The sequence below is a fragment of the Myotis daubentonii genome, chromosome 2 (genome assembly GCF_963259705.1).
Source record: "Myotis daubentonii chromosome 2, mMyoDau2.1, whole genome shotgun sequence".
NCBI classification, from domain to species: Eukaryota; Metazoa; Chordata; class Mammalia; order Chiroptera; family Vespertilionidae; genus Myotis; species Myotis daubentonii.
The window spans coordinates 160821752-160893840 of record NC_081841.1 but is presented as its reverse complement, the minus strand read 5'-3'; the positions used below and the strand labels follow the sequence as shown (position 1 = coordinate 160893840).

Here is a 72089-nt window from a genome sequence, read left to right as displayed (position 1 = left end):
GGCCCAGGCATCCCAGGAACCGCAAGTCCAGAGCTTGCTTTCCAATAAAACAGCAACAACAACAACAAAAAATGGCCGATGCTGCCACCCTGGGAAGAATGGCTCCAGGAGGGAACGGCCTCCCCAGGCCCCGCCTGGCCTGGCTGACACACTGCGAGCTTGCAGGGACTCACTGGTAAGGTGCAGCTACTTCCAGCTACTGGCTTCCTGCTCCCCCTTCCTAGACGACATGCCACGCCCCCACCTCCCCCAGCCAATAGCACCGCAGCACAGCCAGAGAGTGGCAGGACAAAGCCACCAGCGTTGGCTAGGCATTGATTTGGCCGTGTGACTGACATCCATGTGCAGTTACACCGCATGCTTACATTTGTAGGGAAGTAGGGCAGCCCGCTCCTGCCTCCTGCTTCACCTTCTAGGCTAAGAAAGGCCTGCTGATCTCCGTGTTTCTCCTCCCATCCGGGGATCAAAACCTCTTGGGGATGAATGAATCCAGCAATGGCCCCAACACACGCTCAGTGTCACTGTCACAGACATTCCCAGTCATTACAGCCTGTTCCTGAGCCCGCAGTGCCCTGCTCCACCCACTGCCACTCTTCACCTTTCACCCCCTGAGGACCAACTTACCTTATCCTATCTGAAATGTGAGCAAGATCTCAAATGTCTCCCTGTCAATAGCTCCCTTGCTCCCTTTTTCTTCCTCTAAAAACCTTGCATTTTTAAAATATATATTTGATTGATTTTGGAGAGGAAAATAGAGATAGAAACATCAATGATGATAGAGAATCATTGATTGGCTGCCTCCTGCACATTCCAAACTGGGGATCAAAACCTTCCCTGGCCCCTCCCCATATCCCTCCCCTGGCCAGGAGGCCCCTGGTGGTGGCACAGCACTGAGGGAAGGAGACGGGGGAGGCAGGGAACTGTGGGGTGGCGGGGTGCTGAAAGCAGCATCGGCATCTGGTGTCTGTTCCTTCTGCACATGGTCCAGCCACCGTCACCTCCTCTCCTGATCCCACCAGGGCCTTCAGGCCCTGATCGCCTGCCAGACCTAGGGACCCCACCCATGCACGAATTTCGTGCATCCAAGTCTTATTATTCATAGCTGTATACAGGATGGGCCAAAAGTAAGTTTACAGTTGTCCTATGGAAAATAATGCAATAATTTCTATATATAAAACCCTAATATTCAAATAGACCAAATGGCGGGACAACCGAATTACCCAACAACCGAACAACCAGTTGCTATGATGTGCGGTGATCACCAGGGGGCATGTGCGGAACATGGCGGGCATTGGCTGCAGCGGGATGGTGGAGCAGGTGAGCGGGAGCACCAAACCAAGGTGGGGCACCAGTCGCTGTCATCAAGGGAAGCCTCTGGTGGTTACTGAAAATTCTTTGCTCCTGTGCGTCATTGTCTCACCGGGGCCTCGCACCCACTGCTGGCACCAGAACCACCGCTTGCATCCACTGCTGGCACTGGCCCCATTCACACCCGCTGCCGGTGCCTGGCGCCGGTGACAGTGGGAGCAGGGCTGCCATCAGACAGGGGATTAGGGGCTGTGGTGGGAGGGGCCAGGCAGGGGCACGGAGAATGGGCCAAGACCTGCCCCTATCAAGGTGCACGAATTCATGCACTGGGCCCGTAGTTACTCCATAATAATACAAGACTGCACTCTGTTTTGTGTAATTACAACGGTAAACTGACTTTGCCCCAGCCTGTATTTAGAACTTGGTGAGATTCTATGGGCACCTGGCAAGTATTTATTGAGTAAATGAATAAATGAAAAATAATTGTCTGAAACTCTTCAGGCAGACCCTGCTCTCCCAGCTGCTAGGAAAAGGGAAATTGACTTACTGACATGACTCAGGCATGGTGGCCAGACCAGCAGCAGGTGTATCACTGGGAACCAGTTAGAGTTGTAAATTTGAGCAACCCACTTCAGACCTATTGAATCAAATCTGTGGGGGGCGGGGTGATCCAACAACTGGCATTTTAACAAGTTCTCCATGTCATTCTGATGCAAGCTAAAGTTTGAGAACTGCTGATATAAGCCATTTCAAAAGTAGCTTATGCCTTTGCTATGTGGTCTAATTTCTTTTACTGTGCTTCAAATCCTGTCTTGGTGTTCTGTAGCCCCAAATCTCTAAGCAAGATCCTATAGGACAAGGATGATTTGAAATGAGGATTTTATTACTGTTGTCCTCAGGAGAAAACTCAACAATCCATATTCATCTAATTATAAAAGACTATATGCTTATTAACTTTATTACATGAACAAGTACTCCTTTCATGGGACCAACTCAATGACTCTCCTGGGAGGTAAAGTTGAGCTGTGTAATGTACATTCACTGTGAAGGTGGAATATGCAGAAAAAGTAATAATTACAAGAACGTAAAAAAGTGAGCGATCCCTTAATGGGTACAGTTCAGACTTTCCTTGAGATGTGCCAAATCAGACCAGTTTGCCATGTTGTCATTCTATGGACTTCTTTTGTTAAAATCTCTAATAAATGAAAATGTGGCAATGATTGTATTAGAATCAGTAATATTTCATCAAAATTTAGACTTACCAATTTTTTTACTTATTTTGATAACTGCCAGAATTCCAACTCAAGTACAATAGCCAGCCCTCTCTGTCAGCTAGTCCTAATCTCAATCTGAGTTAAAGTCTTTAATGAAAATACTGCCAAGATGGTCACATTTTTTGAGTAAGTTAAATAAAAATGATAATGATGGTAACATGTTATTCTCATTCAAGCAAAGAGTGACAGTGAAAGTAATTCTAAGAGGGCTCAGACACTCAAAAAATTCTTTTGCTCACTTTTTTACGTTCTTGTAATTATTACTTTTTCTGTATATTCCACCTTCACAGTGAATGTACATTACACAGCTCAAGCATACTGATTTTCATGTCATGAATCTGTAACCCCTATAATTTTTACTCAAAACCTGACAGTCTAACCTGTCTTTGGAGAAATGATTTAATAATAGAGACATGTAATGAGAGCTCTTATCGCTAAAATGTCACTGTATTTACAAAATATACTATAGGGCACTGCTAATATATTACAAAGTACTGTCATAAATCATTTAGCCTAGGCTACACTTTTAAAATTACATTAATAAAATAAAAATAGTTCAGTATTCTTAACTTAAAACATCTATTTTTTCCTACTGTTAGATATTTTAAATGCTCTCAATGACCATTACTTCATGTCTTTTCTATGTTCAATACTCTCCTTTAAGTAGTTTTTACCAAGCATTAAGTTGGAAATAGCCTACTCTACACTTTTACTGTACATCTACTCTACATTTCTACTGTATGTATTTATGGATAATAATAGATATGTGGAGAGTTAAGGAGATAAAGACAGGAAACATCTATTCATTGAATAAATACTAATATATTAATAATAGTAACACTTCCATTGATTATTTTCTACTATGTGGCAAGAACAGTATATAATCTCACATATTTGATATGGACAGAGTGCTAAGTAGATATGTAATACAAGAAACCTGTGAGGTAGGTATTATGGTCTCCATTGTGAAGGACAGCAAACTATGATATAAATAAGCTGAGTGCCCTACCCCAGGCATCAGGGTTAACTGGTGCCTGAGAGAACATTTGAACTCTAGTCTGTACATTCCAGTATGTGCAGCTTCTCACTTGTGCCTCGGGTATAGAGAGTGATGAGTTTACATTTGCCCTTTGAATAAATGGGAGAATGATTAAATGCCCCCTTCAGTAAGTGGCAAGAAGATATATCTTTCCAGCAAATGCAAATTTCCAATCAGATGATTTCTAAATCAGATGATCAATTTAATATTGTTTTAAAAAGTTCCCCAACCAAAGCAGCTGGGAGCCTGAAATGCTCTCACCAAGTGGAAATGTCTGTGACGGTTCGTGCAGCGTGTCACACACGATGCTTTATAGCTTCCATCCATTCACTGGAGCAGAACCATACTCTTAGCTCATGTGAAATTAATTGATAAATTAATGTCCAGAAGCCTGTAAATTCCAGAATCTGAACGGAACAATTAAACTTTTCAGGCATTGAAGAGATGGGGCTGATTTTTCGTTTTAATAATTTTCACTAATAATTTTCACTCCAGATTAGTTTTCCCACTGAATCAATGGCTCATCAAAGAAGCCAGATTTCCAAAGTTAAAACCAGAAGACACTGTTTCTCCCATATCTTAAAATTACAAAAATAACTTAAACATACAAAAAAGTACAAAAAGTGGTATAGCACTAATGTAACTATTGATTTTAAAAATTCAGCTCATGTTAAACTTTACCATAGTTAATTAAAACTCTATTAAGTGGCTTCATCAAAGTATAACTTACATAAGAATGAATTAATCAATTAATCAATTTTAAGTATAAATTTAGATAAGTTTCAACAAATATATACTAGTACTACTGTGTATTACCATCACAATCCTGATATAAAACATTTCCATTACCCCCCAAAATGGTCCCTCATTCCTTCTGTAGCCAATTCCCTTCCACCTCATAGCTCTTAGTAACTACTAACCTGCTTTAAATGAAAGGTTGAGTCATGGACCAGAAGGAAATATTTGCAAAAATATATATCTGATAAAGGATTTGTACCTAAAATATATAAAGAACACTTACAATTCAATAAGACAACACATTGGGTAGGAGGGTGGAATGAGCAAAAGATTTGAACAGTTTCTCAAAGAAGATACACAAATAGAAAATGAAGACCTAGCTAGTTTTCTTAGTGGTTGCAGGTGTGGGCAAACTTTTTGACTCGAGGGTCACAATGGGTTCTTAAACTGGACCGGAGGGCCGGAACAAAAGCATGGATGGAGTGTTTGTGTGAACTAATATAAATTCAAAGTAAACATCATTACATAAAAGGGTATGGTCTTTCTTTTTTTTAATTTTATTCATTTCAAATGGGCTGGATCCGGCCCGCAGGCCGTAGTTTGCCCATGGCTGGGTTAGAGTGTCACTGAAGGGTCACAGGTTCAATTCCAGTCAAGGGCATGTACCTCGGTTGCAATCTTGACTCCCCGGCCCCAGTTGGAGTGTGTGTGGGAGGCAACCAATTGCTGTGTCTCTCTCACATCAATATTTCTCTCCCTGTCTCTCCCCATCCCTTCCACTCTCTCTAAAAAAATAAATAAATAAATGCGGAAAAAATCCTCTGGTGGGATTAGCAACAACAACAAAAAAAGATATTGAACATCACTAGTATTAGACAAATGCCTGTTAAAACTGCATACACTCCATTAGTGATAGAATAGCTAAATTAAAATGTCTAACTATGGGGCCCTGTCTAGAGTGCACTGGATGTTCAAGGTCACTCTGAGCATGGGAATCCTAATCAGGATGTTCAAGGCCAAGTTGCCATAGGCAGTGAAAGGACACAGCAGTTTCACTATATACATTGTGCAGGCATGCCTTTCTGTAGCCCAAAATACTGAGGTCGTTATTTGGCATAAAGCCTCTTTATGAGCTTCTTTGAACTTGTATATAAATTGCCACTGACCAGCCTGTTGTGTGCAGCTGCTTGGGATGGCTTCTGTATTTGCTACTGTATCAGCAAGGACTGCTTTGCTGGTCTATTTTGTCTGATGGCTCCTTAGTAGAAATGGCTACTGCAATAAAGACTCTCTTATATACCCACAACTTCTCAAGTCTTCTCCATCTTCTAATGCCCAGCGTCCAAGGAGGTCCAGTCCCTGGCAGAGGGTCTCGGACCCAACAGTTAGCATAGTGAAGCAGGGTAAAGGAGTGAGTACTCCCACAATTACTGCAGCGAGCAGGGTCAAGGAGAAACTTACTCCAGCAATTGGTGCAGCGAGCAGGGTTCAGGAGTATGTGTGGACTCGGGAGTGAGTGCTCCCTGACACTGACAATACCAAGCACTACATAAACATGGGACGACTGTAACAGGCTATGGCAGAAAGGAAGAATTTTGCAGTCACTTCAAAAAGTCTATCTGTATTTTCATAAAGTTAACCTTATTATAAAACCCAGAAATCCCACTCCTGACAAAAGAACTAAAAACATACCCCCACATACACTTTCACTTGAGAGTTCATAGCAATTTTTTCAAATCTATTTATAAAAAAATAAACACATTGTAGATGCAAAAAAAGGCAATTCCCTTATATGTTCTGTTCCTTTTTCAGAGTTAACCACCGTTCTGAAGTTGGTATGTTCCCCTCTTATACAGGAATGTATTCTATTACTGCACATGCATGTTTCCATGAAAAGAAAAATGAAGGGGTTTTTCTGTGTGCTTTTTTAGAAAAAAAAGTATCTAAATCATATAACTTTGGGTATAGCCTTTTACAGTTTGCTTTACGTATGCAGCAGCATCATTTTTAGATTTACCTATATTTATAATGTAACTCTAGTTCACCAACCTTATTACTATACAGTAATTAATGTCATTAATACATGATATTACCAATTTTTCTGTTAATGGACATTCAGGTTGTTGCAAAATTCATAGCTATTATAAACTAGAGGCCTGATGCATGAAGTCTGTGCAAGAGTAGGCCTTCCTTCCCCTGGTTTCCAGCACTGGCCTCCCTCTGGCACCCAGGACCCAGGTTTCCCTCGCAGTCCCAGCTTCATCTGGAAGGATGTCCAGTCTAATTAGCATATTATGCTTTTATTATTATAGATGCTTCAGTGTGTGAGTATTGAATTCAATGTATTTTCTTGTCCACATGTTTGTCTCTTGAAATATATTCAAAGCTATTAAATTTTATAACATTTCTCTCTACTGTGATTATGCTGGATATTTTCCATCTGCCCTTCTTGACATTGTCCATCTTTGTCCACACTGTTCTGTGACTCAGGAGATTAACTTTTATGAGCTGTACCAACTTGGCCCCCATGACCTTATACTTCTATTAGTGTTGTGCCCAGATTTCAAAGTTCCCAAGACCCCCAGGGAGCCAGTCAGTCCGATGCAAAAGCAAAGAGTCATTTATTTCAAACCTAGGTTTGGCTCCCCTGCCACACTCACCGATGCAATGGTAAGCTCCAGTGGCCGAGAGAGAGAGAACTCTGTGTGGAGAGAGGTTATATAGGGGGTTGGGGTAAAGGGAGGAGAAAGGACTGTGGGCCCTGCCGATTGGCCAGGCGCGAGTCGGTGTCTCATTACACAGGATGTGGTCATAGTGATGGCGTGCACTTCCCTTGACTATCATTGGTTAGTTTAAAGAAATCCTGGGCGTGGCCAGCAGGGGCCTGGAATTCCGGGAAGAAGGCACTCTCCTGAGCACATGGCGGCCGCCCCAAAAATGGAGGACCCAGGGCAAGATGGAGGGCGCAGTCCTAGCCCCCCCCCCCAGGGCGAGCTGAGCCCAGGCTCCAGGGGCCAGTCCGGTTGCTGGGGGTCCAGCAGATCGACCAGTTCCAGCCCAGACAGGAAGTCCATGTCCTCTGTCTCGTTCCCGGGGTCGCTGGCAATTGCCTCCTCCTCCATCTCCTCGGGCAAGGGCACGCGCCCCGCCCCGCCCTGCCGCCGCTGCTGCCGCGTGGGTCCGGTCCGGGGGTGGCCGGCGGGTGGCAGCCTGCGCCGGGCTCCTGCAGTGGGCTGGGGAGTCGGTGCCCCAGGCCGCCAGCAGCATGGTCAGGCCCCGCGACGACTTGCCCTTTCATTAGATTTGTCCAATGGACAGTAGCAGGAAGAGCTTAGAAAGTAGAACTTTGGGGAAAGTAAACTGCCGACGTGGTTAGGTGTGGTTTATTAGTCCCTACATTCTTCTATGAAGGTCATAACTTCAGCTGGTGTTTCTTTTCTGAAAAGACAGCTCTTCAGCTATTTAGGTCCTCACCCTTCAGGCTTAATTAAGTAAGTTACAGCCTTCTACTGTTACTAACCCCATAGTGCTTCACCATCCCTTGTCAATTTCCCTTAACTCTTACTCACAGCTTCAAAATATTCCCTCTTTAAACTCTTGTCAGTTACTGTTTTTGAGTATGCCATCTGTTTGTTGCTGGGACCCTGATGAATACAATGGTTTTCCAATTTACATATCCACATATGGAGAATTCCTGTTTTATTGTTGCCAATACTTGATATTAACAGATTTCTTTATTTCTGCCAATTGGACGAGTGTAGAATGAAACCTATGATTATGCTGATTTAAATTCCCTGATTTGTAGGAGTAGTTTTCACATTTACATTGGCTATTTAGATTTTTTCTTCACCTTCATTGTTCATGTTTTTAATATTTTATCTCTAATCCATGTGTAGAAATTATGTATATGTCTTGAAAACTAATGCTGTCAATTTTAAAATATCTTTTCATATTTTAAAAACCTTATGATATCTAAGTGCAGAAATTTTTGAATGAAATCTAATTCATCAATATTTATGACATTATGGTTTTTGGCTTGCTTCAGAAATTTTCCATGCTTTTGTATCATTAAATTATCTTCCTATTTCTCCTTCTAAATAAATAAAAAAAAACCCAATTTCCTCTTAGGTATTTAATATATGTGGAGTTTACTTTTATTTCTAGTATATTGATATAATAGTATCTTCCATATGTATAGTCAATTGTCCTAACATTTTTCAATGAACAGCCTATCCATTCCTCATTGAATTATAATGACACATTTGTCATTTAATAACATTCTTATATGCATTAGTCTGTTTCTACGCTTCATATTTTGTACTATTTTTATATTTGTCTGACACTCCACCAATATCAGTAAGTATAAATCATTCTAGCTGTATAGATTTTTCATAGCAGATCTCCCATTTTATTTTTCCTTAAATTGTTTTGATCACATTTGGCCATTCATTTTTTAAAAATGCATCTCATTATTTATTTAGATATTTAAGCTTTCACAATAGATTTTTACAAACTGGTGGACACTGACAAATTATTTCTCCCACAGAACTATAACCACATATTCCAAGATAGTATAAATATATGGTTGAACTAGGTTGAATATAAAATTGAATACTAGCACTAATACACATCACCATTTTACCAATTACATAATAAAATAAATTATCAAGTATTCAAATATTAAATTACATAGCTCAAAAGGTATATAAAATATTAGATGTCTGCTCAATTTATCAGCAGAAACTGACTTTTTTTGGCAAGAGAGAGTGAGAAGGAAAAAATCACACTTTCAACAAAAATAAGTTGGTAAACAACTGCAGAAAGTATGAAAAAAATGCAAGAATTTCAGAAATCTTAAGATTAAGAATTGTTTTAGATACTGCAAAACATCTCCACCTTAAAAAAAATATTTACTAAAGAGCATATTCTACATGTTCTACATAAGACAAAGGCAACAATGTACTAAAAATACTTAATATCCTCCTCCCACTCTTTTCTCAGGCCCTCCCTATAAGTTGCACCCGAAGTGCAAACATTGAAATTAACTGTAAGGCTTTTTGTCTGGAGACATCAAAGTCATGTGCTTCTGTACAATGCAGATTTCCAAAATGGAGGTTTTCCATAACAGCACAAAATGAGATTTATAAAAAGACATTAAATAGTCACTCAGACTTGGTATAAAAATTAAAAAGTTGAGCAAACCTGATGTATACTTACATTAATGTGGGAGATCTAAACATAAATGAACAGGTAATAACTATATAGGCCCTACTTTCTGTGTTTGAAATCACTGAAGGGGTAACCCAGGTCCAGAATGTTCATAGTTCCTGGGATTTTAGTTCTGTATGATACTAAAAATATATAAGTACTAGAGGCCTGGTGCACAAAATTCATGCAGGGGTGTGGGGAGCGAGTCCCTCAGCCTGGCATGCACCCTCTCCAATCCAGGACCCCTCGGGGGATGTCTGAGTGCTGGGTTAGGCCCGATCCCACAGATGGGGCCCAAACCGATAGTAGGACATCCCTCTCGCAATCCGGAACCGCTGGCTCCTAATCGCTTGCCTGCCTACTGGCTTGATCACTGCCTAACCGCTCCCCCGCCAGCCTGATGGCCCCCAACTGCCCTACCCTGCTGGCCTCATGGCCCCTAACCACCTCTGCCTCAGCCCCCACCACTATGGCTTTGTCTGGAAGGAAGTCAGACGGTTGGAATATATCTGGTCTCCTGGTCTAATTAGCATATTACCCTTAAATTAGTATAGATTGTGCTGGGTATTTTGGCACCTAATCTTTCTAATATCTTATATGCTGATAAAATTCTGGCATGGGATTAGATTTAAACACATAACTCAATACTGCATGATTTCAGGAAAAATCAATTGGTACAAATAATAAGCTCTTTTTAAATGCTGAACAGTAAGAATCTTTTGCTAAGTGTCAAAATTGGTTGATCATAAACCAAACATAGAGGTTGAAATTCGCTCAAGCTTGTGGCCTGATAAAACTTCTTTTCAATACTCCTGTAGAAGTTTCATTAGCCTGTATGACAAATTTGGTCCTGTCTCAAGTTCCACTTCCAAAGCAATGGCATCAAGCACCCATTTTATTGAATGCAACAGTTATTTCTATGGCCATTGGAGTCTTTGAAGCACAACCACATTTTAGGAGGATACTTCTCCAAATACAAAAGTTGCTTGTTATTAAGAGCTCCACGCTGATTTTGTCTGATGAACTATACTGCATCTTCATATTTCATTCCAACTTTGATTAATGCTAGAGCAACAAGCACTGGAGCTCAAGGCCTGCAACACAATGAACAGCAATACAATCCAGTTTCTTCACAAAATTTAATTTTTAAAAAAATATATTTTTATTGATTTCAAAGAGGGAAATAGAGAGATAGGAAACATCAATGATGAGAGAAAATCATTGATTGGCTGCCTCCTGCACACCCCACACTGGGGATTGAGCCTGCAACCCAGACAAGTGCCTTTGACCAAAATCAAACCCGGGACCCTTCAGTCCACAGGCTAACGGCCTATCCCCTGAGTCAAACTGGCTAGGACCAAAAAACTTAATGTTTACAAGACTTAACCAGTCATCAACAGTCTGATTGGATGGTGGTGCAACATCATCAAAAGGCCAATCAAGAACATGGATGCCTTCTTGATCCACAAGAGTAGTGTCATAAATTGCTTCACATACTCATATATTGCAGTAACCCCATATTCCTTAAGTTCCTCTATAAATCTGTTTAAGGTTGGATTGTGTGTAATGAGAAATCTCATGTTCTTGTGTCTTCTGTGGCACTTCCACAGAAACTGGGTGGTTCGTTCAAGCCATGTTACTTAAAACACACTCAATAGGGTTATAAAATAACTTAAAAATTGAATACAGAAATGATGCAAAGAGATTCCAAATGGTGGCAGAGTAAGTGGAAGCTACACTGACACTCTCCCAGGAACAAAATGGAATTACAACTAAAATATAGAAAAACCATCCTGAGTAATCAACTGAAGACTAGCTGGAGAGAACCATCATAACCAAGGATGGAAAGTGGAGACCAGATGGAATCTGATAGAAAGGGCAAAGGCGCGAAAGGGCTGGCTGGGCTCCCACAGACAGCAGCTGAAGTTCTGGAGAGATATTTCAGCTGTGGGGGCTCCTACTGATAACTCTGGGGTCGAAACCTCAAGCTGGTCTCCCAGTCCAGAGCATCAGAACTGAGAAAAGTGCCCATATAACATCTGGATGTGAAAAACAGTGGGGTTTCTGTCTGTTAGGGAGAAACTTCTGGAAAGACAGATACCCTCTTGAAGGGCGAATGTACAAAATTTCATATGCAGCCACTCACCTTGGGCTCTGGCAGAGGGAGGGCATAGTGGATTAGAGTTCTGTAAGGAGGATCCAGGGTTGTGGGCTCTAGGGATAAAGCTCTGAGTGCAGTTACCTGGATTCTTATGCTGAATCATTCCCCCATACTGCATAGGACATCTTTCTCAAGCAGAACTTAATAATCCAGGCAGCTATTGCCTGGGGTGGGGGGAAACGGAAGGGGAAGCAATTGCCTCACCCTGTTGGAAAACCTTTCACCCCACCATATGGAGTTTATGCCTTCCTATAGTCTACAGCCTGAGGTTCAGTAAGGGACTGAGAATAGCAATCAGTCTGCAGGCAGAGGTGTATCTCTGGGGCCTTTGAGTCTTTGCCTGATCTGCTTCTGGACCTGGGGCTAGAAAAGCAGACCTTAGTGTATATCTTGGTCCTGTCAAAGCACACCCAGCCCCAGGAGAGGGAGCCACAAGCTGTGCATTGCTGATAGCTCCAACCAGGGTATCAGGGCCAGTCACACACAGTTTCTCCCATTGTTCTGCACCAGGGACCCTCCAAAAAGACTGGGAGTCTTTAGGGCTTTCTATGTGTAATATCATGTCATCTGTGAATACTGACAGTTTTATTTCCTCCTTTCCAATTTGGATGCCTTTTATGTTTTCTTCTTGTCTTATTGCTGTGGCTAGGACTTCCAGTACTATGTTGAATGAGAGTAGTTCTTAGGAGAAATGGTTTTAGTTTCGACCATTGAGTGTGATTTTGGATATAGATTTATTATATTTATGGTCTTTATCATGTTGAGGTATGATTCCTCTGTTCCTACTTTGCTGAAAGTTTTCATTAAAAATGGATGAGATAGAGGAAGGTATAAACAAGTGAAAGAATATACCATGTTCAAAGATTGGTAAAATTAACATAATTAAGATGTCCAGACTACCAAAGCAACCTATAGATTCAATGCAATCTCTATTAAAATACAATGACATATTACACAGACCTAGAACAAATAATTCAGACATTTATTTGGAACCAAAAAAAAGACCCCAAATAGCCACACCAATCTTGAGAAAGAACAAAGTTGGAGGGATCTCAATACCAGATATAAAGTTATACTACAAAGCCACTGTAATCAAAACAGCCTGGTACTGGCACAGGAACAGGCATATAGATCAATGGAACAGAACAGAGAACCCAGAAATCTACCCAAGCCATTATGCTTAATTATGTTTGACAAAGGAGGCAAGAACATGCAATGGAGTCAAGATGGTCTCTTCAATTAATGGTGCTGGGAAAATTAGACACTTACACCATAAAAAGAATAAACTCAAAACAGATAAAAGACTTAAATGTAAATATTGAAATCATAAAAATCCTAGAAGAAACCATAGACAGCAAAATCTCAGACATGTCTTATAGCAATATGTTTGCCGATACATCTCCTAGGGCAGTGGTGAGCAAACCACAGCTCGCAAGCCACATGTGGCTCTTTGACCCCTTGAGTGTGGCTCTTCCACAAAATACCATGTGCGGGTGCACACATACAGTGCAAAGTTGACTTAAAACTTTAAGTAAAGTTTATTAAGTTAATTTTAGGGAACATTGTGGAGTGAAAGAAGATGTAGTGTTGAGGACTGAGAAAAAGGTATGTTGAGATGGTTTGGACATAAAGAGAGGATGAACGAAAGGAGATAGATGAAACAAGTATACAAGACGAGTGTGGATGGGAGAGTTGGAAGGGGTTGACCTCAGCGAACATATCTCAATCAGATTGAGGACATTTTTATCAAAGGCCAGCTTAGGAGTACCCTAATTAAGTTAATAACAATGTACCTACCTATATAGTTTAAGTTTAAAAAATTTGGCTCTCAAAAGAAATTTCAATCATTGTACTGTTGATATTTGGCTCTGTTGGCTAATGAGTTTGCCAACCACTGTCCTAGGGCAAGGGAAACAAATGAGAACATAACAAATGAACTACATCAAAATAAAAAGCTTCTGCACAGCAAAAGAAACCATCATCAAAATGAAAAAGGAGCCCACTGAATGGGGGAACATATGTACCAATGACACAACTTATAAGAGGTTAATATGTAAAATATATAAGGCACTCATAGGACTTAATAAAATTAAAACAAAATAATCCAATTTAAAAAAAATGGACAAAGGCCCTAAATAGACACTTCTTCAAAGTGGCATATAGATGGCCAAGAGTCATATGAAAAAAGGCTCCAAGTCACTACTCATCAGAGAGATGCAAATTAAAATAACAATGAGATATCACCTCACACCTGCCAGAATGGCTACCATCAACAAATGACAAGTGCTGGTGAGGATGTGAAGAAAAGTAAACCCAAGCACACAGCTGGTGGGAAGGAAGATTGATGCAGCCACTATGAAGAACAGTATGGAGTTTCCTCAAAAAATTAAATATGGAACTGCTATTTGACCTAGTAATCACGCTTCTAGGAATATATCCTAAGAAGCCTGAAACACCAAGCAGAAAGAATATATGCACCCCTATGTTCAGAGCACTGCAGTTTACAATAGCTAAGATCTGGAAACAGCCCAAGTGCCCATCAGTAGATGAATGAATCAAAAGCCTTTGTACAATTACACCATGGAATATTATGCAGCAGTAAAAAAAAATAATAATAAGGATCTCCTACACTTTGAGACAGCATGGAGGAACTTGGAGAGTTTTATGCTAAATGAAATAAGCCAGTTAGAGAAGACAAGTATTACATGATCTCACTCATATGTAAAATCTAATGAACACAATAAATTGATGAACAAAATAGATCCAGAGACATAGAAGCATGGAACATACTGATGAATTTCAGAGGAAAGGTGGGAGTGGTTGGGTGGGGAGAAATTAAGCAAATGACTTATATGAATATATGTATAGTGTGGTGAAGGCCTGGTGGGAGGTGGAAGGTGGGAGGTGGGAGGTGGAGGTGGTCAATGGGGGAAATGCAGGGACATCTGTAATACTTTCAACAAAAATAGATTTAAAAAAATAAAGTATGCAAAGAAGCTGAGTCTACTTCAGTATATTTCACTTGAAATTCTCAGGCTTTGGGTATGACTTTGGGAGTAATGAGAAATGAAATGAACCTTCTAACAATAAGCAGCAATTCTTCAATCCAGTATTACTAAAGCAATAGAAAGGAAGTGGTGAGAACTCTTGTAAAATGCTCTGCAGATTTCAATTCAACACTTCTGTGTCCAGGTTAACCTCTCATATGGGGGCTTCTTGTTGGTGCAATAATGAATTTCTATAGTTCACTTGTCTGCATAGAGGTCGTACTATGCCTGGCAGTAATCTCCACTGCTCTTCAGAAATTCCATACATGTGTGACCAAGAACACCACAGAACTGAGGAACACGTTTACTCATTGAATATTGTTGTCCAATCATGACGCTGGTCTGAGGTGGTGGCACCACAGCAGACATGGCTGTGGTTGCAGGACAGGGGGCTACAGTGGTCTTGGTGGGGTGGCTTTGCAGAAGGCAGCAGAGACACCAGACTCTATCATGACTAGTAATTCAGTGTGAATATTACAATAAGCTGACTACATTATCCAAAAACAAAAATTTTGTTGGAATTTTGACTTGAGTGTATTAAATCTTTAGATTAATCCGGTGAAACTAACTTCTCTATAATATTGATTTTTTTCCATCCATTCATGAATAATGTGTTTGCAAGGTGTGTGTGTGTGTGTTTTGTTAGATTTATATCTGAGTACCTTAGATATTTTTGATACATTTTAGAATGAGATCATTATATTATCTGATTGCTGGTACATGGGAATGCTATTTATAATTGCTAGTTTGAGATTTAATACAGGGAACTTTCTGAACACTAATATTAGTAATGATTCAAATATTTTCTTAGATTAATTTATTTATAGATAATATCATTTGAAACAAATTTTATTTCATCTTTTGTAATCCTTATATTTCCATTTTTTTCCTTTTGTCTTATTACACTGTCTACAATAAAAGTTGAATAGTGCAAGTAAAAGAAGCTATTCCTCTCTTAGCCCTGACATTAAAGAAAGTGCTTCTAATCTCTTACCATTAAGCATGACATTTCTTTTTTTTAATTCCTATTATTTAAAGTATTACATATTGTATTACATATGTCTCCTTTTTTCTCCACTGACTTCTCCCCAGCCATCCCTATCCCCTAGCACAGTAGTCGGCAAACTCATTAGTCAACAGAGCCAAATATCAACAGTACGATGGAAATTTCTTTTGAGAGCCAAATTTTTTAAACTTAAACTATATAGGTAGGTACATTGTTATTAACTTAATTAGGGTACTCCTAAGCTGGCCTTTGCTAAAAATGTCCTCAATCTGATTGAGTTATGTTCGCTGAGGTCAACCCCTTCCAACTCTCCCATCCACACTCGTCTTGTATACTTGTTTCATCTATCTCCTTTCGTTCATCCTCTCTATATGTCCAAACCAACTCAATATGCCTTTCTCAGTCCTCAACACTACATCTTCTTTCACTCCACAATGTTCCCTAAAATTAACTTAATAAACTTTACTTAAAGTTTTAAGTCAACTTCGCACTATACATGCGCACCTGCACATGGTATTTTGTGGAAGAGCCACACTCAAGGGGCCAAAGAGCAACATGTGGCTCACGAGCCGCGGTTTGCCGACCACTGCCTTAGCACATGGCTTCACCCCCTTAGTGTCTTGTGTCCATTGGTTATGCTTATATGCCTGCATACAAGTCCTTTGGTTGATCTCCCCCCGCAACCCCTTCCCCTTCCTTCCCTCTGAAGTTTGATGGTCTGTTTGATACATCTATGTTTCTGGCTCTATTTTTGTTCATCCGTTTATGTTCATTATATTCCACATATGAGTGAGATCATATAATATTTATCTTTCTCTGAATGGCTTATTTAGCTTAGCATAATGCTCTCCATGCCCATCCATGCTGTTGCAAGTGGTAAGAGTTATTTCTTTTTCACAGCAGCATAGTATTCCACTGTGTAGATGTTCCATCATTTTTTAATTCACTCATCTGCTGATGGGCACTTAGGTTGTTTCCAAATCTTAGCTATTGTAAATTGTGCTGCTATGAACAAGGGGGTGCATATATCCTTTCTGATTAGTGTTCCTGATTTCTTGGGATATATTCCTAGGGGTGGGATAAATGGGTCAAATGGAAGTTCAATTTTTAATTTTTTGAGTAAACTCCATACTGTTTTTCACAGTGGCTGCACCAGTCTGCATTCCCACCAGCAGTGAAGGAGGTATTCCTTTTTCTCCATCTCCTCATCAGCACTTGTTATTTGTCGATTTGTTGATGATAGCCATTCTGACAAGTGTGAGATGGTATCTCATTGTTGTTTTGATTTGCATCTCTCAGATGATTAGTGACTGAGTATGTTTTCATATGTCTTGTGGCCTTCTGTTCACTTTTGAAAAGTGTCTATTTAAGTCATTTGCCCATTTTTTTATTGGATTGTTTATCTTCCTTTTGTTATGGTGTATGAGTTCCCTATAAATTTTGGAGATTAGGTCCTTATAGGTTATATCCTTGGCAAATATGTTCTTCCATGCAGTGAGCTTTCTTGTTGTTTTGTTGATGGTTTCTTTTGCTGTGCAGAAGCTTTTTATTTTGATGTAGTCCCATTTGTTTATTTTCTCCTTAGTTTCCATTGTCCCAGGAGCACTATCAATAAAGATATTGCTATGACATATGTCTGATATTTTGCTGCCTATGGATTCTCCTAAGATTTTTATGGTTTCCCATCTTACATTTAAGTCCTTTATTCATTTTGAGTTTGTTGTAAATTGGTGGTCTAATATTTTTTTTTGCATGTATCTGTCCAATTTTCCCAACAGCATTTATTGAAGAGACTGTCTTGACTCCATTGTATGCCCTTGCCTCCTTTGCCAAATATTAATTGAGGATGATGGCTTTGGTCAATTTCTGGGTTCTCTGTTCTGTACCATTGGTCTATATCAGGGGTCCTCAAACTATGGCCCGGGGGCCACATGCAAATACAAATATTGTATTTGTTCCCGTTTTGTTTTTTTACTTCAAAATAAGATATGTGCAGTGTGCATAGGAATTTGTTCATAGTTTTTTTTAAACTATATTCTGGCCCTCGAATGGTCTGAGGGACAGTGAACTGGCCCCCTGTTTAAAAAGAGTGAGGACCCCTGGTCTATATGTCTGTTCTTGTGCCAGTACCAGGCAGTTTTCAGAACAGTGGCTTTATAATATAACTTTATATGTGGTATTGTGATCCCTCCAGCATGACATTTCTTGTAATGTATTGGCAAATACCTTTTTTAAGGTTAAGGAAGTCATTTTCTTTTATAGACGACTATGAATTTTTACTTTAAATTGGGAATAAAATTTTCATGTACTTTCTCTCCATCTATTTAATTATTTTTTCTTTTTTTATTCAGTTAATATTACAGTGCCAATGAACAATTTTATAGAGATTAAACTATTATTTCATTCATTTGGTACATGTTTCAGTTGTTGTATTTACTGTCCTAATATTTTATTATTTTTTATGGTAATTTATATATATGTGGTAATTTATATATATACAAAGAGCCAGGGGCCATCACTACCAAACAGATGACTGAACAGGCTGAGTGAGGTGACAAGGCCCACAGAGGGGTTAGTGAGGGACAACCAAATGACTGAGCAGCAGGCTGTGTGGGGCAATGAGGCCAGCAGTGGGGGCAGTGAGGGACAACCAAACAACTGAGCAGCAGGCTGTGTGAGGCGACAAGGTCGGCGGTGGGTGGGGGAGGGCAGTGAGGGGCAACCAAACAACCAAACAGCAGGCTGCGTGGGGCGACCAGGCTGGGTGGGGGCGGGGGTGGAGTGAGGGATGACCAGGCCAGCAGAGGGGGCCAGTGAAGGGTGACCAAGCTAGCAGGGGGGGCATTTAGGGGCAACCAGGCCAGCATTGGGGGGCAGTGGGGCAACTAGGCTGGCGGCGGGGGGGCAGTTGGTGGTGACCAGGTAGGCAGGGGGGTTCAGTTAAGAGCAACCCGGCCAGCAGAGGGGGGCAGTGAGGGGTGACAAGGATGGCAGAGGGGCTGTTGGGGGCAACCAGGCCTGCAGGAGGGGCAGTAAGGGGTAACTATGCTGGCGGGGGGCCAGTTAGGGGCAACCAGGACAGCAGGCAGAGGTGTTTAGGGGTGATCAGGCTGGCAGGGGGGCCAGTTGGGGCAATCAGGCAGGCAGGCAGGTGAGCAGTTAGGAGCCAGCAGCCCCAGATTGTGAGAGAGATGTCCAACTGCCATTTTAGCCCCATACTCAGGATCAGGCCTAAACCGGCAGTCAGATATCCCCCAAAGGTTCCCGGATTGGAGAGGGTGCAGGCTGGGCTGAGGGTACCCTCTGCCCATGCACAAATTTTGTGCAACAGGCCTCTAGTAACATAATAAAAATACTGGCCCACAATTTCCCTTTCTTATGTTGCCCTACCCATGTTTGGTAATGTATACTTCTGATGGGGTGTGGAGTATAGGATTTCTTATATGATTTTTTGTTTGGAAGCTTTATGTATTTAACTATAGTTATATATTTGTTTTAATTTATCAGCATAAGATATTTTCATCAATATATGATTCGTGTCTTTCATTAATTCTGGAAAATTTCTTGCCATTATATCTTAGATTAGAATGTTGTCTTATACATTTTTTCTCTTCTCCTTCAGAACTCCAATCTGATTATTATCATTCTATTCCCCATGCCTTCTGAAGCTTCATATGCCCCATATCTTTATCTGTTCACTGACTTATAGTTAATTTTTCAGGTCAATTTTCCAGTTCATTTCTTTTCCATTCAGTTGTGTCAAATATGCTATTTAATACCTTTTTTGATGTCATTCAATGACTTTTTAAAAAATTTTCTTGAAGTTAATGTTCTAAAATTGTGTTTATACATTATTTTCATGGTAATATGTTCATTATTTATCATATTTATTTTATTTACCCCCCTTTATTGCTTGTTGACATGGTTAGATTCTTATTTCATGCAGCTGTTTTTCAAGGCAGGCTCATAGAATAATCTTTGTCATAGCATTCTTATGGAGTTATATTATTATCATAACATTATCAGGGGTATTATTAATCAGGATCTTTTTGTTTATTTCACAAGTCTGAAGTTCTATACTAAATGTCTTGTGGGTAGTACAAAAATTGATTTTGAAAATATTTGTTGAGCCTCCTTGTTGTTTCAACATCTCACAAAACTCCGGGTACTTTCTCTGGTCCAGTGGGGAGGATCTCTCTAATCTTCTTTCATTAAGAAGACAGCTCTTCCAAAGTCATGGCCTTATACAGGGGCACCATTTTTGTCCCCTTTCCTTACACATGTCCATTGCCAGGCCTTTGACCCTGCATGAGCAATAAAATCTCAGGCCCTGGTATTTGGGCCTGAAATTGAGCCTAATATTCTGAAAGCTAACTCAGTGTGGGTTTATTTCTCAGGCTTTGAATTTCTTCTTTGCTTCTAGAAACTGAAGCTTTCCATTATTCCTTTCAAGACCAAATAGATAGCCCTAACTGGTTTGGTTCAGTGGTTAGAGCATCAGCTTGAGGTCTGAAGGGTCCCAGGTTTGATTCCAGTCAAGGGCATGTACCTTGGTTGCGGGCACATCCCTAGTAGGGGGTGTGCAAGAGGCAGCTGATCGATGTTTCTCTTTCATCGATGTTTCTAACTCTCTATCCCTCTCCCTTCCTCTCTGTAAAAAAATCAATAAAATATATTTTTAAAAAGACTAAATGATGATAGATAGATAGATAGATAGATAGAAGAAAGATAAATGGATGACATATGCAGTCTATGTGTTAAAGGCACAGACAGTGAGTACACTTTATCCTATTCTGGCATACTGCTGGAACCAGATGTCTGCGGCGCTTCTATCCTCAACTGTCTTCCCTAGCTCTTTTCATTTGTAACCTGTCAGGTGTACCGGGCATTTTTACCACTACAAAGGCAGTGTGGTGAAGGCCCTGAATAATAAAGATAGGGACTATAAAGCACATGCTTACATCTGCTTTACACAAGTTAAGAAGAGACTGATTCACAACAGAGACCAACACAACTTTGCTGCTTTATTGAAACCTTTGGCACGTCCTAGCCTTCTCTACTGTCATTAACAATAGGCCAACAAGTCAAGCAGCTTTGGCTCTGCCCTAATGCAACCCGAAGCAGGATGTCCCGGAGTACTCTTAAAATGGTCTGTAAAAATGTCAGCTATGTTTTGAATACTCATAGGCTTAAGGTTGTTTGGCTGAATTTCAAAATGTATTTTAGATTTTAAAGTATGTTTTCATAAGGAAATAAACACAGTTCAATTACATTTCAAATCGTGATTTATTTTTATCAAGTACACTTCACTTATCCGAAGCTTGTTCTATTTTCACTCATTTGTATTAGAAACCCAGCACAGGGGAAACTGGCTTTGCTTCAGATGTCTTTGTCTGTCAGTGGGAAAACAGTCAGCAGGATATTCAAAGGACATCAACAATTTCTGAAGCACCAAAAGGGACTTTTGTAAGGATTTTAAATTTTCTACAGATTTTCCCTTAATGGTTGTAAATATGTTTTAAAAACCATGTGAATTGTATCACAGTAGTTCAGGGGGAATGTTTGCTTATTTGTCAGCTGTGATATTCCTATAAACAATAGGTCCCCATGAGAAAGCCAGATTCCCAATGTGGTTGACTAATAGTTTGTTGTATTTGCCAAATTGGAGAGTTTGGCAATGTTATAGTCCTCTCTCTGATGGGAACTATTTCTTCCTTCTAACATAATGAAATTATTTCAGAGTTATAAGTAAAGTCAACAACAAGGGGCTTGCTTTGGGCCTCACAGTTTAAGAGACTTTTGGGTCCTGTGTCTTTATTATGTTGCTGGGTCCTGTATTTATTGCCTACTGAGTTAAAAATCTATGGTTAAAGCTCACCCAACATAAAAGAATTGGAGGAAAACAGGAGAATGTAAGGATTCTACTAGGGACATTTGCCTACACATGACACCGTTGATTTTCTTGGTTTCATTAAAATATTACTAGCTTTATATTTCCTCTTGATGGATATCTAAGCATATTCAATTTTGGGTTAGATGGGATGATGTTAATTATTAAGTATTGTTTTTTAAGAACAAGACCCTAGTTTAGACACTTTCACAAGCAATGTGTTATTTAATACCAACATACTCCTTTTGCAGGAGTATGAAGAAAACATCAATCCAAAGCCATTAATTTTATGGCCAATTCCATTATCTCTTCTCTTATAATTTGCCTGCACTTCTTCTTTGCCTCTTATCCCTTAATTCTAAAATCCTCATTCACACCTTGGTTGGAACACACACATCAAGCGGCTTTGACACTCCGGTGCAATTACCAGTGATGCATTTGCCTCGATGCAAATGTCAGAATACAGCAGCAGAAAGGTTACCTCCCTGCACTGAGGGCATAATCACTCTGCAAAGTGCCAGCGCTCTGTTCACGCCGTGTTCCTTCAGAGCAGATCCAAAGAGGTTTCTCGCATCAGTCACAGAAACAGACCCCTCAATCTGTGTCTCCTGGGACAGTCACACTAATTGCCAATTCCAGGTTTTGTTTTCTCTGGATGCTCAGGAAGAAAACTCACCCGTGGAAACCTGGGGAGAGGTCTGACTTTGCAGGACCCGTTATAGAAGGGTTTTCACTTCCTGTCTGGTAAAGGGTGGGCAGTCATCTGAGTGGTGTGTCAGGGGGAAAGTGCCAACTGGATTCGTTATGAATGTCTGGGATCCCTATCTCTTCCAGCCTCTGAAGAACTCATCTCTTTGTCCCTGTCTTGAATGATCCCATTAAGGAGGAGAACAGGTGAGGGAAGAGGCACTTCTGGGAGCTCTGGGAGAGAGTGGGAGGCAGGGAAACAGAGAGGAAGAGGGAGGAGATGCTGGAGAGCAGTGTTTCAGCCGGGGTTGTGGTTGCTGTGATCGCTCCTTTCACCGTTTTGAGGAGGAGGTAGGCACACACATGCTGGCTCTCTCTCCAGCGCAGCTGGGGCCTTTATGAAATCACTGCAGAGGCAGGGGCGGCAGGCACTATTTTTATCTCCAAATTGATTCAGCTGCAGTCGCTGCTCTGCCTCTGACTTCACTGCTGTGGGCCCTCCCCCTAGCTGTCCCCACTCACTGCTTCTGCCTGATTTGGAGACTTATCTTCAGCGCCAAGCTACTCCCCTCCCTGTGGGCCCTGGCTGTGCCGGGCTCAGGCAGGCCTCCTGCCTGATGCTGGTAGTGGCAGGCGCAGACCAGACTGCAGGCTCTGATAGTTCTCAGATGCGCGGGCCTGGCCAGTGTCTAATTGCTCACCCTCCAATTTCCCCTGCCCTTGGGAACAGGGTTCCACAAAGAAATGTCATCCATTGAAATGCTTTGTGCCTGAACATGTGTCCCATCTAACGAAGGTTTATGCGTTCAGACGTTATTCTTAAAAAGAAAGGACATGTACACGCTGGGCTTTTCATCTCCTCCTTCCTCAGCTGATGGGGCCCCTTACTGAGGCTCCTGGAGAGGCTGACTGGCCTGAAAGGACTGGCAGAGAGTTCTCTGTTTGGGGAGGCAAAGAAACGGGGCAGGACATGCCACCGTTGTTTTTGTTTTGTGTCTGATATTTGGAGTTGCCCCTCCCTTCCCTTCTCTTCTCCCTGAAATATTGGGAGCTCCTCCAACCCAGATAGTTTTCTAGTTCTATCTCCATCCCCTGTGCCTAGCAAATAGAGTCGGTTCTCAGAAAATTTGTTACAGTGAAATCACTGAGGGTGGGCTTAAGTACAAAAAACAACAACAACAAAACAACAAAAAAATCACAACAACAACAAATTGGATCCACTTAAAAGAGAAGCATAAAGAGAATTTAGTATAACCACCAGGGCTGAGGTAGGCTGCGTGAATGAAGCCCCCTGGAGTTTGGCATGCATCCTAGATCACCACCAGATGGAAGAGAAAACAGCTGCATGCCATGCACATATTCCTGAAGAGAAAAACTTCTTGGAGACCCTCAAATCATATCTCATGGGTGACTTTAAACACGGAGTCTGGGAAGAAGAGCACTGATCAAGCCAACTCACGATTGCTCGATGTTCTCTACATTCTAATTGAGTGGTATGTTAATTAACTTACTGATGCTAAAGTTTCCTGCCTATCCTATGTAATCCTATATAATAAAAGGCTAATATGCAAATCGACCAATCAGGCAGGAGAACGATTAGTCACTATGACACACACTGACCACCAGGGGGTAGACCAGCCGTGGGCAAACTACGGCCCGCATGCCGGATCTGGCCCGTTCGGCTGTTCTATCTGGCCTGCGGAGCCAAAAGAGCGGAAGGTTCTCTTGCTCTCCCCTCCGCTCCTTCACCAGCAGCAGTGTTAACATGGCAACCTCGGGAAACACGGCCACAGCTCCTTCTTCTGAGTCCAGTTTAAGAACCCATTGTGGCCCTTGAGTCAAAAAGTTTTCCCACCCCTGGGGTAGATGCTTAATGCAGGAGCTGCCCCTGGTGGTCAGTGCCCTCCCACAGGAGGAACGTCGCTCAGCCAGAAGCCCTGAGCCAGGCTCACTGCTGGCAAGTGCAGCAGTGGTGGCAGGAGCCTCTCCCGAAGGGAGCAGGCCTGAGCCATCAGTTGGACATCCACTGAGGGCTCCTGGACTGTGAGAGGGCACAGGCTGGGCTGAGGACCCCCCTCCCAAGTGCACGAATTTCGTGTACTGGGTCTCTAGTAAACATGTAATATGCAAATTGTTGTTATGCCGTGAAATGTAATGACCGACAGCGTAAGGAGGGTTCATAGATCAGCAGGAGGGTGGGGCAGCGAGCTATAAGCCTGTGGTGGAGAGCTACAGGAGGGGGCAGGGCAGCAAGCTATGGCGGGGGGGGGGGGGGCAGAGGGAGCTACAGGAAGGCGGGGCAGCCAGCTACTGGCTACAAGCGGGGGTGGCAGCGAGCTACTGGCACACAGATTTGTGCACAGGGCTACTAGTAAAACTATAAAAATTATAACTATTTCTCATAATTGTTGAGGGGATTCAGTGTCAGATGGATAGAGCATGTGGTGAGTGTCTAAGACATATACTAGTTTCATGTACCAGAAGATAGGTACATGTGTTTTATTTTTTAAAAATATATTTGATTGATTTTTTACAGAGAGGAAGGGAGATGGATAGAGAGCTAGAAACATCAATGAGAGAGAAACATTGATCAGCTGCCTCCTGCACAACCCCTACTGGGGATGTGCCTGCAACCAAGGTACATGCCCTTGACCGGAATCAAACCTGGGACCCTTTAGTCTGCAGGCTGACACTCTGTCCATTGAGCCAAACCGGTTAGGGCAGGTACATGTGTTTTAAATGTATGTGGAACCAAAAGTGCTATTCTGGTTCCAGATCAGGAGCCAGGAAGAATGTTTATAAGACTGCCATAAAGTCTCCATTCCAGGTCCCCAGGAATTACCATTCCTCTCTTAAAAGAAAAACAAAAAAGTTTTTCCTGCTTCCTGGTGAGAGACAGTAAATTCGCTGATAGAATATTGCCTATCGGCATAGTTGTTGACTGCCCTGTAGCCTCTGAGAGCAGATTTATATGGGTTTAGTCAGGTGCAAATCCTACTGTAAAGGTAAACTTTGATTTTTGTTATTGGAAGCAATGCATTGCTTCAGGCCTAAGCGCCTGTCTTCTGCTCTTTTCCTAGACCCCAATAAATGAAGCACATTTACGATGGGCTCATTCCCAATATGTTATTGCCCCTTTTGTACAGGTTTGCGATGTATTTCAGGCTTTAAAAACCTAGAAGTATTTATAGGGCAGTTTCCTCTTCCGGTTGCTCTATGTAACAATTACAATAGGAATGTCAAGAAGTCCCAGCTATTTTTTTTTCTCTAGGCATCTTGGGGAAAAAGATTTTCTTCTAATTTTCATCAAAGCAGCTGCCTTTCCCGATTTCTTAGGTACCAAAGTAAATAGAAAGAAAATCTTAAACAAGCCAAATCAAGACCACTGTTTTAAAAGGCTTTTAAGAAATAAAGACAGTATTTGAAGTGAGAGAAACAAATGCCTTCTGAAGCTTAAACTAAATCCCCTGAGAGGTGGGGTAAGCAGATACTTTCTTTCTCCCAAAGCACCTCTTGTGCCTCTAAGGATCTCGGTGGTTCAATCTCTTGCTGGCCCCCACTAGCTAAGAAATAAGAAAGAGACAAGTTTAAAACTATATTCATCTTCTGTGAGAGGCAGCGGAGAGCTTTGAATGCATTTTTTTTCATCATTCTTTTTCTTGCAGCCCCAATTACTCTGGTACTTCTGAGTTCTGGCCATTGAAGATTCTTTTGAAATAAAGCTTGGGTGGTCGCTCCCCACTGAGCCCAGGTTCTACATGGATGAAACAAATGCTTCTTTAGTTAGTATACTGTGTTGTGGAGGGATGGAAGCACTTTTTCAGGTCCAAATGCAACTTCTTATTACATTAAGGGTGAAAAGAAAGGGAAAGGAAAGACAAAGGAGAAGAGAGGTTCATTTAACCTTTCTATAATAATGCTTCCAGTATTCTCCTGCTGTTTTTTAATGTACCTTCCATAATCACACTAGCTCCCCGCTCTGAAGCGTACTGGTGGAGGAAGGCCACCTTGCCTAGGGCAAGATAATCAGGCTCCACTGAGCTGAAGGTTAGGGTAAGGTGATTCATCACAGCCTAGATCTTTCCGCTTCTCTTAAATTTCCTGCAGAGATTGCCAGATAGGACGGAATTACACAGCTTTGAATGATTGGGCTCTTGGAGGCCCCCAAATGAAGACAGGGTGTGGCTGGAAAGATGGTTTATTTATGACAAAGAGAATTGCTCAGTGAGAGCTTGAATTCTATGGGAAGGACCTGGGGGAAAGTCAAGGAAAAAGAAAAAAAGCATGTTCTTTGCCTGGGTAGCTTTACCTTGGGAATCTTTAAGCTACACTAATTACTTTAAATGTGAAAAGCTGCAAGAAGCCTGATTTTAAAACATTTTTTGTTGTTGATTTTTGAGTAGTTAATTTGACCAAATTATGTGAAGATGGAATGAATTACCAAGCTTCCCTCTTGATTTCTAAGTACATTTCTTCATTGTGAGTATGAAAGAAAATTTCAAAACAGCAAGTTCAAGTTCACTGTCTTTCATTAAAAAAGCCACAATCCTTTCTGAGCTGGAATACCCAGCCCAGCCGAAGCTGTGTCATCAGTACCAGTGGCTTTTACACTGATGAGAATTAGCACAGGGAAGGTGATGTCCACAATCCGAGTTGGTTCTAAAGATTGATGAACTCATTACACAACCGTCATGGCCTTACAGTGGGCTGTCTACACAAGCAGAAATGTTTGTTACTGGCATGCCACATTTTTCTCTATAGGGATATAAAATATGATGCAGTCTGATTTCATAATAATTGTGTTTTCCATGATATAAGCATGTTTCCTAAGTAGTGGCTGTCAAAGACCATTTTCATTCACTTCAACCAAAATAATCATAAATATTATGCAGTGGCCATGAAAGAATTAAAAAGTAGTTGAGTTTCCATTTCTCATCTGCAGTAGCCTCTAAATACATTTCACCACAGAATTTTTATAAGAGTAAATTGGATTAAATAATGAGATTAATAAATTAGATCAAATGCATATGAAAATGTCCACCAGTGTCAGGCACTATGTAGGTACTCAATAAATACGTTTTTATTTTCTTCTGTGGTTTAGAAAGATTTCAGCCACATTAGTGAGATCACTTACTGTACAAAGCAGATATTTCTGTGGAGAAAGGCTTTGAATAATGGGAAAGAATCTTCCACATAGCACAGTGATTCTCAACCTTCCTAATGCCGCAATCCTTTAATACAGTTCCTCATGTTGTGGTGACCCCCAATTTCATTGTTACAAATTGAACATAAAATAAAGCATAGTGATTAATAACAAAAACAATATGTAATTATATATGTGTTTTCTGATGGTCTTAGGTGACCCCTGTGAAAGGGTCGTTCGACCCCCAAAGGGGTCGTGACCCATAGGTTGAGAACCGCTGACATAGCAGTACAGTCTCAAGATATATCTAATTTGAGAAAACCATGAAGCTCATTCCTTTTTCCAACAAAGAGAACATGATATCTATTAGTCTTGGGAAGAGTCATATAAAATACCCATGCCTATGAAGACAAGGATACGTGCAATGGAAACTAGGAACAGAAAGAGCAAGAGATATGTAATCAATGAACTCCATATGACTGAAGTCAAAAAACTGAATTTTGAAACTGGCACTTTGTGCAATTCCAGACAAAGTCTGTCCAACACAAAAGCTTCCTAATATTAGCATATTAGCATTAACACCACAAGCTGGAACAACCAATGAGGCAACCAGCATGCTGAAGGGAATGGTGCAGATCATAATCAGTGAACTGTAACAAAGAAGCCACAATAGACAGAAATATGACCCCACCTACCTCTCCCCACAGGTGAGGAGGGATGGTATCTAATGAGGCCTATTGTGTGACACATTTTGTATACCTCATTTTACCCCCACAACTTCAGAATGTAAATATTACTATCACTATTTTAAAGAGGAAGAAACTGAGGTTACTTAATTTACCACTGGGTAATCCAAATAGTTGGACAAAAAACAGGACCTGGGTATGTTTCACTCTAAAGCCAGACCTCTTATACCACACCCTTCCCGATTTCATCGTTTTTCCTAGTTTTTATTTCAAAGAGACTAAAATAACCAGAAGTGTATTCTAAAGTTCACACTATGAGATTTTTTTCGCTCAATGATTTCTTTAGTTGTCTGTTGAATGTCCCAAATAAAAATATCACCATCAGGTAGTTCTGGAGATCTGAATCAAATCTAACTGTAGCCCTGACCTGGTGGCTCAGTTAGTTGGAATATTGTCCATAAATCAAAATGGTTGTGGTTTGATTCCCTGTCAGGGCACATAACTAGGTTATGGGTTCAGTCTCTAGTCAGGGCACATGTGGGAGGCATGTTTCTCCTCTCTCTCTTTCCCTCTCTCTCTAAAAATCAATAAACACACTCTGGAGTGGGGATTTTAAAAGAAGTGTATAAGCTGATTTCTATCATCAGCACTGAGATGACTTGATTGAATAGAATTGACAAGTAAATATTTCTGTTACCAACTTCTACAAGGTAGTGAAAATTAGCAGAATCATCTTCAAAGGTCTATATTGCTTTAATATATTGAATTTTAATTATCATCATGATGTCATGATGATTGCAATGGACTGAAAGTTTGTGCTCCTCAAATTCATCATGTTGGATTTCTACCCCCCAATGTGATGATATTAGGAGGAGGGACCTTTAGGAGGTAATTAGACCATGAAGACAGAGCCTTTATGAGTGGGATAAGCACTCTTGTAAAAGAGACCCCAAAGAGCTCCCCCTTGCCAATTCCTCCATATGAGGATACAGTGAGAAGCCCACTCTTTACTACCCAGAAAAGGGCTTTCTCAAAAACTGACCATGCTGACACCCTGATCTTGGACTTCCAGCCTCCAAAACTATCCTTTCTGATAAAGAGGAAATATGCTAATTGACCCTCACACCATCACAAAGATGGCGGCACCCACAGCCAATAAGGAGGGAATATGCTAATTGACTTACATGTCCTCAAAGATGGCAGCACTCACAGCCACAAGATGGCAGCGCCCAGTCCCTTCAGCCCTGTTGGGGTCGCGGGCAGGCCAGGCCTTGCCGTGTGCCTGCCTCCTGAGTCCCCCAGTCCTCTCAGCCCCCCAGCCGCCCAGGGCAGGCCCAAGGCACAGGCAAGCCTCGGATGGCAGCTGCCGAGCCACCCAGGGCCGCCCGAGGCTCAGGTAACCAGGGCCGGCCAAGGCTTGCACTGCCGGCAGTGGCAGCAGCAGAGGTGTGATGGAGGCATTGCCTTCCCCTGATTGCTGGGTCACCTCCCGCCACTGAGGGCTGTGAGAGGGGGAAGGCTGGGCTGAGAGACTCCCCCTCCAGTGCATGAATTTTCATGCCCCGGGCCTCTAGTGGTAAATAAGTTCCTGTTCTTTATAAGCCAACCAGTTTATGATATTCTGTTATAGCAGCTCAAACTGACTAAGAAATACTCATTATTTTTAGTCATTCAAGTATAAGCTGATAAAACAGAGAAAAGCAGAGCTGCTGGGGTTGAAGCCAGGGGCTAAGCAGGACCTACAAGGCACCCTTCTCTCTCTGCTCACATGCTTGAGGGGGCTCTGAACAATTTCTGCTGTACAGGGTACCCAGCTAGAAAACTCTCGTCTTAAGAGCTATTCACTGTGTTTTTGTAAACTTTTTTTTCTTTTTTACAGAATTGTGGTAATCTGGTAGATGCTATGGATGTAAAAGGAATTCAGATGTGGCTCTTAACCCCAAAAAATAAACAAATTAGACATTAAAGCTTCAATTTCAGAGTAAGTAGTGATCAGCCTTTGTCCTTCATCACTTTTCATAAGGGCTTCATTAGGCGACCCTCAGTCTAACATGTCATTCCATTTCAGAACTCATCTGCACATTTACCTAGAAGACTTGCTCTTATATTTTTTTCTGTATATCTAGTCTGTTCTCTGATGGCCAAACAGAGATGGAGTCTAGCTCTCCCTTTTCTATTCTTCTATTTTTCTCATTTTCCTTTCACTAATGATACTGTTTTTAAGTATATTTTCAGTGCTCAGAATAAGGGAGAAACCAAAGGATCATTTTTTCTGAAGTGTACTTAATATTTCTGGGTAGAAAACTACAGTCATTTCCCAAGTTCTGAATATTTTACATGCTGGTGTCAGGCCAAAACACCCCACAGTTTCTGGGTGGGATATTTATTCCCTAAGTCACCATGCACCCTAATCAGTGTGTGCTGAGAGAGGTTACTATTTTGTTGTCTTTTCTTCCCTTTGATGGGTCAGTCCAGAAATGTGAGATGTGGCTGCATCAAGGAACTTAGAAGAAATACCATGACAGGCCCTAATATAGGCATCTGGTAACTTTCTGTATCTTGGAAAAGAGCCCATTTCTCTGCAGGTTTGTCCCACATTCTTTGTCTCCAGGTTTTAGAGTCTTCTGCTTAAACTAGTATCCTACATCCTCTAGTAATTAGCTGTGAAATTTTGGGCATGTCATAGTTCCCTCATCTATAAAATGTGGGTAATAGTACTGCTTGCTTTGAGGACGAAATGAATTAATGCAAGTGACATACCGGAACAATTCCTGTCAAATACTAGCAATTCTTCCAAAATCATCATCTCCATCATCATTATCATCACCACCACCATCATCATTAATTTTCACTAGCAAATACCTTCCCACCTATATAGTATACACCTCATCATTCTCCATCTCCTCCTTTACCTTTATTTAACCCTCATAGCATTTTCTCATAAGCAAGCTTTACCAAGGAACTACTCTTTGTTTTATACTTTTATCATATTTTCATTCTTTACATTTTTTTTCTTTGGGTAATTCCACTCTTTCCAGACCTTAAATATGAACATGTACATAAGTAATGTTTTATTCACATTTATCTTTTCTCCCCAGTAACAACTCCTATAAATCCAACAGCTATTAAGTATTCTTTAGATGTAACATTGAAACCTCAAACAAAATCTGCATGAGCCAAACTGATGGTTGATGTTACTGTTAGCAATTCTTCCAGCTCAGGCCCTCATAATGACATGATCACCTCAATCTTTCCCCACCTCTGCAATCCTTGGAAAGGCATTTAGCTGTCCTATCTCAGATAGGTAAGACACTTTAATTCATCCACATTAGAGGATGTATGAATTTTCTCAGAATGATGTATCTGAAGTAATAATTTTTAAAATCATGTAATGAATTGAAGTATTTAGGAATTGTTCAAAATCAGTTTTTCATTAGAATTACAGAAAGGAATTTGGGCCTTCTGCCATCTATTGGTAAATACCTACCACTGAACTCAATGTTGGGAATACAAAGAAATCTAGGACTGACCCTTCCTTCAACCATGGACTAGTTTATTAGGGAATTAAGATCTGTAAGCACCCTTGGCCAGTGTGGCTCAGTTGGTTGGACCATTGTTCCATACACTGAAAGACTGAAAGGTCACAGGTTTGATTCTCAGTCAAGGCACATACCCAGGTTTCAGTTTCAATGTCCAGTTGGGGTATTTACTGGAAGCAGCAGATTGATATTTCTCTCTCACATTGATGTTTCTCTCTCTTTCTCTCTCTCTCTCTCTCTCTCTCCTCTCTCTCTCTCTCTCTTTTTCCTCCCTCTAATAAAAATAAAAACATATCCTCAGGTAAGGATTTAAAAAAATTAAGATCTGTAAGCAAGTTGAATACCATACTCTGTGGCAAGGTCTAAAATGGCAAATCCTATGGAAACATTAAAAGGTCAGGTTCAGGGAATCTAAGTTAATACCTCACATAATACAAATATTCCTAATTTGGGCAAATGACAAAGACTTTGGCTGATAATGCAGAGGAAGTACAATTTTCTTATTTCCTCCCTCAGCTCCAGTTTACCCACCAAAAAAATTGCATGTGGTCACCAATGTATCTAGCGCTTATCCACCTGAAGTCAAAATTCTTCTTACTTGCTCAATGTGAGTACTTATATAGCAGTAAAAAAAAACCCTCTTCCTCTAAGCTCAAGGCTTTTTTGAGTATCCACAATTATTTTCTGTTGTTATAGGCTACTTAACCAAGCAGGATTGGCTTTCTTCATTAAACATACTCACCACAGTTGTAAGAGTAATTCTGGATTCAGATACAGTTTAAATTACCACATGGTAAAAACAGCCTCTGTGTTCAAGTCACTCATTACATTTGAGTGTTTTATTTTCTTCATCAGCCAAACAATCTATAATAATAATCTATAATAATAAAAGTGTAATATGCTAATTAAACCGGACAGCCTAACGACCTTCCAGATGTCATTCCAGACATCCTTCCAGACTAAGCCGATGGGGGCCAAGGCAGAGGTGGTTAGGGGCGATCAGACAGGCAGGCAAGCAGTTAGGGGTGATCAGGCAGGCAGGCAGAGGAGTTAGGGGCGATCAGGCAGGCAAGAAGAGGGGTTAGGGGGAATCAGGCAGGCAGGAGAGTGGTTAGGAGTGATCAGGCAGGCAGGCTGAGGAGTAAGGGGCGATCAGGCAGGCAGGCAGGCGAGTGGTTAAGGGGAATGAGGCAGGCAGGCAGGAGAGCGGTTAGGAGCCAGTGGTCCAGGATTGCAAGAAGGTGCAGGCAAGACTGAGGGATTCCCCCCACCCTGGAAACAAATTTTGTGCACTGAGCCTCTAGTACACTTATAAACACTTTTAATTAACTCTTTTGTCCTACAAATTATAGCATATAGAACCAGAGGTAATTTAGTGGGTAGGAAGTTCTTAATATGAACCAGGTGGTTCATTTTCTATGAACATTAGCTCTTTCAGTGTTTTCATAAGGCTCTTGCCATTGGTAATATGTTTCTTTTGCATAATGGAAAAAAGAATTAGACATATCATCATGCCCCATATTATAGACATATCATCATGCCTACTCTTTATACTTTGATCCTTCAGAATAAAGTAAAAACACACTATAAATTTCTTTACTGTACAGCACAGGTCTGGTTCCAGCGTGCATAGAGCCACTGTCACCAGGAGTCTTGAGTCCGGTTATTTTAAAAGTTTCACTCCAAAAGCTCCACTGGCACAGACATTTAATGTTACCATTTTATTCCATTTTGTAAGTTTTTGGTCTTTCAAAAGTTCAAAATAATCCAATCCACAAAAACATACATAAGTTCTTACTATGTCAGGATACTAAGCTAGCTACCATAATTACCATCAAAAGCAAACACACATCCACACTGAGTTCTGAGCTTCCATAATATGGCAGGCATGTTTCAAAGCTACCCCTGCTCTATGGCCACCACCACAGTGCTGTACTCACAGAGGGATTCCTTCACTTTCAGCAAGAAAGGAGAAATGATATCTTCCTCTTTCCGCCTTTCAGTTTAAATCAAACCCATGAATTGCACTAACACTCAATAGGTAGAGAAGACAGTGTTCACAATTTTCATAGGATCTAAGGTGTGCAGCAATGATGGCATTCACTAAAACCACACCAGCTGCCCCAAAACCAGCAGTGTGGCTGGGCAGCCACTCTGTGCCAAGAACTAAGCAATTAGCGCCTCTGTTGTGTTTAACTAGCAAGGAGGCAGTCTCAAAAGGCACTTTTACCACCAATCACCAGAAGAGAATTACTTGTGCCATTGGAAAGGGGACAATATTTAAAGATAATTCTAAAACTCACATTATTTCTAATTCATGGTAAAATGTTCACCCTCACAATGCAAATTATGCTCCAACATGTTGCTGAATCTAAATATTTATAGTCATCTAGGTTTCAGTATAATTCAGGGCAAGGCTTTTTCTAATGGAGTGTTAATATTTTTCAAAAGAATAATTCTGGGACATTTCCCAGATAAGCATCTGGCTTTTTCATAGTTCCCTAAGGAAAGAATTTACAAGGGAAGACAGTGGAATAATTACATTTATTAACATTTTATTGTATGCATGAGTTTTTTTTACACATCTGTAAGCAGCCCACGCTTTTTCAGGTACCAACTGGTTCTGTTTTCCTTTATTTGTCTCTGAGTAGCTGACATGAATGATAACATCTAGCACTACACCTCCCCAACACACACACATACACACACACACACACACACACACACACACACTTTAGTGAGTATTCAGTAAAATTCAGTTCCATAATGAGTATAATTTGTTGGGTGGAACATATTTTACCAATCATAAACTTTTGTAATGGAATTATTTTCAAGAACTGTCACTAGTCACATTAATTTCAAATTAAACAATGATTAAATAGACAGAACATGGAATTAAACAGCCCAGACATGGAATTAGAAATAACAAGAATAGTAGTTCTACAGCTCCACTGAGGCAGCAAAAGGAAACAATGATGCAAATGATTGCAACATTTGGGGTATGCTGTTTTCTAGGAAGATCTATAAAATTCACTAGATTCTCAGTGAATTACAATGTCTTACCTTTTATATTATTCTTTTCTATGGGTCATTATTGAATTTCAGAAGACATCATGAGAATACAGATGATATTTGGTTATTTAAATCTAGGTAATAGTAAGTTGCATTATTTGTTTCAAAATAGAATTTATTAAGTCATTGAGTAACTTTGATGTGAATAAAATAAGGTATTCCCTCAGGCAAAATATACCCTAACAAAGGAGAGATATGTGGACAAGACAATATATATCAGGCATTATGACATAAATGACCCGAGACACACAAACTCTCCTGGAACTTTAAGAAGAGCATGCTAGATTAGAGTTAGAACAGGAAAAAAAATCCATGAAGGAGATGGTTTATAAACAGAATTTTGAATTATGATTGGAATTTCAGTTGATGGAAAAGAGTGGAAAGTGAAATCCATTTAGACATGGTTTAATGTCATAGAAGTAAAAAGACAGTTGATTCAGTGATCAATCCAAATGAAGACTGCAAACAAGAAATCAAGAGAAGGGTGAGACTCAGAAGGGCAGTAATTAAAGAATTAGGAAAGATCCCCAAGAGCAAAACTGTGTAATTAGAGACCAAGGCTGAGACTGTTCAACCTTCGTATTCCCAGTGACTATGTACAGATGCAAAAGTTGGACAGTGAAGAAGGCTGCTATAAAAAAAAATGATTCATTTGAAATATGGAGTTGGAGGAAAGCTCTACAGATACCCTGGTCCCCTAGAAAGATGAACAAGTGGGTCCTAGAGCAAATCGAGCCTGAAACATCGCTGGAGGCAAGCATGACAAAATTGAAGCTGTCCTACTTCAGGCACGTCATGAGAAGGCAGGGTTCTTTGGAAGAGACAATAATGCTGGGGGGAAAAACAACACAAAAGCAGAAGAACAAGAGGAAGACCAAATATGAAATAGATTGAGTCTGTGAAAGAAGCCATGAGCCTGAGCCTGCAGGAGCTGAGCAGGGATATTGAGGACAGGAAATTGTGGACATCACTCCTTCATAGGGTTGCTAGGAGTCAACTCAATGGCATATAACACACATGCAAAGAAGGAAGTGAATGAGTTTTGTCTCATTGGAGTGTAGAGCATTCTTGGAAGATAATCTGGGGAAGGCACTTTGGGATAAATCTTGTGTTAAAAAAAGAAAAAGAAGAAAATCAGATATCTTAACAACTGGGCATATAAAACATAAGCCACTGAAGGATGGGTGAGAAGCAAAATGATGTTAAGTTATAAAATATGGTTTCTAAACTCTAAGGAGAATAAGTCCTATTATCAGGAGATACCCTTGTTTTACTACACGTGAGGATACTTTTGCAGGTAGGCATTTCAAGATGAGAGCTGGGAGAGCTAATTTGTAACTAATACAAATTAATTATTTTGTATGAGGGAACAAATGAACATATAAAGTTTCCAGGAGAAAGAAGATCCAGAGGACCCCAGCTTGTGTGACTCCATTGGTTGGAGTCAGTCTCTCTCTCTATAGATAGATAGATTAGATATTGATATCAATATCGATATAGATATAGATGGGATATAGAGATAGAGATATATAGATATATAGATATAGATATAGATATAGATATAGATATAGATATAGATATAGATATAGATATAGATATAGATATAGATATAGATATATAGATATAGATATAGATGATATATAGGTATATATACATGTATATATAGGTATATAAATATACTAGCAGCCCAGTGTGTGAAATTCATGCACTGGGGGTAGGTGTCCCTCAACCCAGCCTTCACCCTCTCCAATCTGGGACCCCTTGGGGAATATCTGACTGCCGATTTAGGCCCAATCCCACAGGGATCGGACATCCCTCTCACAGTCCGGGACTGCTGGCTCCTAACCACTTGCCTGCCTGCCTGATTGCCCCAAATTGCTTCTGCCTGCCAGCCTGATCACCCCCTAACCACTCCCCTGATAGCCCCCAACTGCCCTCCCCTGGAGGCTTGGTTGCCCCCAAATGCCCTCCCCTGCAGGCCTGGTCACCCCTAACTGCCCTCCCCTGCTGGCCTGATTGCCCACAACTGCCCTCCCCTGCCAGCCATCTTGTTGTGGCCATCTTGTGATGACATGGGTGTGGCCATCTTATGACCACATGAGGGCAGCCATCTTGTGACCACATGGGTGTGGCTGTCTTGTGCGAGAGTGTGATGGTCAATTTGCTTATTACCTCTTTATTATATAGCATATAGATCTCTGTCTCTCTCTGTCTCAGTCTCTCTCTCTCTCTCTCTCTCTCTCTCTCTCTCTCTATATATATATATATATATATATATATATATATATATATATATATATCTTCCCCTTCCTCTCTCTTTAAAAATCAAAAAAAAAAATCAAAAAGCATATCTTCAGGTGAGGATGAAGAAGAAGAAGAAGAAGAAGAAGAAGAAGAAGAAGAAGAAGAAGAAGAAGAAGAAGAAGAAGAAGAAGAAAAAGAAAGAAAGAAAGAAAGAAAGAAAGAAAGAAAGAAAGAAAGAAAGAAAGAAAGAAAGAAAGAAAGAAAGAAAGAAAGAAAGAAAGAAAGAAAGAAAGAAAGAAAAAGATCCAGAGGAGTCAGATTAGAAACTGTTTGGGAAAAGGGTCCATGGTGGTTACAGTTTAAAAAGTGGTTGAAGAGCAGCCAAATAAAGATTTTAAAAAAGAAAAAGACATTAGCCCTAGCTGGTTGGCTCAGTGGATAGAGCATTGGCCTGCGGACTAAAGGGTCTTGGGCTCAATTCCTGTCAAGGGCACATGCCCAGGTTGCAAACTCTATCTCCTGTGCGGGACGTGCAGGAGGCAGCCGGTCAATGATTCTCTCTCATCATTGATATTTCTCTCTCCTCCCTTCCTCTCTGAAATCAATAAAAATATATTAAAAAGAAAAAGACATCTAATGAAACATTTCTCAGTTGTTTTCTGAAGGCCTTGTGATATCAGTCACTTTGTCTATTTCTGCCATGTATGGTATATATTACAGAGTAGATACACAGGAGGCTGCACGCACAGGGGTAAAACTAACAGGATGCCTAGAGACTAGAGACCATGATAATTGATATCTGAAAAATATTGCCTTATCTTACAGAGTCGGACCTTAATACTCAGGGCAAGGAGCCTGGGTTTCATGAAGCAAATAATGAGAAGCCTTTGAAGTTTAGCTTGTTTGTTTAAATCAAATCTGTGTTTTGGGAATATACCTCTGCCAGAAATGTAACAGAAGATCTTGGAAGAGGAGAGGTTGAGAAGGAGAGAAATTATGAGACTATGAAATAATTTGGTTTAGAAGAATTGATGAACTGAATCAGAGCAATGACAGTAGAAAGGGAAATAAAGAGACAATTTTGACAGGTGTTCGCCAGAGGAATTGGCACACTGTTGATTTGAGTGATGTTGAAAAAGTGATTTTAAAGATCTCTTGGCAAAGAAAATGCAAGCTGCTTTTTGTAGTCTGAAGTTGGTAGGAATATTATACTATTATTTCAAAACTATTTTTACAAATAAATAATTTCCTTTATTTAAAAACTACTTTCAGCATGAGATATAAATACAAAAGTTCAACCAAGTAAACTAAGACCATGTTATCTTAAATTTAATTGTAAATATCACTATAAGCTCATAATTCTTTCCTTGTAAATATATGCAGATTTAACTCTATCCTCTGAAATTTCCTAAAAATAATGAAAAGTGATATCAATGAGCACTCCAGTTCTTTGATTATTACCTCTCAATACCATCTTCATGTCAACAGGAAATAGGATTTAATTTGAAGTGCTTTCCACTGGCCCAAGATAAGACGTTTGGGCAGCAGTTGGCTAAATTCAGAATGTGAAGTATTTTGCAAAACAGGTGACACATTTTTTTCCTATAAATCAGTTGGGTAAAAAATATATATTAGGGTGTTGTTGTAGGATAAAAGACATTTAAGAAACATAATAACTAAATGCAATTTATGGTCCTTGTTTAGATCTCAACAACCCAACTGTTTATTTATCTTTGATATGATCAGAAAAACATTGGATGATATTGAGAATTTTGCCCTTAAATTTTAGAAGTACTAACTGTGTGGTAGGAAGAAGGAGAAAGGAAAGTATCTTTATAAATTGAACATGTCTTCAAAAGTTGGTTTGTTTGTTTCTAGTGAAATAGTATAATGTCTAGAGTTTCCCTTAAAATACTCCAGAAAACAGAATGAAACAATGTGTGGAGGTGAGTTGTGAGGAGAGGAATAGATGAAATCAGCTCAGCAAAATGTTGAAAATTACTGAAGTTGGGTGATATATATGTGCCATTCATTAAATTATTTTCTCTAATTTGTATATGCTTGGAAATTTCCACAAAAGCATGTGTGGTTTTGTTTAAAGAGATTACTCCTACATTTCTAATAATTAGGTAGACTACTCCATAATCATGTAGTCCATATCCCCATTTCATATACAGCCCCATTCAATTCATCTCCAAAATTATCACCATGTTCTTTGTTTTTAATTATGTAACTTCTCCACTTCCATAGATTTCAAATGTTCACATTGCTTTTTAGATTAAGCAGAAACTCACATAGAACCTGCCATGCAGAGTCCTTTTAAAAAAAATAATAATAATGGAGGTGAAATTCACATAACATAAAATTAACTGTTTATATATTTTTTAAATATTTTTAACATCTTTATTTTTTATTGAATTTATTTGGGTGACATTGGTTAATAAAATTTAATTATATAGGTTTCAGGTATATGATTCTATAATACATCATTTGTATATTGTATTGTGTGTTTACCACCCCAAGTCAAGTCTCAGTGAACAATTCAGTGGCATTTAATACATTTGCACTATTGTGCAAATAGCACTTCTATCTAGCTCCAAAACATTTACATGGCCTAAAAGTAAACTTCATACCTATTAAGGAGTTACTCTAAAATCTTTTTTAATCTGACCCAACCTGGAGCGTTAGATATGTCTCTGAATGTAGTTCCCCAATGCCTTCCCCATTACTGCCTTAAAATGCAAAAATAATTTAAGGTCCAAACCAAGCTCCACCTCATTTAGGAAGTTTCCACAATGCAATAATTTGGATTAATCTTCTACCTCCTCCTAATTCCAGCTTTTTGTAAAAATTATTTTTGTTGTTATTGTTAATCCATACCCAAGGATATTTTTTCCATTAAGTTTTAGAGAGAGTAGAGGGAGGGGGAGAGACAGAGAGAGAGAAAAATTGATTGGTTGCCTCCCACATGGGCCCCAACTGGGGCCGGTGGTTAATCCTACAACCAAGGTACATGCCCTTGACTGAACTCAAACACAGGACCCTTCAGTCCATGGGCTGATGCTCTATCCACTGAGCCAAACTGGCTAGGGCTGAATTCCAGCTTTGACATATATATATATATATATATATATATATATATATATATATATATATATATATATGCCAAGCAACCAGAATGACCAGAATGACTGGTCCCTATGATGTGCACTGCGGCCCACCAACTGGCCTGATTGGGGTGGGCCAGCCAGACCCCACCCATGCGCAAATTCATGCACTGGGCCTCTAGTCTTATAACTATGTTCTTTAATAAGATTATGTTGAACATCTATCTATCAATATATATAAAAGGCTAATATGCAAAATGTCCCCTTGGAAGTTTGACTGGGAGACTGTGAGTTCAATTGCTTGCTATGATGTGTGCTGAGCACCAGGGGCCGGCGTGAAATGAAGGAAGGCCCCAGCCAGCAGTCGGGGAAGGGAGGCCTTGGCTAGCAGCCAGAAGACCCAAATTGGCCCTGATCAATGAGCAGGTCTAGGGACCCTATCCGGGCATGAATTTCATGCACTGGGCCTCTAGTCCTATATAATAAAAGGGCAATATGCAAATTAACCATCACTCTGTCACAAATATGGCAGTGCCCACAGCCACAAGATGGTGGCACCCAATCCCCTCAGCCCCGCCAGAGTCCCCCAGTCCTGGGGGGACGGGGGGTGAGCGGCCACTGAGAGCAGGCAGCATGAGCAGCCTGGTGGAATGCTTGCTTTGTCGTCCTGGCTACGGAGGGCCTCTGGGCCGTGGAGAGCCTCTGGGAAGTGGGCACAGAGTGGCCAGGCCCCACAGAGAGGAGAGAAACACGGGGAGTGAGCCTAAACCATCAGGGCTCCCAGATTGGAGAGGGTGCAGGTTGGGCTGAGGGACCCACCCCCTGGACATGAATTTCATGCACCAGGCCTCTAATAGTATTTATATTTCACAATTTATTATCTCAACAATAATGCAGCCCAAACACCTTAGAAGAAAGAAAATTCTCTTTCCAACCAGTTCATTGGGCCATTATGTCTAAGGGAGAGAAAACTGATTTTGGAATAGGAGAAAAACAGCTCACCCCTCTGAAATAGGTAAATGACCTGGAAAAAAGCTAACTTCACATTACATCCCAGTGTGGAGGAGAAAGTTACTGTGATTGCCAATACGTCAAAGTTTCTAATAACAGAGAAGTTTCCAAAATTTTTTTTTAAAAAAACATAATGAAACAAAATATGCAGTGAGGCTAAAGAAAATAATGAGGAAAATCTATGAGTAAAAATGTTCAGCATTTGAAAAATCTCCACAAGGTCACTGCTGGCAAATGCATTCATGTCAGTTGGGCCTGGCACTAGAACTCTGCAGGAGAGCCATCGCCTTTCATGCCCACCTGGGTCCACACCGCGATGCATCAGATTCATGGTCCCCAGTTCTCCCAGGAGCAGAGCCTGGCACAGGGGAAGGTGAATCACAGAACTCGCAGAAATCCTGGAACCATAAAGGCCTGTGTGCTTAGAGGGAACCCGTCCCATCTTTTCATCCTGCAGATGAGGTAATGGGGCTCTGAGCAGGGGAGACTGACTTTCCTAATTCACTGAACTACCAGTGGCAAAACCTGTCTTCAAATTCAGATAATTCTGGTCCTGATTCCAAGACACTTTCCAGCCCCAGATCTAAGTTTATTTATTTATTTATACTTATTTATGTAATCATTTATTTTTATTGTTTTAATAAACTTGCTTTTTTATTAAAAGCATCATTTTTCTGTACATGAGTTTTCTTTAAAAGCTTAGTTTGTGATTATCTCTTCTTGAGAGTTGAGAAAAAGAGATTTTTGAACATCAAATTTATTTGCTTTTTTAAAAAAAAGGCGCCTTAGAGCAATTTGCTACAATTTGCTAAGTACTGTTATGTCTACAGACATACTGCTAAAGTAATAAAGAGAAGCAAAAAGGCAATAAGGTAATAGCTCTTTATCTGATAAGGAGGCAGGGGAGATGTTATAAGACAATTAACAGCCAAAGACCTGTTACAACAGACACAGGTCCTGCCCTTGGGAAGAAATCCACAATGTCTGACTCAGTTTCTGGCTCTCCTATGGACCTCCCCTCAAATAGATGCCCAGTTCAGCTAAGCCATGGGTCACAGAGCCCACCCAAGGCTGCCTTTATGGTCATAACCTTTCAGCTTTGTCTTATATTAATTTTCTAGGGCTGCTGTAACAAAGCACCACAAACTGGATGGCTTAAATAACAAAAATGTATCATCTCACAGTTCTGGAGATAAGTCCAGGATCAGTGTGTCCGCCGATTCTGTTTCTGGTGAGAGCTCTCGTCCTGGCTTACAGACTGCCGGGTTCTCCCTGAGTCCTTGCGTGGTGGAAAGAGAGAAAGCGATACAGCACTCAGGTGTCTGTTCTTATGAAAATACTAACCTATCAAATGGGAGCCCTACCCTCATGATCTCACTTAACCTTAGTTACCTCTGTTTAGGCCTCATCTCCTATATACATCTGAGGGTTAGGGCTTCAATGTGTCAATATTGAGAGAACACAGTTCAGACGATAGCAACCCCAATCTCTGCCTTCACAGTCCTAGTGTTCTCCCTGTGTGCATGTCTGTCTGTCTCCAAATTTTCCCCTTTTTATAAGAACACCAGTCATATTGGATTAGGGATCCACTTTATCCCTAACAAATTGCATCTGCTACAACCCTATTTCCAAATATTGTCACATTCTGGAGGACTAGGGGTTAGGACTTCAACATTTTATGCTAGGCAGTTGGACAGGCAAGCGCAGAGTAAAGATGATGGGCCAGGGACAGAAAATCACCAGGGCAGAAAGCCCTGGGTGCCTAGCAAAGGACACTTGTAGGGTGGGACCTTGCCCCCAGGGTGACCTTTCCCCCCCTAGCATATCACTGGTTATGCGGTTTGGATCTCGTGAACTTTCTTCCCTAGAGATAGCATTTAGACCTCAGTTATATTTCAGCTCCAGGCCCAGAAAAGCCACAAAACCAGACCAGTGACCCCATAGCTGACTTCATGACCAGCTGCATTGGATAAGGACTCCCTGCCCTGGAGCCACCAATTAATCAGTGGAGACCTAGACCCTGAAAGGATACACATGGATGGAAAGCTGCAGGATATTCTATTAAATTGCGGACCAGTAGCTTTATTGCTAGCTTTACCCAGTGGCCAGATAACTTTCTATTGAACAAGTACAAAAAAACGTTTTACATAAATGTTAAAGGTACGCCTTAAAATTAAATACCCATTGCATTTTGAAGTTATTTATTACATGTTCTTACAAACTAATATCTTTTTAACGTATGATACTTTGTAAAGCACTGTAATATGAAAACACAAGAATTCTCATGATCTGTCCGCAATGTGTTAAGATCTTCCCCTAAGCCCTCCCCTAAAATCTCCACCCTATAACCCTTAGGAAGGAGGACCCATCTGGCTCTCCCTCCTGGAAGCATGACAGCACCTTTCCCCTTTCTCTCCCCCACGCTCCAGGTAAGTTACTATTACCTTCCTCACTCCCAGGCTCCTAGCTCCCAGGGCCTTCCTTTACCTCTATAACTTGTTCCCTAAGCCCATTCTTCTATAAATTACTTCTACCCCTGTGACTTTATTTTTTTTTAATAGATTTTATTGATTTTAGGGAGAGGAATAGAGAGATAAAAACATTGAATCGGCTGCCTTCTGCACAACCCCCACTGGGGATTGAGTCCACAACGGCTACTGGAGCATGTGCCCTACTGGGAATCAAACCGATTATTGGGCCGATGCTCAACCACTGAGCCACGCTGGCCAGGCCTATGAATTTGTAAATAAATGTTCTTGCCCTAGTTGGTTTGGTCTGTGGATAGAGCATCAGCCTATGGACTGAAGGGTCCCAGGTTCGATCTGGCCAATGGCACATGCCTGGGTTGCAGTCTTGATCCCCAGTCGGGGATGTGCAGGAGGCAGCCGATCAATGATTCTCTCTCATCAGTGATGTTTCTAACTATCTCTCCCTCTCCCTTCCTCTCTGAAATCAATAAAAATAAAGTAAATTCAAAAAATAAATAAATGTTCTCTTACAGTTTGAGTCTTGACTCTGAACTCTTTACTAGCCAGCAGTCAAGTACTGAGATTACTGAACCCAGGTCCAGGCTGACCAAACAGGTCTAACACCATGACCACTGCCTACAACAATTTCAATTTGGTGGGTGTTGGGGGGGGGCAGACAATTCAATCCATAACATGTGTGTATCCTTGCCTTGGACCACAACATCCAACAATTTTACTGGTGTCTTTATTTCATTCCTCTATAAATAGATCTTGAGGCAAAACTGAGTGCAAGTTGTTATTTGGGAACTACAAAAACATGAGCAAAGGGGTGGAGTAATGACATAAAGAAGGTTGTATGACTAAATCAGCTACCACTATGGTGACTGAGAAAAATCCCATTAATCCCATGGGGTAAATATGAGAAGCAGTATTATTTCTCCAGAGAGATGAGGCAACAAGAATATTTAAACACCATTTTTTTCTGTCTGTCATTGGTTCCTATCTGCTGTCTCCTCTCTCTTTCTCCCTTTTTCATTTTAGCCTAGACCAGTGGTTCTCACTGTGGGACACACAACCCCATAGGGGGACAATTTGATTTTTAAGGGGCAATTTGAGAATGAGTTATTAACAGTGAATCATATACAGTATATAAATATATATTGTGACACACTTATGCATTTCAGTTCTCTATTATATATTTTGAAACTTTATTTGCTATTTTTCATATAACTTCATATTATTATTATTATTATTATTATTATTATTATTATTTGAACTATTTTCTTAGTGATTTCTTCCTCAGTACTTAACTGTCCTTTTATTCTTTTCTTTTTCTTTTTCATGGATGCCGTGTTCTTTGGAAGCTTGTTCAGACCAAGTTAGTCACCTGTTAGGCTTCCTCCATGTGAATAGGAGTTCACTTTTTGAATAATAAGAATTATATATCAAGAGAGAACCAAGATGATGGCATAGGTAAACACTGGAGAATGCTGCCTCACACAACCACTTCAAAAATACAACTAAAAGATGGAACGGACATTGCCCAGAACCACAGGAAAGCTGGCTGAGGGGAAATTCTTCAACTAGAAGCAAAGAGAACAGCATACCGAGACACAGAGGAGGCGCAGTGTGGAAAATACAAAGGTGCGGAGGTTGCGGGGAGCCGGCTGGTGGCTGAGGGCGCAGTTGTCTGTTTCAATCGGGAGGGAGGCTCAGGCCCTGAGCTCCAGCTCTGGGCGAGTCTCTAGGGACCCGGACTCAGACGGGAGAAGCTGGACTGTCTGGCATCGGTTGGAACGCGAGGGCAGCTTTCTCTCCGAGGTTTGAAGCGGTTGCTGGGACTCTGAGAGGCAGAGCCTCTAGGGACAGGACTGAGAGCAGCCATAACTGCTCCCTCCACCTACCCGCCCTGTTTGATCCCTTGTGACCTGCCCCGCCCAAGCCCTGCGCAGAGCCATTTGCCGGATAGCCTCAGGAAAAGGCTAGATTAGCACCTCCCCAGAGGACAGAAGTTTTCCCACTGCAGACACAGCTGACTCTCACAGCCAGTTGGCCTGGAGGACAAATCCCCCCAGTATTAACTACAACAATCAAGGCTTAACTACAACAAGACTGCGCACAAAGACCACTAGGGGGTGCACCAAGAAAGCATAAAAAAAAAATGCGGACAAAGAAACAGGACAAAATTGTCAATGGAAGATATAGAGTTCAGAACCACACTTTTAAGGTCTCTCAAGAACTGTCTAGAAGCCGCCGATAAACTTAATGAGATCCTCAAGAAATCTAATGAGACCCTCAATGTTATGATAAAGAACCAACTAGAAATTAAGCATACACTGACTGAAATAAAGAATACTATACAGACTCCCAACAGCAGACCAGAGGAGCGCAAGAATCAAGTCAAAGATTTGAAATGCAAAGAAGCAAAAAACACCCAACCGGAAAATCAAAATGAAAAAAGAATCCGAAAATACGAAGATAGTGTAAGGAACCTCTGGGACAGCTTCAAGCGTACCAACATCAGAATTATAGGGGTGCCAGAAGATGAGAGAGAGCAAGATATTGAAAACCTATTTGAAGAAATAATGACAGAAAACTTCCCCTACCTGGTGAAAGAAATAGACTTCCAAGTCCAGGAAGCACAGAGAACCCCAAACAAAAGGAATCCAAAGAGGACCACACCAAGACACATCATAATTAAAATGCCAAGAGCAAAAGACATAGAGAGAATCTTAAAAGCAGCAAGAGAAAGAAACTCAGTTACCTACAAGGGAATACCCATATGACTGTCAGCTGATTTCTCAACAGAAACTTTGCAGGCCAGAAGGGGAGTGGCAAGAAATATTCAAAGTGATGAATACCAAGAACCTACAACCAAGATTACTTTATCCAGCAAAGCTATCATTCAGAATTGAAGGTCAGATAAAGAGCTTCACAGATAAGGAAAAGCTAAAGGAGTTCATCACCACCAAACCAGTATTATATGAAATGCTGAAAGGTATCCTTTAAGAAGAGGAAGAAGAAGAAAAAGGTAAAGATACTAATTATGAACAACAAATATGCATCTATCAACAAGTGAATCTAAGAATCAAGTGAATAAATAATCTGATGAACAGAATGAACTGTTGATTATAATAGAATCAGGGACATAGAAAGGGAGTGGACTGACTATTCTTGGGGGGAAAAGGAATGTGGGAGATGCGGGAAGAGACTGGACAAAAATCGTGCACCTATGGATGAGGACAGTGGGTGGGGAGTGAGGGCGGAGTGTTGGGTGGGAACTGGAAGGAGGGGAGCTATGGGGGGAATAAAAGAGGAACAAATGTAATAATCTGAACAATAAAGATTTAATTAAAACTCAAAAAAAAAAGAATTATATGTCATGGGGCAAGGGGGCATCAGGATTTTAAAGATGCTTATGTAGGGCATGGTCAACAAAAGGTTGGGAACCACTGGCCTAGACCAACTACCCCAGGGGAGAATTCATATACATAAATAAAGACACAAACCACCATCGTTTTCCACTTTTCATAATGCACCCTTTGAGTACTCATCTGGATTTCTACTAGTCTTCATTTGTTATAATGAGACAGTCTAGTAAGCCAAGACAAGTAGAATAGGTAAACTGAGACAGATAGTTAAAAAGCCAAGCAATCTAGTAAGTCACAAAAATCCTATTTTCCCTAAACAAGAATAAATGACTTACACTTCTCCTCCCCAACCAGAGGGTAAATAGTTCAAATCACACTACTCAGGGAGATAGCAAAAATCCAATTTGTGCCAACCACTCCCACAGACAGATGAAGTTAAGGTGATAAATCTCGTTTTGGTGCATCAGCATAAAGCTGGTGGATACTCTATTGAAATTCTCCCCTAAAACCTCCCCTGAACTCCCAGCCTTTAAAACCCTCAAGACGAAGAGCCCAGGGTGCACTCTCTCTTCTGGAAACATGCCCACGCCTTCCCACTCAGGCATGCATCTCCTAAACTCTAAGGAACCCCATAAGGCTTGCAGCAAGGGTGCAATGGGCAGCAGCAGCTCACCCCCGGCAAACCCCCTGGAATCTGTCACCAAAGCCCCCTTTTCTTTCCTTTCCCAGAGAGCCAAACCAGCCCCAAGGAGGCTCTCTCCTATTGCTTCTTCTATCCTAAGCCCTTCCTCCTTTCACTGTCCCCAGCTTTAATAAACATACTCTCAAAATCACCTGGACTAGAGTTGTGAAATCTTTCCTGCATGAAATCAAGAACCCACAAGAACCCAGGCTGGCCAGAGGCAGACCTGCTCCAGGCCTGGTTCCTGTCCGGTAACAATATCTGAAGTAAAAGTTAGAAACATTCATGTTAACAAGACTCTTACATCTGGCATTACTAAATCATTCATAGCCCAGCCCCACTCTAGATACTGAGCTCTGTGTTCCCAATATAGAATGTTACTCTGGAAACTATGCACTTCTATCTACATTCTCTATCTGCCACTAACAAAAACAAACAAGCATAGCAGAAGTGAAAAAACATGTGGAGTCTGATTGCTTATGGTATTTGGCAATCTTAATTTGTATTTATGTTTTATTAGTGAACCCTTACTAACAGAATTTCCATTTTGGCTTAAAATTATTTTGGCTTTTGAGGTCATCTGTAAATGCCCTTTCATTCCTAGAACATTTGGCTCCTACATGACTACGATAAAAATAAAACAAAATAATCAACTCCTATCAAGCGTTAAAAAGACACATCCCAAAGCACAAAGACTGAAAATTAGTAGCTACTCACAAATGTCATTTTCCAAATTATTTTAACTTGTCATGGAGATAATGATGGGGTAAAATTTCCAAATGCTCAAAGCTAGACGTAGCAACAGGAGGGAGTGTCAAATTGTGTCAATGGCTTAAGTTGGGTTAAATGAAGACAGAAAGTTGCCAGCCAGCATGGCTCAGTGGTTAAACACTGATCTATAAACCAGGAGGTCAGGGTTAGCTTCTTGGTCAGGGCACATGCTGGGGTTAGGGGCTCAATCCCCAGTGTGTGGGGTGTGCAGGAGGCAGCCAATCAATGATTCTCTCTCATCATTGATGTTTCTTTCTTCCTCTCTGAAATAAAATAAAGACATAATTTTTTAAAAAGACAGAAAATCACCTATTGGGTTTGGCAAAATCAAGACATAACTAACTTGAATGGAGGTGATTCATTGGAATGATGAAAAGAAAAACTTGATTAAAATCAACTGGGCAGAAAAGGGGAAGTGAAAAAGTAGAAAGTAAATATTGACAACTCTTTTGAGGACATTAACTGCTGGGGAGCAGAAAAAATCAACAGCATTTGTACAAGGGTATAAGGTCAAGGAGGGAAATTAACAGAAGGGAAAATTGACAATGTGCACAGATACAAGTGGATTTATGGTCTTAGTGGGAAGATATTATTTTCATTTGACTGTATCTATTTTATTAATAAAATACAAGATGAGGTCATCCATGGGTGGGGAAAGAAAAGGGGAAGGATTAGAATTTGGAGATAAGAGGTGGTGTTAGTTTTCTAGGCCTGCCACAAACTGGGCCAGGGGCGGTGGGGGGGTCCTTAAAGACAAAACAAATTTATTCTCTCTCAGTTCTGGAGGCCGGAATTCTAAAATCAGGGTGTTGACAGGCCAAACTCCCTCTGAATGCTTCAGAGAAGAATTCTTCCTTGTCTTTTCTAGATTTTGGTGGCTCCCTGGCATTCCTGGGATCATGGTGGCATAACACTAAAACTGCCTCTTCTTCACATAGTATTTTTTTCTGGGCCTCAGTGTTTCAAATACCTCTCTCCTTTCTCTTGTAAGGATACCCATCATTGTATATAGAGCTCACCCTCATCTTCAGAGATCCTTAACTTGGTTACATTTGTGAAGATCTTGTTTCAAAAAAAAAAAAAAAAAAGGCCCCATTCACAGATACCAGGGTTAAGACTTAGACATATCTTTTTGGGGGACACAATTCAACTTACTGCAAAAATGATGTAATAATCATCCAGAAAAGTTAAGAAACTGAAATAATTGAAGATGTGTAGGGGCATTATTTGGCAATGTCAAGGGCCTGTATGAACTTTTGATAATAAATTTAAAAAGGATTAATCATGCAGTTGTGTGATTTCTCATAGCAATGTTTTGCAACTTGGGTGCAAAGATGAACTAGGTGGATAGTTAACTTAATCAAGGTTGAAATTTTGTCAGGAAGTTAGAGAGAATGACAATAATATTACATGCAACTGGCTATATATTACCAAACTATAGTGTAGTATATAAAAATGTAAGGACCAGGTGAGAGAGATGCATTGTTGAAAAGTGTCAATGGGTTACAGGTGTCTATAGTTTTAAATGTAATTGAAATGGGGATTTTGAATGAGAGTGGAGAGGAAGTAGTGGTTAGTGAGTGGGAAGCTTAAAATTGAGATTTTGGAGATCAGATAGTACAAGTTAGGATTTCTCAACCCACAACAATCATCAGAGATTCTGACTTACCTGTCTGGAGTGGGAACTGGAATTGGTTTTATCCCAGGTTGATGATCACTCATCTAGAATGTGTGTGACCCTGGGCCCATCAGATATGGAAGTGCAGTGGAGGGGGAGAAAATTGATGGAGGTTAGATAAGAGGCCAGAATGCTACAAAGATCTCCCCAGCAGTAGGAGGAAATATGAAAACCTAAAGGGATAAGGGATGATTCATGGGGGAAGAGATGGTGCAGGGGCTCATAATAGTGTGAGACTCCTTAGACCAGCAGTTTTATGGCAAGCAGGAACACAAGCTTTGTGAAACCCTTTTCACAAAGGGTTTGGGGCCACTGGTGATTCCTAAACCCAGAAGGGTTATAATAGCCTGGGAGCATACAAACAAGAGTTGTTACAAAATACGAGTATGATGTTGTGCTTAAACCTCTTGCTCCCTGTTTGCTATTTTTTTTAAAATATATTTTATTAATTTTTTACAGAGAGGAAGGGAGAGAGATAGAGAGCTAGAAACATCGATGAGAGAGAAACATCGATCAGCTGACTCCTGCACATCTCCTACTGGGGATGTGCCCGCAACCCAGGTACATGCCCTTGACCGGAATCGAACCTGGGACCTTTCAGTCCGCAGGCCGACGCTCTATCCACTGAGCCAAACCGGTTTCGGCCCTGTTTGCTATTTTTAAATGATACCCACAAAATGACTATTTTCTAGAAAATAGCTTGAAAGAGGAGCAGACTTCCTTATGTCTTGAAATTATGCCAGAAATTACCAACCAATTCAAGAGCATCTGCCTTGCAGCTCCTCCCTCAAGAGGCTTAAAATCGAGGACCAGTGCCTCTAGGGAGGGAGGGCAAAGCTCATGCTAGGTTGATCATTTTGCACACAACTGCACCACCCAGTGTCAGAGGGGATGGGGTATCACTTTTAAGGAAGGATTATAGAAACACTTTAAGTAGGGCACTGACTCACACTGTCTCACAGATGGTGGGTGAGGTGGAAGTTCAACTCTCCTTCTGTCCAGCTGATAACTTTCCAGTGAGAGTGGAGCACAGCTCACAACAAGGCTGTAAGATCAGCTGCCACCTGGCCTTTCCTCACCACCAGGGAGAGGACAAGAGGCACAAACAGAGTGCCAGTTAGCTCCACGCCCCACCTCCCACCACCTCATTCAACCGTATTGATGCCAGGTGGGTGTCGAGGTTCAGGAGCTTTTCCCTTGAGTTTGGGTTGGAGTAGGGTGGGTATTGTCAATGAATTTTTTCTATTATTAAGCAACCTTTCTCCCAGTCCTTTGGCAAGCCAGAAACAGGATTTTCTTGGAGCTTCAATATCTAGGCCTGTTAGTGGTTATGGGTTGGTGGCTATATGGGATATATGGGTGGTAATAAGGAAACTAGGGGAGATCACCCCCATGGTATTTTTCAAGTCCTGAGGTCGTAGGCAACCCACTTCTTTTTGTCACCTTTTAGGGACTGTGTGTGCCTGTTGTGTTATGTCCGGGGTTTTTTGTTTTTGTTGTAAAGGGAAGAAGCTCAGATAAATGGGGCTACTGCATCTTGTCAGAACTGGAAGAATCAGATTTTTAATTTTGATCAATCTCCCTCACTGTTTTAAATGTTGATTTCCCCTAACAACACCTCTTTCAGGTAAGATTGTCTGTCGTAAGCTACCCAAGGTCAAGGGCTTCATTATAAAATTTTCTGTTACTATTTGTGGTCAATATAGTCAGAATATCACTTAGGAATGCATCCTTACAAAGGAAAAGGTGTCCTATTTTTGTCTATGAGGTACTATTGAATACTTTGAATGTTTTACATAGCACATAATCACATTTTATTTATGTTAAATACCTTTGTGACAATAACCAGTTGAATGGACTCTGCAGATGAAATTCCCCCTCCCCTAATGCAGTGTTGCTCTTTCCAATAGTGGCTATTTTGTTTTTTTTCATATCTCATCACAGTCAGGCTTGATTAAATAACACAGAGATACATGCATGTGCAAAAATCATGTACTTCAGTTCCTCCTTGTTGGATGAAGTGAGGATTTTGATTGGTCTTGTGCAGATGGTCTTGAGTGCACCCCCATTCATTAAAAGTTCTTTGATTTTTAAGGGCTTAAATCATTTCCAAGTTTTTCTTAAAGTAAAACTGTTCAAAAGGTAACATATTTGATGTTTAATAGGCACAATAATAAAATAATGCCTTATATTGATACAATCCTTTATATTTATAAAATATTTTCTCAGAGCCTTTCATTTTGACCTCTTCAACAGATTTGAAAGATAAACATATAGCAGGCTTTTCTATTTGCATTTTTCAAATGAGGAGACAGGATCTCAGTGAGGTTTAATGATTTGTCTGAATTCCACATCAAGTTGTAACACCAGGAAATGAACAAGGACTTCTAAGGCCATGATGTGATTGATTGATCACTTGAATGAAAAACTATCTTTTTTTTTTTTTTCTTTTTGCAATCCTCACCCAAGGATATTTTTTCCATTGTTTTTTTTTTTTTTTTAGAGAAAATGGAAGGGAGTGGGAAAAACACACAGAGAGAGAAGCATCATTGTGACAGAGACACATCGATTGGTAGCTTCCTGCAAGGATATCACCTGAAACTGATGTATTTGTCCTTGACTGGAATTGAACCTGGGTCCCTTCATTCTGCAGGCTGACGCTCTAACCATTGAGCAACTAGGTGGGGCTTATTGATTTTTAGAGAGAGAAAAAGGGAGAGAGAGAGAGAGGGAAGGAAGGAAGGAAGGAAGGAAGGAAGGAAGGAAGGAAGGAAGGAAGGAAGGAAGGAAGGAAGGATTGATTGTTGTGAGAGATAAGCATGGATCAGTTGCCTCCTGTATTTTCCCGACTGGGGACCGAATCTGAAACCCTTTTAGTATACAGGACTGAAACTATAGATGCTCCAACCAACTGAGCCACCAGGCCAGGGCAAGAAAGACTATATTTGCACATGAGTAAACTCATGCTTTGTTTTACATGAAAAGCAAAGCCCCTCCTCCATCTCTAACAATCTGTCTTTCATCATCCTCCCTTGTGTTTCACATGACTGAGTTTGCTGCTAAGGGAATCATCAGAGTATTATTCCAAATGGAGAAAAATCAGATAAAACCCAGCGTTCCTGGCTACAGCCTGTGTGATTACGAACACAATACTGTACTTACAGTAGGATGCCAGACTGAATAGACGCTGCTGCCTTTGAAAGGATGAACATTCATTCTGACCTAATCACTATCTAACGCTGGGTACAATTATCTTTCTCCAAGTGGCATGTTATTATTTGACACCTTAATTGTTGTGTCATTTCTTTCTGAAAGGCATGCAGGGTGTCTAACACAAGCCAGAGCTTCATGAATTATCCATGTCACCATGCTGCAGCACTGACTTACCTTTTCCAAAATAAAATCAACCCAATCTCGTTGCCTGTTTTCAATTACCAGGGGCAGATCTGTGCTGCCCTGAAACCCCAAGAGCTTTCTTTCTGTGCCATGGCATTTCTTATAAATATCAGCAATGGTTCACTCATTCACTACAGTAATGGAAGCTTTCCTCCTCTTAGGCAAACCACAGAGTCCTATCTTTGAAGAAAGACCAGAACATTCTTTATGACAGATTATTTCCCAGGAAGCACTGCACAAGAGTGATAGGTCTCCTTTCTCCATATCCATTCAACCTTGGTTCCTTTTCACTCTTTTCCAGGAAGGGTTCTCTGTAGAGAGGACTGTTTCTCAGGAAGACCCCAGAAAAATCCAAACACTCAAGTCTGGATAACTTTCCATTGCTGCAGCTGCCATTTGGCAGCCTTCAAGCCGATGGGCTGGGGGTCCTGGGTTTGCCTCTGGGCCTGTCATCCGTTGTGTTGTTAGACTGCTGATGGGCTGTCTCTACTTGCCTCACAAGCCTGCATTTCCCTCTTCCAACTTCGGATGCCACTAGATGATGAAAATCAAGCAGCCACACAGCCCTTCATCCTCCTCTGGATCCCAGTGGTTGAGTCAGTCTCCAAGTAGAAAATATCACCTTCCCATCATCTTGCCAAATACATTGGGTGTACATACTCCATGGCACATCGCCATTAAAAAAATCAGAATTAAAATGCATTTGATGTTCCATACTTTGCTGCTAGTTAATGCCATGCCAACCCTAAAGACTCATCTCATCTCCCCTTTCGGTTTTAATTGGGATCTTTTCTGTTGCTTTCATTTCGGTTTGCACCTGACTGACATATACGGCTGTTGATTGCCAGAGTTGTTGGGTGCATTAGAGGTATGATCAATTAAACATGATATGTATTACTGCCTCCATCTTTTGCTGCTTCATGGTACATTATAATTTGGGAAGGGACTATTAAAATAAAATATTAAAGAATAAGCAGAAACAGCCCACTGTTAACATGTCCAATCGCAAGAGAAAATTACAGGTTTCATTGTATATGCGGCACCATCTGCCTCTTCTCCGAGGCTGAGCCCTCGGCTTTCCCAGGGGAAATAGCTGTGGATAAGTTATTCAATTAGAACCGCATTATTGGCCAGCGACCTTGGAGAATTGGGTTGATGATGTTGTGATTATCCTGCTCTACATTCCTTCATGTCTCCGGCAGGCTGCAGTGCACGGCAACTTCCTGAAGTGTTCACTGAGCCCTACAGTAGAGGTGAACAATTGGAATGAAGAATGTCAAAGATTCCTGAAAGAAAATCAATTGTGAATGAACTTTTCTTGTTTAGCCACAGCTTCAATATTCTGAGTCATACTCTATGTTTGTAGACTTTCATTGAATTAAGTGTTAGAAATGGCAGTAGGGAGGAAAGTGAATTTCATGATATGCATTTAACCTGTGGCACTGCACAAAATAATTCTTCATGTAAGATTACAAGGTAGAAAAATACTCAGGCTTCCTCAAATATGATATTAATCTTAGGGATGGGGAAATCTCACAGGGGCATAATGCTTTTTTAATAAAGACTTTAGCTGTCCTTCAAAAACATTTGTATCATAAAAAGTGATAATTATTTATGAATCACTCTCTCCCAGGAGGTCAGAGCCCTTTACAGATCATGCCATTTAACTAGTTTCCTAAATGGGACATTGTTTGGGTTGCTGGGAACATCATTGTTATATTTCAACCCGGTAGTTTGCAACAATCAGGCGATCCAAGAGTGTTCCTTTTGTCTCATCCATATAATATTATATATATTATAATTTTTAAAAAATTATAAGTGCCTGTTGAAGAAAATTGCAAATACAGAAATATACTTAAAAATTAAAATCTAAAATCATTTATTTTCACACCTCTCATAAATGTATAAATATAGATAGATATAGATATAGATATAGATATAGATATAGATATAGATAGATATAGATATAGATATAGATATAGATATATGCTCTGGTATATCAAATATTTGCACCCTGTGGTCAGTTTGGGCAATCTTCTAGGATTGCTAATTCAGCAGGAACCCAAACTTGCCCCTCCTTGCTGGTTCAGATGTTGATTGCTCTGGAAGGTGGCTGTTTGTATTTCAGCTTTCAGACACTAGAGGGGTGAGGGCATGAGCTGGGGAGGGGGAGCTGGGGGGGGGGGCAATGGGAGGATAAGGACACATATATAATACCTTAATCCAGGGTTCCTCAAACTTTTTAAACAGGGGGCCAGTTCACTCTCCCTCAGACCGTTGGAGGGCCGGACTATAGTTTAATAAAAAAAAAACTATGAACAAATTCCTATGCACACTGCACATATCTTATTTTGAAGTAAAAAAAACAAAATGGGAACAAATACAATATTTGTATTTGCATGTGGCCTGCGGGCCGTAGTTTGAGGACCCCTGCCTTAATCAATAAAGAAAATAAATAATTTTTAAAAATTATAAGCTTATAGTCTTTGCCCTTTTTTGACAAGCTGTTATTTCAAGTTACTAATTTTTATTTCCTATACGTATATATTAGAACATTAACTCTTTGTGGAAAATATGCTTTTCCCCAGTATGTCATTCATTTTAATTTAGTTTATGATATTTTTTATTGCAAAACTGTTATTGGCAGATAGTCAGATTTATTTTTTCATCTGTATTGCTTTTCACTCCCTTTGTATGTAGAAATCTTTCTTCACTTGAGAAAAGTTAAATATTTACTTCTATTTTCTTGTTTTAAAAGTTGAAAGTTATTTACTTTTAAATAATTATACCTCAGATATGTATGTTTATATGTAGGTAACTAGATAGGTAGGTAAGTAGGCATTGAGAACTGAATGGTCTCAAATAAAAGTATCCATAAAGACAAGCTATGTTATGAAAAGTCCTAGCGTCTCAGTGGCTAACCGTATTTTTCTTGCTCATATGAAGTCCATGTGAGTCCTAGGACCTCTTGGACAGATGTCCTCCACATAGTAAGCTCAGTTTCCAGAGCATTTTAATCTAATGGCACCTCTATCTCAACCCAAAGCTTTGGGTTCACTGTGGAAGGGAAAGCAAGGAGGATACTGTTCCAGCTCCTAAGTGATAGGGGCCTGGAAGGTATTTTCACTACCCAATAGATAGAGCCCTCCTGCAGGCCCATCATCTAGCCCTGCCCACTGCATAGAGGAGTGAAAAATGAGAAAGACTGGAAATATTGAGAAAGATTTGTAAGATATGCCACAGTCTACCCTTTTGGTACCCAGATATTCAGTTTATTCTCCTTCCTGCACAGCTTTTACAATTATACCCACCTCCTAAAAGTTAACACAAATGTCGCCTTCAGTCATCATATTGAGCACAAAGTCCAGAATCATTGGATGACATACAGTGTGCCGGGCCAGCTCAGCCAAGGGTTCAGTGAGCCTGAGGGGGTGCGGCGAAGGATGTAGAAAAAACAGACAAAGAGAATAAGCTGGGTCTAGGTGGATCACCTGTGCCTGGCTGAGGCTACAGAGAGAGATCCAGACAGCAAGCTGAGCCTTTATTTTATAGCCAGAGGTAAACAAGGTAGTGGTCACCCTAGTTACAATGTTCCTGTGAGTTTCACTAGTTTTGGCAGCACTTGCTACACTTCCCTCAGCCCATTAGCTACCCAGATAGGATCTAGGGAGTGCCATAAGGTCAAGCCTAATTATGCTAAGAGGGCTGTGCCCTCTAAGCTGGGACTTGTTTGTGGCTTTGCCAACAGGTCAGTCCGAGGCTTAACCCTATAGCCGCGATACAATGCAGTAAGCAGTCTTTATATTAAGTCCATTGGTAGCTCTGCATGCCTATCAACTAAAACAAAAAGTTATCTGGCACCCAAACATCGAATGGTGGAAGAGGGAAAAAGGAGTCTCTGGTCCTGAGAAATTCTGAATTTCTCCTGTGAAGACATTGAGCCCCTTACCTTGATTAGACCCTGTCTGCTCTCTGGGAGGATCTAATATGGTTCTAGTTTTCTGTGACTCCTGGCTCCACCCTGAAGATTCTTTCCCTTTCTCGTATACTTCTTGGACTCATCTAAAATGGGTCCTAGGAGAATTCGCAGCTTTCTAAGCCCACTTCCTTCTCAGGGCCCAAGAGTGTCTTTAGAGCTTTAATGGTCTTAACACCTTTAGTCTAGGCTCACAGTTCCTTTAGCAATACAATTCTTCTAAAACATGTGTGTTTCTAACCTATTTGATTCCATGTGCCAGTAATTACTACTACAATTCTTTACCCAACATAGTTCTCAGATGCACTGCCTTTCCTCCCATTCTTACCCTCTTACCTCTCCCAAGTCCAGGAAGGTGTGAGTCTTTCTGGATTTGATGTGAGAGTTGAACTCTTAAACTCCTTTACCTGAGGATTTTATCTAGTGGAAAAGATTGCTGGGCCTCAGGTCCTCAGTTTGATTTTTGCCCTGAGGTATTTTATTCCACTAAAGGTTTGCAACTGGAAGAGTGAAGGCCAAATTCTTAATCTGATTTTGTTTGTGTTTCCATAAGTAGACTCAATTTTAAAGTCTTTTTGCATTTTATCTCTTATTGTTAGGGTCAAGAAACATACTCTTTCTATTTATGCAAGACCCTAAATGTCTGAACTTACTATTTTCTTTCATTCTTGCTTAAAAGCAGGCAGATTCTTTTCTGAGCTGTTTTGCTTGTAAGTCCTTACCAAGTATAACCCATAGCAACCAACACCCGTTACCTTCTGGTTTGCAAATTATCTCACTGGAAGTATGCTTTCATCAGACACACTCTCTGCTTCTCACATTATCAGAAGTGATGACCTTACCGAATGTGTTACAGCTGCAAACATGGGTCTTCATCTTTAGAGACACAGGTATCTACAACAGAGGAAAGACCATGAAATCATTCATTGGTTTCTAATTGATTTATCTTAGTCCATGGGTCAGAAATAGACACGTGGACCTGAGAACACAGTATTTTGTGTTCCCACAGGGAGGGGTAGTACTGCAAAAAATTAGTAATTCTAGAAAAGTCTGTGCCAATGAAACTTCGGCATGTGTTTTTTTTTTTTAACTTATCTTTATTGTTGAAAGTATTATAGATGTCCCTCTTTTTCCCCCATTGACTCCCTCTACTCCAGTGCTGCCCCCTCCCCCAGGCTTTCACCACCCTAACATCTGTGTCCATGGGTTATGTCTATATGCATATATATATATTCTTTGGTTAAACTCTTCCTGTCCCTTGTGGAGCTTTGTTCCAAAGGACCAATTTTTCCAAATAATTTTTTGGATAATCTATCCCTTCTCCCATTGGTCCTTTTATAAATGAAATATTTCAGACATACTCTGAGTTACTATAAATAAATCAACAAACACTTGTGAATACCTGCTGTCTAGTTCAAGAAATAAAACTTGTACTACATATTCAGGTATTTTGACATTTAAACCCATGTACTGTGTATTCATGCATTTTGGCACTTTAAACAATTTATTAGACATTTTAAAACAAACACTAGTACAGAGCAAATAATCAATGTACTTATCAACCAGTTTCAATAATTATCAACATTTATCCATTTTGTTTGCCCTTTTCCAGTGATGGCGAACCTTTTGAGCTCGGCGTGTCAGCATTTTAAAAAACCCTAACTTAACTCTGGTGCCGTGTCACATATAGAAAATTTTGATATTTTCAACCATAGTAAAACAAAGGTTTACATTTTTGATATTTATTTTATATATTTAAATGCCATTTAACAAAGAAAAATCAACCAAAAAAATGAGTTCACATGTCACCTCTGACACGCGTGTCATAGGTTCATCATCACTGCACTATACTTTCCCATGAATTTTGTTAGATATTGTCAAATTTCCCTCCCTGTGTCATGTATATTTTTGCATTTGTAGCAGCAATATATGAGCATGGCAGTTTTCCCACAGCCTTTCCAAGAGAATATGTGTCAAAAGTTTGGATATTTGCCAATATAATATTTTTAAATGGTAACTTGGCATTATTTTAATCTGTACTTTTCTTTTTATGAGGAACTTTGACCATAATTTCATATGGTTAAAAGAGAGTGATATTTATTTTACTGTAAATTGTTAATTTCTCTAGCTCAGTTTTTCAGAGTTGGTGCTTTTCTTATATATTTTTAGAAACTCCTTATGTACCAGCAATATTAACAAATTATATGTGATATAAGTTGCAAATATTTTCCCAAGTACTGTATATTATTGCTTTTTACTTTGCTTATTTTCCTTTGTCTTGTATTTTTAAAATTTTACCCAATGAAATCTATTTTTCCTTTATCTCTGTATTTTGTGCAAGCAAGCAGGGCCCTGAATGCCTCACACACAGAGGGCAACCCAAGGGTTGGGGGGGGCAGCAAGCAGGTGGGAACAGACAATGTCTCGGTCCTTCCCCCGGCAGTCAGGCTCCAACTGCCTGATGGGGAATGGGGAACCAGGGGCAGGGCTGGCTTCTGGCAGCTGGGGAAGATAGGCCCTGATTGCAGGCCAGGCCTAGGGACCCTACCCATGCATGAATTTCATGCGCTGGGCCTCTAGTTTTTCCATAAAGACCTCTACTTATATTGCATTAGCTACATCTGGAAAACATGGCCACCCTTAGCTTCAAGGCAGTCTAAGGGAGGAGTATTTTAAATGTATCATACTGTTCCCACTAAAACTTAGGGTAATGAGTAAGGGGAAAATAGTGGGTGGGCAATTAGAAGTATCTGCCTCAATTATTTGTATAAAATCTCTCTGTAATATTAAAAAGGACATAACTATAAATTCTAAAAATATTGGACCAAAAACCTGCTTGCTTTTTCTACATGTTTGACTAAAAAGATGTATTTATCCACTCAAGAATCATTACTATACCAATGGAATAGCATAGAGAACACAGACATTGACCCAAACAACTATGCTCAATTAATATTTGACAAAGGAGGCAAGAACATGCAATGGAATCAAGACAGTCTCTTCAATAAATGGTGTTAGGAAAATTGGACAGATACATGCAAAAAAATGAAACTAGACCACCAACTTACACCACACACACACACACAAAAACTTCAAAATGGATAAAGGACTTAATGTAAGATGAGAAACCATAAAAATCTTAGAGGCATCTACAGGCAGCAAAATCTCAGACCTATGCCAAAGCAATATCTTCACCCGCACAGCTCCTAGGGCAATGGAAACTAAAGAGAAAATAAACAAATGGAACTACATCAAAATAAAAAGCTTCTGCACAGCAAAGGAAATCATCAACCAAACAACAAGAAAGCCCACTGCTTTCTTGAGAACATATTTGCCAATGTTATCACAGATAAGAATTTAATCGCCAACATTTACAGAGAACTCGTACAACTTAACAAAAGGAAGATAAACAACCCAATCAAAGAATGGGCAACGGATCTAAATAGATACTTTTTGAAAGAGGACATAAGAAGGCCAAGAGACATGAAAACATGCTCAAAGTCACTAATCATCCGAGAGATGCAGATCAAAATGACAATGAGGTATCATCTCTCACCTGTCAGAAAGGCTAACTTCAACAAATCAACAAATGACAAGTGCTGGTGAGGATGCAGAGAAAAAGGAACCCTTGTGCACTGCTAGTGGGAATGTAGACTGGTGCAGCCACTGTGGCGATCACTATGCAATTTCCTCAAAAAACTAAAAATGGAACTTCCCATTTGACCCAGTGATCCCACTTCTAGGAATATATCCCAAGAAACCAGAAACACCAATCAGAAAGGATATATGCACCCCTCTGTTCATAGCTGCACAATTTACAATAGCTAAGATTTAGAAACAGCCTAAGTGCCCATCATCAGATGAGTGGATTAAAAAATGGTGGTACATCTACACAATGGAATACTATGCAGTGGTAAAAAAGACGGAATTCTTACCATTTGCAACTGCATGAATGGAACTGCAGAGCATTATGCTAAGTGAAATAAGCCAGTCAGAGAAAGATAAATACCACATGATCTCACTCATTTGTGGAATATAATGAACAACATAAACTGATGAACAAAAACAGATCCAGAGACAGAGAAGCATCAATCAGACCATCAAACCTCAGAGGGATGGTAAGGGAGGGTGGGGGGAAGGGGGAGAGATCAACCAAAGGGTTTGTATGCATGCAGATAAGCCTAACCAATGGACACAGACACCAGGGGGTGAGGGCATGAGTGTGTGTGGGGGGGCTGTGGGGGACAATGGGGAGATAAGGACACCTATGTGATACCTTAACCAATAAAGAAGAAAAAAGAATCATTACTATAGCCACATCTACTGCGAGGATGAAGACCATTCTCAGCCAGCATAGGTGTCGACATCACTCTGAAGGAACATAGAGTTGCTGTGAAGGGACACAGAGACACCGTGAAGAGGGACTTCAGTGACATCAATGCAGAACTCAATCTCCTTGGATAGAAAAAGAGACTCTGGCTTGACAAATGATGGGGAAAGAGAAAGGAAATGGCTACTGTTGGCACTATCTGTAGTCATAGACAGAACATGATCAAGGGTGTTACACTGGGCTTCTGTTACAAGATGAATTCTATGTATGCTCACTTCCCCATAAAGTTTCTTATTCAGGAGAATGGTTCTCTTATTGAAATCAGAAATTTCTTGGGTGAAAAACACATCTACCGGGTTCAGATGAGGTCAGGCGTTGCTTGTTCAGTATCCCAAGCCCAGAAAGAGGAGTTGATTCTTGAAGGAAACCACATTGAACTTGTATCAAGTTCAACTGCTTTGATTCAGCAAGCCACACCAGTTAAAAACAAGGATATCAGAAAAATTTGGGGTAGCATCTATGTTTCTGAAAAAGGAACAGTTCATCAGGCTGATAAGATCTAAGTTGTCCAGCTATAGAAACAGCAAGATGCTGAATGATTCCTCAGACTATTTCCAATATTTTAAAGATGCAATAAAAGCCATTATTTAAAAAAAAAAAAGAAAAGAACCACTATGCATATATTCTGACTAGGTACCGTAAGATATTAAAGAAACAAATGAGACACAAACCTGCCCTCAGGGAGCTTACACTCTGGTAGGCAAGACAGACAGATTTTTTTTTTTTTTTTGTGTGTGTGTGTGTGTGTGTGTGTGTATGTTTTTTAAGTTGTAAAAATGGTGAAGGAAATCAGAATATGTTGCTCCAAATATGCCTTTGACATAAAAATTATTTTGAGCTGAAGGCAATTAAAATGGCAGCAAACACAGAAAAAGCTTCTCCTTTTCTGCCCAAATGCAGAATATAAACTCACCGCTTACCGAAGACAGAAAGGCTTTTATCAGCCTAGAGATGACACCAGAGGAATTGGCAAAATTTCTTACTCCACTAGTTTCCTCCCTTCTATTTACCTCCCCACAGGGTGCCACCCTTGGAGTCTAGGACGGCTTTCCTTTGTCCTGTCATTTCTCTGCAAAGGTGTTGTTCTTTGTTGAAGATGTTATCTAAGCTGAATTCTAAGCTGCCATTTTTTTTTTAATATATTTTATTGATTTTTTACAGAGAGGAAGGGAGAGAGATAGAGAGTTAGAAACATCGATGAGAGAGAAACATCGATCAGCTGCCTCCTGCACATCTCCCACTGGGGATATGCCCGCAACCCAGGTACATGCCCTTGACCGGAATCGAACCTGGGACCTTTCAGTCCGCAGGCCGACTCTCTATCCACTGAGCCAAACCGGTTTCGGCTAAGCTGCCATTTTGAGTTACTTTGTTTAGGTTTCTCCTGGGTGATGTGTGCTGAATGTTAATAACTGTTTTGTGGTTGTTGTTTTTTCCTCTTGTTCATCTGTCTTGTTGTTAAAGAGTCCCAGCTGAAAACCTAAAGTGGGTAAAGGTAGTTTTGCACAGTGGCTAGCAGCATCAACAGAAAAACTGATGAATTTTACCAGGGGAGGTTGGAAAAGGGAGCTTCAGGAATGACTTCATGCCAGAGTTAGTCATTGAACAATGTCTGGAAAGGATGTAGGCATCAGCTAGGCCAGATAGATTGTCTGGGGTGATATGGAGGAACTAGGACATTTCCACAAGTTTAAGCGAAATCACATAGTAATCAAAGGGCTTAGTATCTTCATGGCACTCAACCAAACACTTTTGTTGCACAAAGCTATGAGGGAATATCAAAATTAAACTCAAGTGGAAAGGAAAATCATCAATTACCAGAGAAAACCTTCAAAACAAAATGATATTAATTGTCTAAAGAGAAAGCCCCAGTAAAGGCTAGATTATGCTCTCCTGAGAGTTTAAATAAAAATGGCAATTTTGTTTTCCTGAACCTTAGCAATACAATAGAGCTGCATTAGCATGTAATAGAGGATTTCCAGCCCTGTTAGCCTGGGGGTTAAAGTAGAATCTGTAATTCCATACTTCATCTCTCCCAACTATATTGCAAGATCCATCACTTCCTCTGGCTCCAAGGGCAGGAATGTCTCCATGGAGTATCTCAGCATCTTTATTACTCAATACTTTCATTTTCTTGGTCCCACATTTTTATAGTAGCTAGACCCTGAGAGACAGTTCCTAGCGAGATCAAAACTTCCATGCAATGTGGATGCCACTGCTGATAAGTGAATCCTTGGAATATCTGGCTAATTGCTCCTCTTGTTCTCTCTGCACAACCAGATATTTCTCATTTTGCCATTGGAACAACCAAGCACCGTTGTCAAAATAGCCTGCCTTCATCATCTCTGTTACTAGAAAATGTAATCTATTGATCAATCTAATTTGCCTTTTTTAAAATTAGTCAGAGCTTTGGTAGGAAACAGAACTTATCCTTGAAGTTTCAAATAAAGAGACTAATAAATAGACTATGACTTACAGAAGGGGTGAGTGGGATTAAAAGAACATAAGGGATGCTGAGGCTTTCAGAGACTAGCAACAGTGGGAAGCCATTGTCTTCACTGGGGCAGGAAGGATACAGTCAAGTAAAAGCATTTCTTGAGATCAGTGAGAAAGGCCACTTAGCAGAGCCCCAAGGGCAGTAGCTCTAAGTGTAGAAGGACACAGCTATTGCCAGAGACTGGGCACCAAGGAAGGGAGAGGGCACAAATGTTTTGATTTTCTTCTCTCCCTTTCCTCTTGAAACGTGGGGTTTGGGGTGCAGACTTCTTCTTGTGGGTCCTTGTCCCATGAAGTTGAAGAATAAATTTGTGGATTAACAGATCCTATCTAATAATAGACAAACAGGGTAATGGACTGTACCTTTGCTACGCCTCCCATTGGCTAATCAGCATGATATGCAAATATGGCAGTTACTTTGCATACGTAGGCGCCCAGCGGCTGTCGGCTATCTGAGCCTGCAATCAGAGCTGAGAGGTCCCCTTCCCAGGCCTGACGCCTTGGTCAGAAGCATTAGGCCTGGACATGGGCGGAGCTGGGATGGTGGGGAGCGGGCGGGGGAGCCAGCAATGGTGGGGAGCAGGAGCGGAGTCAGCGATCATGGGGAGCTAGGGGTCCCCTGCCCAGGCCTAACGCCTCAGTCAGAGGCATTAGGCCTAGGCAGGCGTGGAGTGGGAGATTGTGGAGAGCTGGGGGCAGGGGCAGAGCCGGCAATCGCAGGGAGCAGGGGCTGAGTTGGTGATCGTGGGGAGCTGGTGGTCCCCTGCCCAGGCCTAATGCCTCAGCCAGAGGCATTAGGTCTGGGCAGGGGTGGAGCCAGCGATTGCTGGGAGCAGGGAGGGAGCTGGCCATGGCGGGGAGGAGGGGCAGAGCCAGCGATCATGGGGAACATGGGCTGAGCCCACGATTGAGGGAGCTGGAGGTCCCCTGCCCAAGGCTAATGACTCAGCCAGAGGCGTTAGGCCTGGGCAGGGGCCAAACGGGCAATTGGTGTGAACTACAGAGGAAACACCTTTTCTGACTGCTCATTGGCTTAGCTCCCTGTATGCCACTGGTAATATTCTTAGTAACTTGGGTAATAAGAATCCAAATAGGTGATCTAGGGTTTTTTACCACACTCCTGGAGAAAAAAAGGAAGTTCTGCTGCTGGAGGGTTAAGAAATGTCATATCCTGTCCTAGCTAGTTTTGCTCAGTGGGTAATGCCTCGGCCTGCCCACTGCTGGGTCTTGGTTCAATTCTGACTAAGGGCATGTACCTAGGTTGCAGGCTCCTCCCTGGCCTGGGCCCAGGTCAGGGCTCATGCAGGAGGCAACCAATCAAAGTGTTCCTCTCACTTTGATGTTTCTCTCAGTCTTTCCCTTTTTCTTCCACATTCTCTAAAAATCAATGGAAACAAATCCTCAGGTGAGGGAAAGAAAGAAAGAAAGAAAGAAAGAAAGAAAGAAAGAAAGAAAGAAAGAAAGAAAGAAAGAAAGAAAGAAAGAAAGAAAGAAAGAAAGAAAGAAAGAAAGAAAGAAAGGTCATATCCTATGAAAGACACATCTTGAAAATGCCTAAAGAAAGTTGTCATTTTTTCATGGTAAAGGGACTGGAGTCCATGTTGATGAAAACACCTTGGTGGCTGTGGTGACTGCCAGTGGCTGCAACAGTGGGGTGATGGGGCTGGTGCCTTCCCCTGACCAGCCTGGTCGCCTCCCACAAAGGGAGGCCAGACTGTGGCTTAGGCCACTCCCCAAGGGGAGCAGGGAGCAGGCAGTAGGACAGTCCCTGAGGGCTCCCAGTATGTTATAGGGGGCAAGCTGGGCTGAGGGACGCCCCCTCCAGTGCACAACTTTTTGTGCACCAGGCCTCTAGTTTCTTTAATAAAAATGTAGAAGTTTATATTGGAAGCAGATAAAAACTTCATCTAGGCAGGGGGGTCCCAAATGGGAAAGGCCTGCTTGCTCTCTCTCTATCTCTAATGGGAAAAAAATCCAAATAATCTGAATCTACTGAGTCCCTTTGTCTCCAGTTTATAAAGGCTATAGCTCTTTGTCCAAACATGATCTTTTCTAATTGGTCCCTTTCCTTAATTTGGGGACCCCCCGTGCTTTCCTCATTGGTCATTCTGCTACATAGTATTAGTTTCAAAGTTCAAAGCAACATTCCTCTATCCTGGGTGAAAATATGTTTCCTTCTTCCCGATATCCTGTGACTTTTCTTTATCCTCTGTGTATGCCTTCCTCCCCGCTTATCCTGTGGCATTTGTCTATCCTCTGTACAAGTAAGGTAAGCATTTGGGCATCTCTGAGCCCCCATCTATGCATTCCTTTCCCATGGACCCTCTGTCAGTTGTCCAGGCAGGAGATGTTTTATTACCCCTATGGCTCTCCCACTGCTTCAGGGCTACTTTTAATTGCTCAAGCCAGAGATACCTCTGTCCTTGGTTTATGGCTATTTTAATTGCTCAGGTCAGAAATGCCTCCATCCTTCCTGGACCTCCCCCCACCTTCATCTCTGCCTAATTAAGCTAGCTAGCTAACCCTTATCATGATCTTATATTGGTTTCTCCCAGTGGCCAACCTCAATTAAAAAACAGGTGGCCCTAGCCGGTTTGGCTCAGTGGATAGAGTGTCAGCCCTCAGATTGAAGGTCCCGGGTTTGATTTTGGTCAAGGGCACATACCTCAGTTGCATGCTTGATCCCCAACCCTGATGGGAGAGGGAGTGGGAGGCAACTAATCAATGTGTCTCTCTCACATCTATGTTTCTCTTTCTGTCTTTCCCCCTTCTTTTCACTCTCTCTAAAAATTAATGGAAAAATATTCTCGGGTAAGGATTAACAAAAACAAAACAAAAGAAAAACAGGTATGCAACCCTTATACACAGAGCAGGGAAAGGAGGAAAGCAGACAAATACAAAATATCCAGAAAATCACTCTGCTTGTTTTTCACATGGGCAACACTGATTTTTTTTTTTTCCAGAAAACTCTAACTACCAGGTAGCAAATTACCTGTTGACTTCTGGTTAGGATCAGATCTCCTGGTACCTGTTCATTGAAATGATAAGAGATATCCAGTAACATTAACTATAGCATTTTTAAAGACTCTTTTTTTGTAAACCTGGATGTGAATTATGACTCCACTAATTAGCATCAAGTTACTGTGCATCTATAAACAATTTTTCCATTTAACAAATAGGAAAAATTCATAGAATTATCAGGAAATTTAAATAAATCATGACTATTAAGCAATTATCCTAGTGACTAGCATGTTGTAAGCACTTTGTAAATGTTAGCTGAGTTGGCTATTTTAACCATGTAGTATTGGATATCGTAATAATACCTATATCACAATATTGTGAAAATTAAATGAAGGCCAAAAGCCATTATTATTGTTATTACTTAAAAAATCATACTTTAAGAAATAGTCATTGGAATTTCAAAGTCAACACATTGCATGTTTTAAAAAGCAGGATATAAAGCAGTGTATACAAAATGGCCCCATATTTTGTATACTATTGTACTCAGTGACAAACTTTAAGTTATTTTAGCAAATGGCCACATTTAAAAGTTGCTAGCTATTAAGAGTAGAAATAGCACACCACCATAATGGGACATGACTCTGTTTTGGAAAGGACACCAGGATGGACATTTAATTTTACTCATTATGGAAAATGACCCTTCTCATTGACTAGCCCACAGATCTTGAGAAACTACCCTTAGGGGATTCTCTGTGATAGAGTGTGGTTTCTGACTTTAGAAGTAATGATGTCTGATTCACATTTAATTATGCACATTTGCATCATAATTCTCTTATGATATAAAATCTGTCTTATGCCTTGAGCTGTGAAAAAGACATTATGTCCATTTTTGGAGGTGAGGTAGACTTGAGGAAGGTGGTATAGGATTGATAGTGATGAGAACCATGTGACCACATGAACTAGGAGCTCTACAATGAATACAGGAAGAGCCTTCTAAACTTAAAGAAATTCAGTCCTTTACCTGCTTAAAATATTTATGTTCTATGCCTGAATGCATACAGTAAGTTGAGAAAAATTGAGAATTCAATGTAAATAATCTATCATCAGATTGATTTGATATATAAAGATTTCAGAAAGATAAAGATTGACAGGCAGACAATAATGAAAGAACATCTAGATTAAACATCAGCATTCTGAAATGCTGAAGACACTGATTTAATTTTCCAGAACAAAATGAAGTTGAAAAAAATCATGAAAGATGATGCAAATGAATATTTTATGCTAGCAACTATATTTGCCAGTCATATTTTAAACCGCTGCCCTTTTTTCCATCTTCATTGTAATCACCCTACTTCAGATATAATCATGATTTGCCAAGACGTAAAACCCTTCAATGGCTTCAATTCACACTTTGAGTAAAACTAAAATGCTATACCCTGATGTTCAAAACCATACCTAGTCTTGCTACCAAATAACAAAGACTCATCTGCAAGATCTCCTGCTCACTGTGCTCCAACCACCACTGAATATACAAAATTTCTCCTCATCTCGGGGACTTCATGCTTGCTCTTCATTCCGCCTGGAAAACATTTCTTCAATATATTCATATTATTGGCTTTTTCTGTGTTTTTCTAGCTTCATTTTAAATGTCACCTTCTTGGAGAAGCTTTCTGATGATTATCATTTCTAAAGTTATTTAATAGTTTACTTTCTCTGAGACTTATCTCATTACATGAAATTATATCTTTTCTTTGTTTTTCTGCTCTTATCTGCCTTGCTGCCCTGGAGAAAATCACTGGTGGTGTAATATCTGGGCAGCTCAGAAGCTCCACTGGGATGTAGAGCTGATTAAAATTGGAGCAGGCTGACCAGTGCCCTCATCCTTTACTACTAACTCCAAATCCACCCCAACTCTGCCCTCTCTGCCACCTGCAATCCAGGTTTGGTAGGGCAACCTAAGGACACTGCCTCTTCTATATGCTGCTTACATTTTAGAGTTATTAATTACCTGACCAAAAATTAGTAAGCAGATTCTTCAATCTTGCAGGACATTGTGTCCTATCCAAAATATCTACTGAGACATTTGGTCCACGCCAGAAGGTCTTGATATTTAGTTCATGGAGGCAAAAAGGATTATTATTGACAATAGAGGCACAACACAATTATTGGACCAACAAAACATGATAGGACTTTTATGTATTAACCCTATAACTAAATGCATATAAGCACCATGGGGTATTTGAGCCCAGGAACATTTTCTAAGTGGGGTTGTTCTATTTTTTTTTTTTTTTTTTTTTTTTGCTGGGTGAAGAAAGCATGCTAACATGAACAGTATTAAGTTAGTAAAATTGTCTAATTATGTTATGCACAGAGACATATCTAGATGGATGGTAACCAAATGTTAACAGTGGTTGTCTGAGGGGTGGGATTTAGACAATGTTTATTTTTCATTTTCAGTTATATAGTTATTCAAATTACAAAGTAAAACAGGCTTATTATAAGAAATTCAAACAATAAACAAGTGTATAAAGTAAAAACTGAAACTTTTTCACGCCAGTCCCATTTTTCAGATATAACCATTATTAATGTATGACATGCATTCTTCAAGATTTTCTTGTAAGCACATATAATCAAATTCATATTTTTTCTTATGTTTTAAAGTAAAAATACAACCCCACACCTCATTGTTCTGTTACTTGGTTGTTGTTGTTTTCATGCTTTCAACATAGCTTGGACTTTTTTTTAAGTATCTTTTTTTTTTAATTGTTTTATTGCTTAAAGTATTACAAAGAGTATTACATATGTCTCCTTTTTTTCCCGCCCTTGACAATCCCCTGGCCTCCCCTAGTGGGGTTGTTCTTGACAGGACCAAATATCAAGGACTTTATGGCATGGACCAAATATCTCCATGGGCATTTGGACAGGAGCAAATGTTTGCTAATCCACTTCAACAGTAGTTCTGTGATATTTGAATTTCTCTTTGCTAATGCTCCTTCCCCTCATTTTCCTCAAATACACAAGGGAAAATATAGTGAACTATGGCAAATATATTTAAAAGATAAAAGAAGTCCTGGCCAGTGTGGTTCATATGGTTGGAGTATTGTCCTGTACACCAAAGGGCATATGCCTGGCTTGGGGGTTCATTCCCTGGTTGGGGCAAGTAATGGGAGAAAGCCAATAGATGTCTCTCTCAAATTGATGTTTCTCTCTCTCCCTCACTTCCTCTCTCTCTATCCTTGGGTGAGAATTAAAAAAAAGAAGAGTAAAATTTTAGAGTAAAATAATTACAAAATTAGGACTTGATGCACATCCAAATTGTCATTGAAATAGGAACTGTAATAAAATCTATTCTGGCAATTAAGTTTTCAAAAGATTTGCCACAAAGCAACTCACTGTAAAAATTCTCTTAGAAGAAATCATGAAACAAAAAGGGTAGTAAATACCAGAGGTTGTTAATAGAGATAAGTAAGGATGATAAAATATCATTAAATTCCATATAAACATAGTTGTCAAATAAAGTTGAGATTAAAAAATATAATATAAAATGTTAAACACTCAGAATTAATATTATGAAAAGTATTATGAGTAGACAGAAACCAAATAGACAAGAGACTATACTAAAATATATGTTTTATGGAGGAGGATATAAAAGCATTCATAAGTTTAAGAATTGATATGTGAATAAACATGAATGTGGGGCTTAAATCAAGAGCAATTACAGAAAACAAAACAAAACAAAAAACACCAACAAAGTCAAATGTATAACTCTTAAACTAAAAAAAAAAAAATGACACAAAGAGAAGAGGAAATTAAAAAATGTTCAAAAATAGAAAATAGGGGCAAATTGCAAAAAATATATCTTAAGATTAAATTATTTAATGTAAAGTGTTTATGATCATTGATTGGAAGAGAAGATCAGGTTTTTTTCTTACGTTTCTAAAGTATGTTTTCTGCAAAAGACAATGGGAAATGAAAAAATAAGGAAAGGTTGAAAATGCAAATTTGGAAAAGAACATGTTACATAAATATAAACCAAAGAGGTCTGTACAACAACCTTAACAGTTAAAAAATAAGAGTTTTAAAAGGTATAAAGAGAGTTTGTAAACTGACAAAGGGAACAACAGAGGAGGAAGATATGATCCTTATGAGCATACATGTACATAATATAATTTTAAACTGTGTAAGAAACAACTGACAGAATTGTAGGGAGAAATTGATAAATTCTATTAATTATAAATTTAGATTTTGGTATCTTCAAAATCCATAGATCAAAAAGACACACACAAAAAAAGACAATGGATTAAAGAGACAAAAAAGCCCAATAATATCAAATATTTAAACAAATTAATTAATAAGGCAAGCTATTAGATAATACAAAATTGTACAATCAAAAGACAAAAATAGCTCCATCCAGGTGGCTCTGTTGGTTTGAGCACCATCCCATATACCAAAAAGACTGCGGTTTCTATCCCTGGTTGAGGCATATTAGGGAGGCAACTGATTGATGTTTCTCTCTCACATCAATGTTACTCTCTTTCTCTATTTCTCTCTCTCACCCTTCCTCTCTCTCTCAAATCAATAAGCATATACCTGGGTAAGATTTAAGGAAACAACAACCACATATTATGAACATACATAGAAAATAAAATTTTAAAGCTTGTGTATTAAGCTACAGAGAAGGCTTTATTTTATCTAAAGGAATCAGTAATTTAATATTAACAAGAAAACCATATGATTGAA

General features: G+C 40.3%; 1 protein-coding gene and 1 pseudogene across 1 annotated transcript; one reads left to right on the top strand and one right to left on the bottom strand.

The window, feature by feature from the left end:
• Nucleotides 1-10428: 10428 nt before the first annotated feature.
• LOC132226376 (protein tyrosine phosphatase type IVA 1-like) lies at nt 10429-11150 on the bottom strand (annotated as a pseudogene).
• A 30326-nt stretch (nt 11151-41476) lies between these two features.
• LOC132226738 (large ribosomal subunit protein uL6-like) lies at nt 41477-62395 on the top strand. The gene is given in 2 exon segments (XM_059681210.1): nt 41477-41622; nt 61840-62395. Coding segments are annotated over 2 exon segments (702 nt in total).
• Nucleotides 62396-72089: the final 9694 nt, after the last annotated feature.